At 39.1% G+C, this 56,103-nt stretch overlaps 2 protein-coding genes and 1 long non-coding RNA gene across 4 annotated transcripts; 1 reads left to right on the forward strand and 2 right to left on the reverse strand.

The window, feature by feature from the left end:
• Positions 1-11,464: 11,464 nt before the first annotated feature.
• LOC135468787 (uncharacterized) lies at positions 11,465-27,726 on the reverse strand. The gene is made up of 3 exons (XR_010444256.1): positions 27,495-27,726; positions 11,915-12,079; positions 11,465-11,603 (listed from the first exon to the last, which is right to left on the reverse strand). It is a non-coding gene; the product is annotated as an uncharacterized LOC135468787 (long non-coding RNA).
• Positions 27,727-28,545: 819 nt separating this feature from the next.
• On the forward strand, positions 28,546-34,546 carry LOC135468431 (uncharacterized). Of its 2 annotated transcripts, none has more exons than XM_064746692.1 (4): positions 28,546-28,690; positions 30,612-31,150; positions 31,598-31,794; positions 32,985-34,546. In XM_064746692.1, the coding sequence occupies exons 2-4, from the start codon at positions 30,979-30,981 to the stop codon at positions 33,543-33,545; spliced, it is 930 nt and encodes a 309-aa protein (XP_064602762.1). In that variant the 5' UTR covers positions 28,546-28,690; positions 30,612-30,978; the 3' UTR covers positions 33,546-34,546. The 2 variants fall into 2 exon arrangements, with proteins under 2 accessions (XP_064602762.1, XP_064602761.1); XM_064746691.1 differs by lacking the exon at positions 28,546-28,690 and adding an exon at positions 29,591-29,697.
• A 3,110-nt stretch (positions 34,547-37,656) lies between these two features.
• On the reverse strand, positions 37,657-55,769 carry LOC135466442 (acetyl-coenzyme A synthetase 2-like, mitochondrial). Its single transcript, XM_064743915.1, has 14 exons — positions 55,733-55,769; positions 54,419-54,515; positions 52,899-53,098; positions 52,302-52,477; positions 50,661-50,813; positions 49,817-49,964; positions 48,877-49,014; positions 47,915-48,007; positions 47,418-47,530; positions 45,283-45,409; positions 44,249-44,376; positions 43,654-43,717; positions 43,067-43,188; positions 37,657-42,463 (listed from the first exon to the last, which is right to left on the reverse strand). Exons 3-14 carry the CDS (start codon positions 53,083-53,085, stop codon positions 42,287-42,289), a joined length of 1,626 nt encoding a protein of 541 aa, XP_064599985.1. The 5' UTR covers positions 53,086-53,098; positions 54,419-54,515; positions 55,733-55,769; the 3' UTR covers positions 37,657-42,286.
• Positions 55,770-56,103: the final 334 nt, after the last annotated feature.

A 56,103-nucleotide genomic window follows, 5' to 3' on the forward strand; every position in this document is an offset into this window, starting at 1 on the left:
ATGGAGCTCTCGTGTGCCCCGGTCTCTGTAGTGCCCGGACCCCGGCCGTCCCCAGCTGAGCACTGGCGGCGGGCAACCAGGCATTTTTTATAAGACGTAATCTCAAGAGTAAATAACGAAGGTTGAAAAGCATGTAACAGATCGGTATCATCAATCTTCACTTTTTTTCTCCTTTCGACTTTTTTTTGCTTCCTACTACGAGAAAACTCCTTGGAGAGCCCATTGAAAGCCCACAACAACACCGTCCATCTCGCTGATAAAGCTATTAGCGCCAAATTCAACCGGAAATACGATCTATCCGCTAGATGGCGACACTGTGTCCCTCCCGGAATTCTCCTCGTGTATTCCCAAACACTTTTCGGCTTTCCTAGCAGACAGCTATTTCTTAATTACCAGAACAGAGCTTTTTATGACGCAAACACTACCTTGTTGACAAGTACTCGGGTAAAACAGTGTACTAAGTGTCAAAACAGCCAGGGGTCGGATGCAGTGCCGACGTGTATCTGTGAACCAGCGCTGGAGGACGGGTGTGGCGAAGCGGGTAGAAACAGACAAATCAACTTTTCTTCTCTAGTTTCATAGGCAGTTTGAAAACCTGTTGACAGTCATGAGTTGGTAAATAAATAAGTATGCTGTAACTGCATCTCAATATCTTTGACAAAAAAGGTCTAAGATCTTTAAGTAAGATAAATAAAACTATTCTGCTGCCCTGACGAATGCGTGTCATGTTTATATCTGTGAAATCTTTCTTCTCTGAAATCCGTAAAGCAATTAAAGCTTCATTGGTAATTATAGCATCATATACATTGTGTCATACAGAAATTCCACTTAATTGCTAGGAACTCTGTCGGAATGGAACTTTCTTTGTTGTTAACAACCGTTTTGTTCTTGTTTTTTCGATCTTGTATTTTTTGTTGTACATTAATCAGTCACAAAATCATTCATGGTATTCTAATTAAAAAAAAAATTAATGGGGAATTGTGTTCAGCTATTCTCGGATATAGCACGATAGCAAAAACTCTTCATGCTGGATGTCCACGTAATGCACGATAGTTGTGAAACCATCGACCAACATTCATATGCTGATGATCAATCCGAACCTTGGTAGCCATTGTTGGGGTTGTTGATGTACAATGTACTACCAGAATTATTTCTTTATGACGGAGGCTTCAAACGCGCATGCGACGTTAAACCCCAAACACCCACTCACTCACTCAAACGCGCATGTCTGCACCATACATATACAAGCATGTTTATAGACACCATATATTGTCATTTGTAAAGGGGTTCCAGCTATAAGTTGCATGTTGTATGGGGTGTCCGATTGGGGCAATTGTTGGTGTGGGACAAGGAGTGGCGTAATCATATACCAGGGAATATCGGAGTGTTTATACAGGTCAACCATGTCCCCTGGGGAAAATATTGACCATATTATGTGTCTTTTTGAAAACATCAAAGAAAAACTTGACAAGAACAATGGCGCGGTATTACAAGATACTCCGTCATTAAAATTAACCAACGTCTCATTATAGACGTCTGCGAAACATGGCGGCTAATAACCAATGATTGGTGCACGGTACTTGACGACAGCTAATTGGTTGGCTGTATTCATGGTTACCATTCCATCCATTAATTGGACGGTTTGTCAGTCCCGTCGAGATCCCATAGTCTCACTTCAGGTGGTTGTTAGCGCTGTAGTATAGCAGTTGACGGATTTGGTACAGATTTCGCGCGCCCTTAACGAGGATCACGTGACAATATGAATAGCTTTATACCCGGTTCAAATGAAGGCCCATATTTTAGACTCCTTTATTTAATTAAAGCGTTATCATTAATTCTTCTAAATATGTGGAGTCATTTACGAAGTATTCGGTAGCATCGACCGAAATGTTAGTCGTGGTTTCTATCAAAAGGGAACTGGCCTCTCCCGGGTGTATTGACTGCGGTTTCAAAGCTTCATGTACAGTATTGCTCACACGACAATTGTACCATTATCATATAAGGGGAGGAGTTCCCGATTGTGATTAACACCTTTCGCAAATTTTGCTTATTCTAAAAAGCATTTTTCTAGACCGTGTATTAACAATTTGACGTTTTTGTGTAAAACATACATATAAAAACCTTAGATCTCTATATTAATCTATACTGTAAATCTTATTTTTCAAGGTTGACCCATTCTAAAACTTGTCAAACCGTTATATCCTTCTTTCCACGACAAACTGATCACAAGTTACGGGAATTATAGCTTATCTATCACTTTGCAACAGATTGCAGTGTGTACATTCGAAAAAATAATATGTCACTTTTAATAGAGTTTTATGTCTTCATGACCCTAGAATGTATTCCGTTGTTACAACATGATACTGTGTTCAACATATTAGCCAATTAATCTAATACAACGTTGAGTTGGTTAGTGTGTGCAATAACAAAATACAATCTACCCTCACTCAAACAACAGACTTTCTGTAAAATTTAACAGATTGTTTTTTAGCGTTAGAAATGATTCCATTATTTTTTGTATTTTGAGGACAAATCATGATTAACTGAAATGTACAATGTTAATATAATATGAGAATTATAAACTATATTAAAATCCACACACTGATTATATGTTCATGGCGACCTTTGAAGCATAGAGAGACTTCACTGAAGTCAAAATTCGACATCATGATCTGGCCTTGAATTCAGTATAGTTAACATTGTCAGAGGACGTTACTACGTTAAGGAAGGCTTAATGGCATTAAGGTAAAGTTAGCAATTAATTTCAAGGTTGTGAGACATAATAAAACATAATAAGTCCAGTATTATATGCGTTCTCTGGTTGCCGTAGATATAATAAAGAATGTAAATTTAAATAATCGCACTTATTTGATTAAACACATTTTACTTTAGCCCACGAAGTCCCTGTACTAACCTTTGTTAATGTATAAATGTTCTTGCAGCAAAGACATGGTCTTCGTACATGTGTCTATAGTTTGCCAGAGCAATTTAGCAACATTTAAACCTTTCTCCAAATCCTCGATGCTGATCAGGACAAATGTTCAGACCTTTATCTCGGTTTTTCCTGAACGCAGCTACATGGAATTGGTGTATATAGACAGTATACCGACCAGAGAAAAGTAACTGGAGAGACAGCTAAAGGATTTCGTCTGTACATGTACTAGCATTTTCTTTGTTGCTTGTCGAAAGCAGGGTGTTCACTAAAGCCAGCTGTAATAAAGTCATAAATCATATTTTATCTTTTTTTCTGTTTATTTAGTTTACGCCATACTCACGAATATGTTTTATTTATTTTATGGAGTAAACATATTTTGAAATAACAAACCTCATATATACATTTATCTGCCAGAACCACATGCAGCGGGCTGTATCTTAGTTGATGTTGCACTATATGCCAGTCATGTGCCCCAAGTTTCGATCTTCCGAACGATAGCTGAAGCCGGGCGTTCCATATTTTGGTTTCGTTGGCCGAACCCACTTTGATTTCCCCACTAAGCATCTAAGCTGATCCTTATTTTATGCACAAAATAATACAATGTGTAGGCATATCCGTGTAACGGTTGAGTTGTTTAAAACATGTCATCCATGGACTTGCATGTCGTTTATGTTGTTTAAGAAGACAATATTATTTCTCATTATCATAAATATGTCGTCCTAAACAAGGGTGGGAAGGTCTGTCAGCAGCGAATGGTTGTGCAGAAGTGGATTCATAAGCCTGAATTAAAAAAAAAGCTTGAATCCCAAAATTAAACTTTAAAATGTTTTGTACACGACAACAATGCCAGGGGCAGAATGGATTTGTTGGCTGAATGCATTTTTATATTAACTACATAAATTTCATGTTTTCTGCATCTTCTAACTGCATGGCCAACCGATGGCGTATACGGAGGTTTGACTCTGCCAACGTTTAATTCATGTTTAGGGCAATGATTATTCAAATTGTACCATTAAGCATGGGCTCTGGCTGTATACTGACACTTGTCTGAAAACAAGAGGTGAACAAAACTTCTGCCGTACGAAAATGTTCTGCATACGTTTGGTCTTCCTTACAAGTGTGGAATAAAATGTAAATTGGCATTATCATCATAGTAAACTTGCGGTGAGTAGTGCACACATTTTCAGTCTTAAAACTATACAAAGTGAAAATTGCGAACGACTTTGAATAGTAAATGTCCACAAATGTACAAGTTTACAGTTATACTGTGTAAATCCCACATGTTTATTATCACATCAGTCATGTCTTCATATGCTTTCATTTCAGACAGAACAAAGATGGCTCTGAAAGATGTCTATACAAGCTCAGTGTTGTCCAAGCTACATACAGAGTCTCTGGGGCTACGCGAGCATATCTCTCAGTTGTATAATTCGAATATTTATGCAATTTGTTTTACATATGACATCCGTAATAAAGCTAGTCATTAATTACTTTTGCTGTATAGAGATAAGTAGCATTGGGGAGAGAAGTAGAAGAGAGGCCTTAGCAAGCTGTGAACATCGCCTCCGAAGTGACTGTCTACCCACAACATCTGCTATGTGTCAAAAATTGATATCTGCCTTTGTACAAATGACACACACTTGTAGTGTCTACAGTAACCAAAGTGTCTACAGTAACCGGTACAAATTAATGCATGAATTAACGACAGATGTTTCAATGATTTTCATGACGTCATATATTTATAAATCGTTATGACTTGAAAATAACAATATAAAGTTCTGATTTTTCACCTTGAAATAGTTTTAACGTAATAGTTTAACATAATATTTTGTTTTCATTTCCTATGTGGGCCTGGTTTCCGACTGGCTTAGTTTCGGCCGAACTATGTTTCAACTTGTTGTAGTTTCCTAGTTTTGCCTTTATTTTCCTGATAATCAAGTTTCAAAATTCAAGGTGTAGTGTGGGGTATTTGGCCCATCAAACTAACCTGAAAACTGTTGTATCCTATTAGGGTGTGTGGTATTTTGCTTATCAATATAACTGGAAAAGAAGACTATACGATAACGGTGTGTGGGTAGCACATAGTCACTGATTGGTCAATGTTAGCAGAACACGACTTCGATCCATATTTTGAAGAATTCGAACGAAATTTTCGCCTGATGTATTTTTCATTCTGGCCTTTTCACCAAACTGTACTTTTTTTATCAGCTCTTTGTCACTTTACCATACATGAATGCACAAGTCCACCATAGGTACATGTAAGTCGAACACCACATAAAACACGACTGGCGGTGTCATAGAAGAAGAGTTGGGACAACTTTGTTACTGGTATCAATCCAGTCGTATATCAGTCCGAAATGTTCTATATGGGTAGCCATGTATAGTACTTCTTGATGTGACTTTCCGTCCCCAAACCAGAGTATCCCACTGTTTGAGTGACGCTGAGAAATTTGAATACTGGATGAATAAAATGGTACTATCCACCTATCGTGAAAGCCGATGTATTTTATTAGTGCCCAGGAGTATATTGCTCATTGACTGAATGATGGTTATATACCACAGATTATGGTATTTTATCAGTGGTCTGGGATATTTAACTCACTGAACTAATGACGGTATTATCTGACTATCATTCTGACGCATTTTATCAGTGGTCAGCAGTGTTTTGCTCATTTAATGGCTGATGGTATTATCCGACTATCAGTCTGGTGAATTTTACCAGTGGTTTGCAGTATTTTGCTCATTGAATGGCCGATGGTATTATCCGACTATTATGATGTGTAGCTCTCTAGTAGTCAGATGCCCTGTGTACAGATGCATGGTCAGCCATACTGTCCCCTGACCGGAGGAAGCCGAAATGACGCGGCGCTGACAGGCCTGTATCTATTTTATCGTAAACTGCACGAGCACCTTGAAAAATACTTCTCCAGGGGCTAATCCATCAGACTTTACAACTTGCCCCATCACCTCTTGACAGTGCTAACATATAATTTATTAGGCTAACAAGTGTCCGGCATTACAGAGGGAGGATGTTAGCGGGCGGATCGCTGCATACGAAAATCTGTCTCTGACTCGCCTTTCCCGGACTACTTTGCATAATTTCACTACTTCGCCACTACGACCAAATTACGCCAGCTCAAAACAATTTGCATTGCAAATAGGGCTAATTGCATCAGTGTTTTTGACGCTCACTGTCGTGTGATAGTGATACAGGCAGATCATATCCCCCATTCTCCCACCCCAATTCGCCCAAACGACATATCTCCCTCACAACCCGGCTGCTATAACCCGTTTTTGTGGTATGACCAAAATCTCCGACCGCTCAGTGATTTCTGACAACCCCCAATTGGAAATGACTAGAACAGAAACGGTAACAATTTAAAACGAGATCGAAGTGACAAGCTCTGGGAAGTTGATACGGTCATTTGTCCATTAACAGAGTCATTTTGTTTCTCCTCTAACACAGCTCGTCGTTAGCTCTGTAGATGTGCACACACATTACATATGTATGTACATAGACAGAGACTGTATATAACATGTATGACGACTTTGATGTAATCGGACCTGACAGATCAGCCAACCTACACTCACCTGCCGACACTAAATTACAAGGTAATTACACGAAATGTTTAAAATGCTAAATATACGCTAAGCTGTGGTGAGAAAAACGCATATCCTAACTGTGACATAGGAGAAAAACGCAAATCTATTACCTGAACGTCGTATATGAATTCATGACCATGGAATCATGAACTCGTCCTATCTTTGTCATCACGTGGGAATATGGATGTGTAGCTATATTAGTGTATTATGTTTTGTAAATGACTAACGCACCCACTTAAAAAACATGCACATGAAAGAATATATATATATATATATATATATATATATATATATATATATATATATATATATTATGTAATATAATGGACAAATATATATATATATATATTATGTAACCCCTATGTTATTTATTTATTTGTTTGTGCCGTACTCAAGAATATTTTCATAATGCGGCAAGCATTTTGGTGAAAACGCGGCCAGCAATATAGTGGGAGGAAACCGGGCAAAGCCTGGGGGAAACCCACGACCAACCGTAGGTTGCTAGCAGACCTTCCCATGCATATATCTATAGGTAAATCTTATTTTAGAGTTTTTATTTTATCATCGTCGCTGTTAGATAATTAGTTATATGATATACGAAACGTCACTACGTTGTTATTAGTATTTAATTAGTATTATTCATTAAGGGTACTATTATGTCAAACTTGCTTTATTTTTGAGGCACTGTATTTCTCTTGTCACATAACATTAGCTTTGATCAAAAATGACACGGACGCGAATTGATTTTTCTTCTTTACTTTGAAAAAATTGCATTTTGTGTCTCCGAAAAAATGATCATGGGAATGCATTTAAATGAATTTTGAATCAATTTTTAAGTTAGTTAAGTTTTGGCGAATTATTCGCCTCTAATGGTCAAATTGATTTAAGCGCTATATGGTCCCGCTATATAATATAGTGAATACGACAACTTGTGTGAAGAGGCTGTATGCATACAGAGATTTTAGCACCATATTTGTTTGGAGAAGACAGTATACACATACGACTGTAGTTTCCGTTGTGATTTAATCTATATATGTATAGTACTTGAACACAGACTCAAAAATTGTTAACTACGACGTAAAACCCCAAGAATATATACATACACACACCCGCACAGGCATACTCTCAAAAAGTTAATCTGTTAATTTCAACAGAGTCTGTTGTCAGAGTGATGCTACAATGTATTCTGTTATTATAACATAATACTGTGTCTTATTCAACATAATATCATGTTAGTCTAATAAAATCTTTATGTTGAATTAAGAGAATATACATGTTACATTTAACAGAATAACCTGATGCAATAGCAAAATACATTCTATAGCATCACTCATACAACAGACTTTCCGTTAAAATTAACAGGTTAATACATACATGCTGAACACAGACGGAGCATGTGCAGCCTCCAATATTTACACATGTGAATAACTACATTCACAGTTAATGTTTACTGGGTCATATTTCATTCAAAGTATATAACTGTTAATTCCTTTGCCATCTAAAGATGTGCACGTATACGTGTGTATGACAGTTTCCGTCGGACGGCCCATCTATCGTAACCACTGCGGTTTTCGGCCCGATTTAACACGACAACGCCATTATCAATGTCTTCATTCATATGGATTAAAACTGTCAAGTGCTATAACCCTCATAACAAGCTTTTGCCATGAAAGCATGATGTTAATAAATTAACTCTTATCTTTAAAAACCTTAAATGCTTTCAACAGTGTCCTTAAATAAGTATAGACTCATAACCGAAATACTTCGTGATGAAAAGACATACTGATACATAAACAACAATCTGCTTACATAATGTCAGTATTTAGTGTTTGTCACACTTGATGAAACATACATACAAGCTACATACAAGCTCAACATCATCCTGTCATAAAACATTAGGCATGTTATAATTCTAAAAGCATGTCTATGTGCATGGGCTCGTACATGTAGACGAATGCACAGGATACATGTCTGATAACGGCTCCATGATGACTGTGGTGGCTCTCTGGTTGTACGTGGGAAGGTCTGTCAGCAGACCTACCGATGGTCGTGGACTCGCATGTTAGCCTTATCCAGCTTTTGCCTACCATAATACTGGCCATGGTCGTATAAGTGAAATATTCTTAAGTATGTATAGCGTGAAACTCCAATCAAATAAATAAATAAATAAATAAATAAATAATACTGGCCTAAAAGTATACAATTTTGTAAAACATTAAACCGCGCAAAAAATGTTTGCAAGTTGTAATATAATGTTACATTACTAAGATTGTCAACATCTGTATATACACTATGCTGGCTTCCTCTCCAGTCTTACGTGGGGTTTTCCAGGAACCTGCGGATGGTTGTGGGTTTCCCCTGGGTTCTGTCTGGTATCCTTTTACCACAATGCTGTCCGCCCTCGTATAAGTGAAATATTCTTGGATAGGATGTAAAACATCAGTCAAATAAATCAGTATCTATAGTGCGGAATACATCACCACTCAACATAAGACAGTGTCAGACAACAACATTTTATAAATATTTTGTAAAGTCATAAATTTCTAAAACCAGTTTTATATAGAAAGCGTTAACCTATTATTGTAAATGCCTTCCCACCATGCACCACTGCAATAGTGTTGGATTTAACATTGTTAAAGTTATAGACCTAACATTTTAGTTTCAAGAGATAAGGTATCGCAACAACATTTGGCCTAAATAAACACGTAGAGTTATTTTATTCTGTTCTTAGCTTATTTACAAAACAACATGCTGTAAATGAGGGAACGGCGTGGCTACTTATTTACGTGTAGAGTTCATTTATAAACCATCTCTTTTTTTCACATTCTTGTATGCACTTATATAAATGCAAGAACATAGAAAATAAAATGGCTTTCATCAGAGACATATAAAATCTTAATTTAGGAATTTGAAAATGTGCATTTCGAATGTGTTAAACTTAAATCACTAAGCGTTTTCTATGACAATTTGGTTTTTGAAGATAGTGTTTTGGGGAAGCCATCAGGCTTACATAGGCCTGTTGCTCAACTGGGGGGGTTTACAACTCTTACGGATTGGTGGACCTAAAGCCTGAAGAGCTGTAGTTATACATATTCCAAGTAAGTTCTTTCTTATTAAAAGCGATTATTATATTACCTACATCGGAAACCCGTTGTTCGAAAATGTATTAGCTGACACTGGTATTAAGTCATGTTATATATTTAAAATTTTAGCAAAACTCAGCCGTCAACGCAGTTATCAGAAGTACGACGTGTAACAGCAGCAGATTTAGTTAAAATTTAATACACTGTTATGCTGATTTACCCAAGACAAGCGGTATAGCTATAACCCTACGTCGACAAACGCTCGCGGCCTATCAAGCCAGGGGAGATAATTAGAATAAAATTGAACGGTGTTGAGCATTGGGAGTAGTTCCCCCTTAACCCTGATAATGAGGTCGTTTTTGTACCCTGAATATTTTCTTATGCTATACTCTTACTTCTATTCCATACACATGAATGATGTTCATCAATAAAAATTTTTACAGGCAAAAGGGATAACCAGCTCGATGCTTCCTGTCTCATGATTTTTCTGTTCAATATTCAACAAAGGGTTTTTAGTGGTATATGAAATTTAATGTTCAGTATTTATAACTGTAACCCTGCATGGTTCGTACGGTACTCGGTACTCAGTAAATGTGCTTAGGTCACAACAATTCGTTCTGATAATCAACTTGGTAAGAATCATATCGCTTAATACCTTCATTATATGTAATATTAAATATTAGTCTCAAAATAAGATTAAATTCCAATGAGACCCACCGTACGTGGGAAGGTCTAGCTGTCAGATAACATAACATGATGGTCGTGGGTTCCCCCCGGGCTGTGCCTGGTTTCCACCCACCATAACGCTGGCCGCTGTCGTGTAAGTGAAATATTCTTGAGTACGGCGTAAAACACCAATCAAATAAATAAATAAATCAATGAGACCCATACATGTAGCCTACATGTACATGAAGTCCTGTAACAGTATTTATACGTGCACCGTAATATTTGTAAATAGTCGGGGTTTTGCCGTGAGCTAAATTCTTGTCAGTTAAGAAACCGTTCTGTGGCTTTGTGAGGTGTGGTAAGCTGCTCGGTACATCTGTACTCCTTGTACTCCTACATGCAGTTGACCAGTTAACAACCAAGATTCCATGACCTACATGTATATAGCTCCTCCTGACTTGCGCATCTCAATCAAACACTTCTCGGGTATACATTGTCTATGTCCTACGATGTTAATTGCTACAGAACACCAATCATTATCTCCTTGATTGCTGAGACATGTAATAAAAATCATTTAGGAAAAACACGATTTTACTTAACCGCCAAATACTAAATTCTGACCAGTATGGCAATTATAATTCATGTTTTTTCCAAACTGAATCTATTATTAAACCTATTATTACTTCCCATTTTATTAAGGCAAAGTTCAGTTACACTTTTTTTCTGGCTGCAGAACAGATTCTGGTTAACAACATGGCGTTGTGAGACTTGAGCATTAACGCTAAATGAACAAAGGGGGACTACTGAAAGTTAAGCTGCCATTTTTCTCATTAATCCGGTCGTCTCCCCTTGACCGTGACCTGTATTTCTTGCATGTTTTCATACTTACAATGGCGATATTTATCAGTCGCTTTAATTTAATTTTTAATTAAAGGAGCAGACCATCTTTAAGCCCAGTACAGATCATCTGAAAAGCCATTTCATGCAGATTCTAAATATGGTTTTCCTGGTTACCTATATTCTTTTTTACAGCTGTTAAAATGTAAACAAGGTACTGTGAATGGACACGTTGAACCGGCAGAAGTACTATGATTTAGTCTTTTTTCTTTAAGTTAAATACAGATGTAGATATAGTGTAGCCCTCGGGGGGAGTAGATATAACTCCACAACACCAGTGTTAAGATGATACTTTCAGTCCTTTAATGGGAATTTTTTAGATGTAGGCTGAATGTTCTTCGCAGATATTCACAGTCACCTATTTGTGTATCAAAAGAGTCAATGGCAAGAAAAGGGCATACGGCAGGGTAGCAGTATCCCTGAAAAAAAACCCCAAATACACCAGTATTACCACTGACATCATATTAACCAAAGCAATAATACAGATAAGTTTAAATATCAGGCGAATTATATCTTACACCGATATTAAACAATCTGCAGATATCTCTGATATCACCAAATAAAGACATACGTTCCAAATAACGTATAACTTCCACTATTATCACAATGGTATATACCTACGTGTTATATAGTTATGATCGTAGCTATCTGAATTATTATTTCTCTACACTGGCAAATTAGTTTCGTAAGTACAGAATGATGCAACAACACGAAACATTACACAGCTTACCAAAGTAATCAAAATGAGTCACAAATATGTGCCTCGTCAGGTATGCTATTCAACCAGTAAACATCTGTAAACACCCAGGTCAGTACTCCAAACAGGTATGTAACCAGCATTCTGCATCACTGTACAGCTGTGTATAGCAGTCTTCTTTTCATAATAACTCTGAACCTGTAAATAACAAAACAACTACGAATAGCCTGAATTAAACCATCAATCACCTTATAGCATTAACAGACATTACCACCAATTTCAACGTAACACTGATATGATTCAACCTAAACAAGTTCTTTCTGCAAATGCAAGTGAAATAACATGGCTTCAGAATTACTTAAGGTTTACCCTTTTACACATTTACGAATAATAGATAAATACATTGTTCTGATTTTGACTTAATTACTCGCATGAAACTAAGGGTACATAACATTTTCATACACATTGAGAATACGAGATAATTCTAATCTAACACAAATACGGGAACATATAGACTCTGCCCACAATCTCCCCCGCTACAGTCTGTGTCCTCAACGATTTCATCTTCAGTTAGTTACCAACCGTACAGTAAACAAAATGTTTGAGTACAGATTAACTTCAATAGGAGCAACATAAAGTAAATACATGAGGTAGGTAAACGAGCATTGATCGTTAGCTTGATCGATAGAGAGTAATAATTTCCCTGTCTCCTGCATTACACTGGGCGGCTATCAAGGATAGCCTGTTTTTGAATAGGGCCAAAAGAAACATTGTATAGTCGATCGTGGCTCGTGATGTAACTTCCATTGCTTCACGGCAGTTGATCTCTGACTTCGACGGAGACAAGGGTTCGAACGTCCACCTGTAGGATGCTGAGGTGGTGTCGTCACTGTCATAGAGCACCATAAGTTCCTCATCTGAAGATTCGGCCTCCAAGGCATTGTCCGAACTTGTTTCCGGAGATTCTTGAACAGAACCGCTAGGTTGAGGGTCGTCTCTTGAAGCATCTGTGAGTCGAGGACAAGGTCGCAGCTATGACTGATTGCGGTACATTGTTGGTCCACAATCATCCGCAGTTTCCACACCAACAACCAGCAAATCGTCTCACAAGTCAACAACCTTGTAGACATTGTCGTTCCACTTGTTGTTATCGAACTTGATCTTATTACGACGCCGAAAACCACGATTGCGCCGACACACTTTCTGTCGAACACGCAAAGGGGTGGCATTTTCCAGTTTTTTGTGTTTTCAGGTTCCGCTTCTGAGGTTTAAGGTGGTAATTCTCCTCTGCTTTTTCCCACACAAACTTTAGACGCTTCTGGTGTTCAAAGACACTGCTTTGGGTTTCCTCAGTTTCTCCAAACAGAAGATCCACGGCAATCCTGGATCCCTCCCTTAGAGTAAGTAATAAGGTGACAATCCAGTAACTCCATGTGGGCGTTGCGTTGTACATGTATATCAATTCAGGTAGGTGCTCAACCCTCTTCCGATTTTTTTTCCGGCGGACAATGACGTAAGTAAATTATGCAAAGTTCGATTAAATCTTTCCGTCTCGCTATTTCCTTTGGGGTGATAAGGCGACGTGCGTGTCTTTTGTACAGCATATGTGCTGCAAAGCTCTTGAATGATAGCGGCTTCAAGCATGCGCCTTGGTCTGAATGTATACGCAGTGGAATTCCAAACTTAAGGAGCCACTCTTTCACAAACATCTCAAAGGCAATTGTCTTTGTCGTCTGGTCAAGTGTAGGGTAAGACTGCGTGTACTTTGTGAACACACCTGTCACAACTAGGACGTTTTCTCGGCCGTCGGCACTTGGTTCCAACATTGTCCAGTCCATCGCGATAACTTCAAGAGGGCGGCGCGCTTGTAGCGAACCCATGGCTACGGTGATACCTGGTTGTAGCATCTTAAACATCACACAGCGTTCACAATTACGGCAATGATCCTCAGTGTGCACCTGCATCCCTGGCCAGTACACTCTTTCGCTAAGGCTACTGTCCTTTCCATGCCCTGTTTGATCTTGTACGTATTTCAGTATATTTTCCTTCAGGACACCACACTGACCATGGCTACCCAAGATACGGAAACACTCATATCGATGATTCCCTGGAGTTCCACTGACACTGGTGTACAACACTGTACCGCAGAGGAGCACCGCAGGGGAGCACTGAAATCTTCTGGTTCTTCGGGCTCCTGACATAGCGGAAAAGGATTGCTCCACGCCTGGCATTGGGAAGGCGTCCCTACGTGTCTTCTGACTGAGGCGCCTGTAGTTAACACACATTCTTAACGAACCGTCTCGCTTTTTGACAAGCACAGTTGAAGACGCGTATGGGCTGGTGCTTGGGCGTATTACTCCCTGAGCTGAAAGTTTCTTAATGTCATTTTTCACTTCTTGGAATTGGGTGGGTAAAAGACGACGACAGTTTTGTACAACTGGTGCTTCATTCACGACCGGTATAGAGTGCTTGACGGCTGAGCAAGATCCAAGGTCATCATCCGTCCTTGCAAACGCATCCGAAGTTCGCTTAAAGAAAGACACTTTGCTCCTCTCCGTCACTCTCATTCCCTTAGTGGTCAGATTAAGGTTTGATTACTTGTAGCATGGTTGGCTGTTCCATTCATAACAGGCTTGACGATCTCAGCATCACCAACTCTTACAAACTGGAACATATCGTCACTCACAACACTTTCTGTCCTGTGGACAGCTTAGTCCTAGGTTGTAAATACACATCATCCCCACCTAAGTTTACGAATTTCATTTGGTCCTAAACACTTTGTTTCAGTCACTGTGTTCGTCAAGAGAGCTCCTCCTGGAATATGAGGGGCGTTGTTTCGGAGTGGCTCTATTACCACAGGCATATCCAGTGAATCTCTGTTTCCAGCAAAGTTAATTAACTTCATACTCTTGGCCCGAACAACTGCTTTGCACCCTACGAGCCTCTCGAAACTAAGAACGTCACTACTGCAGCCATTCTGTACACCATACTGATTCTTTTTACACAGACCAATTACACTCATACAAACCAGTCCAAGTATTTCCCGATTTGATGGCACTGATTTGGTAATCAAGGCACCTAGGTTTACCCTTTTACCCATTTACGAATAATAGATAAATACTTTGTTCTGATGTTGACTTCATTACTCCCATGAAACTAAGGATACATAGCATTTTCATACACATTAAGAACACAAGAATCATAAAAGCGACGTTCAATACATACCAAAGTCTCAACTAAATCGTGTGTCAATAATATTGGTCGAGCGCTCGCATCAAAGCGTGAACGATGATGACGTCAAACACACTAACCTAGAGGTCAGAAAAGTCCGTCTAAAGACTTGGCCAATATAACATTACATGGCCACACATGCCCATAAATTTTCCAGTAGCGACAATGTTAACGTTTAGCACTGTAGCTTAGTCCCAAACATTTCGTGGCCAATAAGCTTCGTCCATACCAGGCCCAGTCTGGGAGAAAGAAGCCATAAAAATCTTGACATAGGTTGGCCGTCAAAATCTGGACCTTTCTATGCCGGCAACTGGGAGGGGTGCCTAGCAACGACAAGGGGACGTCACTCGCAGCCTCATCACCACATGTTTCTGTGTCATCTCGCCCAGAATTTCAAACTTTCATCATTAAAACTCATACCTGCTCAAAGTTTAGACAATTTCCAGCATTTTGATGCCAAGCATGCACCTGTACACCAAAAATGGCAGGCTGGCAGCGAAAAAAGACTTTACACCCTAAAGTACACAGAATTACATTCCTCCCGAGTCATCAGTTTTCAATGTTGCATGGAAGACAGTTGATATTAAAGGCATCAAAACCAACCCGAATACAGCTATGTGGGTATATCAGTCGTGCTTTAATTTCAACTGTTCACAAAAGCACTCCAGTTCGTACCCAGTTAAGTCTTGGTGGTGGTTATTCATGACAGGTGTCTGATCGGTGATGTCCAGGGGAACTTCGTACAACCATCTGTCATTACGAGTACATTTCCTTCTCTGGGCGCTCAGGGAGTAAAAAGTCAATCGCCAGAGTTTAAAGGGAGCCTTTAACAATCAAGATTCCCATAAAAGTTTTTCGTCCGAGGTGTAGAGCTTTAGCCTCTCCCATTCCTGGCACCAGTCTGGGATCTATGCGTCGCTCGACATTCGTTTGCCTTTCGTAGACCAGAGAGTGGCATTAGCAGTCGATAATTGCAAGATCTATTTGCAAAAAAATCCTAGAAATAATCTTAATGATAAAACGACTGTACTTCTAAAATGGAGAACTACCTCTCTAGACGTTTTTGGATGTCACAACTTTTTAACCTGATGGTAGTTTTTGACGATGGAGAGTTATATTTATTATGATAATTTCTGTCATTGAATACTTATAGTAACTGTTTGTACTGATGCATAGTTTTGGAATTTGCCTACTTTAGCTAAATGAACGTACAAACATGATTGCTTGATTCAAGGGGTGCGTTATTTCCTAATCATGCAACGTCACGAACGTTGAAAATATGTATATTATGACGACGATGACGTCACAAAGGGATCAGCTTCGCACAGCGCCACAAATGGCTTGTGTCATATCGCTGGTGACGTCACAACATTGTGATGTCATAAAAGGTAAACAAAATTGTGAGCCAAAGGAGCCACGCTCTAATTTACCGATGCTGAAGAGTTTCGAGACTTTTTGCATTGCAATGGAAAACAACACAAGACAATACAGATCTGAGAGAGATGACATGGAGGTAAGTCATGAGCTATGGTCTAACTATGGTTCAGGCTGGAGTTGAGTTTCACCAAACATTTACATGGAACACAAGATTTAACATGTGGCGGAGGTTTACGTTAGGCTATCACAAGGTGTTTCCACACCGCCTTATCAAGGACATTACGCCAGCTGCGAGTTGACACTGCTTCGTGAAATGGTAGATTTGATACTTAATAGGACAAACATACATAAATCTGTCTTCAAAATCACAAATGCTTTCATAAAACATTCGTACATTCAATTTACCTCTGTGGATGAGTTTCCAAGCTGTCGAGATTACAACTTTGACGTAGATTTTGTCAATACAATAAAACTAACGACGTTGCATAATGCCTGAACGATGCTAATTTAGATGAAAACAGACAAAAATTGCACTTAAAAAATGTTTTGATTTTTAAAACAAAGCGAATGCTCTGCACAAAAGTCTGTAACAGCCAAGACATCGTGTTTCTGTAAGAATCGATCGACAAGTGTCTCCGCAATAGTTTTGGCTTTGAAAACAATATATATAATAGAAAATTCATGCGTTTTTCTTTTCAATAACCTTTAACTGGGTGAAATTTTCTGCACATGTTCGCCTTGAACCGAACACCAGTCCATTAATGGCGGTGGTAATTTGGACAGAAATGCTAAACCAGGAAATATGTAAACATTCATTATAAGCTCAGTCCGCGTTTATTTTTACTTGTTTCCCATTCTTCAAAAAGCTCAACTATTGAACAAAATGTATCACGTGATCTTTTTCGTTTTCCCCCAGGGTATTGTACGAAAGGTACCCGTTGTAAAAAATGGCAGTCATTTTACCAACCAGGTTGTCATCGGCAGACGCCGGAAACAGATCAGGATCTACCCTAAACGTAATGGTATCTCCAGAGTATCAAGTGGTGCTGGTGCGAACCACGATGAGGAAAACCGTATCCTGGACAGGATGGCCACTCTGGGCCTGGGCGCAGGAAGGGCGACACGACGTCCCCTACGAGAGGCCAATGACAACGCTGAAGCGCCAGAAACTGAAGGACAGAGAATTTTGCGGCGAATTAATTTGGCGCAACGCGTAGAGCGGGATCGCCGTCGGTCAGCAGGTTTGGCCCGCAGGAGGTATGGCGGTGGTGAGTCCCCAGACGTTGGCACAGGCAACAACGACAATCACCCTTCCAATGCTGACGCCATTTTTGACATCATCACAAAATTGCCTAATTTTCATATCAGCGTGAGGCCAGAACCATCAAGAGAAAGACAAAAAATCCCAAACGCCTTTCGCGCAACAAACCACATGGCCAGCTGCGAAAACGATGGGCGTAAGGTACCATATGGTGACGTTTTGAGGTCAGATCGTTTTGATTCTGATTTGGACGAAATCAGTAGGTTGCTGGAGAAACTCCATCTCCATGGATAATGCCAGTCCGAGGTCCAGCTCGCGGTTTAGCACCTGCTTCTGGAAATACACACTTATCTGATATGACACTCGAGTCACTTTTTGAAACACAACTTAAATTTTAGAACATGTACGACTTGGCGCGGAGTGCTTCATCTCATGAACTTAAGAGACACTGTTTGGACTAAAGAAGGTGTATGGAAATTTTTTATTTTTAATTATTTATTTATTTTCCTTCTCTGCCATGCTCTAAAATACGTAAATGTTAGATCTGTTTTTGGCGGAATATCAGTCTCACAGAGTGATCTACGATATTTTGATCCGTAAACTGTATTGCCGCTGTGAAATGATCTTCACATTTACAATAAATAAATAAATAAATAAATAAAATTCTATTACCCTTCGATTCCTTTTTATTACATACAACGCACTGCTTGGCTCTGTGCCAAGTGCACATTATCTCAGTCGTTAGATACCCACCATCACGAGACAGGAGCGTTTGACTTCTGGACGGGTCTATTGTCGTTGTATGGGTGGATTGAGGTTGTTGTTTACATTGAATAAAGCAGACGACAAACAAAAACAAAGAAACAAAATGGCGTATTTTTCTGTCGAAGCGAACGTTTATTTTAAAGGAGAAAAGTATCAAGTTACAGATGTTTTTAAGCCCATAGGGACGTTTGAATGCTACACAATAAGAGATAGTAATGGTTTCACGAAAAAAATTTTTTTTTTTTTTACATACGGACCTGATAATTCTGCCTGCGAGTTTTTCTTTCAGCGGCCTCTCCTAAACGCCTCAGTTGACCACAAACCATGGTATGGCAATCAACCAGTGGGTCACAAAACGATCGGATCCATGATGTCTGATATTTCCCGCCATGCAAAACTTAGCCGCTGGTACACGAATCACTGCGTCCGGGCTACGACAGCCACAGTTCTTGCTGATGCCGGGGTTTCTGTGATGGACGTTATGTCTGTGACAGGCCACCGCAATGAATCCAGTGTAGGCCTACGGAGTCATGTCACCAAATCGCCCGTTTCAAAATGCCGTGAAATCAGCACTATCCTGCACGCTTCAAATGTGTTATCAAAAAATACTGAAAGTGAAAATGCCGTTGAGTGTAAATACTCACATGTCAGTCACGCCACTCCCAGTGCAAATGCCCGACGCTGTCGACTGTAATATTACACGTAACAGTAGCAATACCATCCAAATGGCAAAATCCCAGTTTTCAGTCACGCCTCAAAGTTTTGGAGGGTTGTTCAACAATGCAACAATAAATAACAGCACAGTTCACATCAACTTCACATCCCCAATCCTTGTTTGATGTTTATCAGTGTTGAACTGTTGTTTTTTTCCCTATAATGTTCAGTCCGTTTACTCATGTTTTCTCTCCGCAAACGCTATTGTCTGACTGCCGCCAATATATTGCCGTTGACCCAGATCTTAAAATTTGGTAATGAGTGTGACGCGTATATTTTACGTAAATGGTACGGCGCACTGAGTGAAACATGTGCACGGGGCTGGTTTAATGTACACATAACTTTGTACAGATTGCATCATTACAAATTTAAATTGTGACAGCCATCCATTGTATTGCACAATACTACAAACGCAAATCTTATTTATCCTCGTGATACCTTGAACTTATAAATTATAATATATTTATTTGCTTACTTATAATAAGCATAAACACATATCTATCATGCTGTTATTGTTTTGTTATTTATCAACATATGTTGAGAAATTAACATTGAAGTGAAAATGTGAAATAAAATGTTCCATTATTCCAACATTTGTTACCCAGTGTTCTCAGTATCAAACTATTGTTAACCTAATTTTGTGTGTTTCAATTAGTATTTTTTCGTACGTAATTCAGACGTTTAAACAGTTGAACTCCCGACTTTTGTTTTCGTTTTGCTGATGCCTGAGGTTTCCAGCTCCTTTAGCTCTGTCAGACAGGGTTTGGGAAAACTTTTGACCTGCCCGAACTCTCGCTGCCAGCAACGAGCTCACTGACAGTGTTTGTCGGTTTGACACCGTGCCTGTCTTACTGAAGCCCACCCTGATAACAGCCTCTAAGTTGAAAGCAGGACAATATGAAAGCAACCCTGCAGACGTTTTACTTTATAGTGCTATATTTTACAGTCGGAATTGTTTTCGAGAAACAAACGTATCCTTTTATTATTCCATTCTAGTCGTGAAGCACGTCCATAATATTTAGCATCGCATTTTAACATCCCCTGTAAAACACATCATGGTTTCGTCCAGAATTAGGTCACGCCCCTTTAGAACTTTCGGTTGGACGAAAACAACGTGTCTGGGGAAAGTGGGGGCGTTTTTTGCTGTTATTCTATACCGCAATGGCGTTTTTGTTATAATTACGAAAACATTTTGCTTCTACCAAGGTAATAGAATAGAAATAATGTTCGCGTCAGGGTAGTCTAACGGTAGTTTTACATCAAATCGATGTGGAAGAGTTTATAAAATTTGTAAAATTCGCGAACATTATTTCTTAAATAAAACTATGACCAACAAAAAAAAACTCATGTCCTAGATTCATTACCTGTGGTTCTGGTCACTATACGGTTAACTTGTGAGTTCCACTGTAAGACAAACGAAGCATGAGGTGGACGTTAATAAATAAAGCATATGTTATAAATCTTATATTTTTGCCTATTTCCACTGATATTTCGCCTATTTGTTCAGGACGTCTAAGGAAAAAAATGACCTGGTGAGCCACTGTCGACATTGAATACGCATGCATGTTACTATACATATACTCATTTCTAAAATAACGGCTCTAGGATATTGTAACAACGCTGTGCACGTTGCCTCGTTTTGTTTTGTTTTTTTGAATTGACCTATTCATTTTCAAATATAAAAAGATTTTACCAAAAAAAATTCCATAGTTTGTCTTTTTTAAGCTTTATCGATATGTTGTCACTGTGTTTAGTTGTGGGTCCTGTTTCTTCGAGTATGTCGTATGACTGATCATACTGATCAAGTCCATCTTGTACCGGCGTTCCCTCGCAGTATCGCTCGACTATATGGCTCCATGGCAAGCAGCGATGGTGCGATGTTACAATTAAAGCGATGGCATCATGGCACGAAACGATGGTATAAAGCAGTGGTAGGAAGCGATAGTACAATGGAATGAAATGTGATGGTACGAAGCAATGGTCAAAGTGCCATCTTTTTGTGCCGAACCCTCACAACATCACGAGACAACCTCAATGCGCCTTAATTGGCTCTTTTGTCTCAGTATAGATTACCTACTTTCATGTATCGTCAGGTGATGTAATCAGAGTATAAAAAGTCTTTTTGATAGTCAGAGTCCGTCAGTGTTAACCATGCAGAGAAGTTCTGAAATGTAAAAGATTTATGCTTGACCCAACCCGTCATGATTAGGTTTTTCATCATTCCGAAAAAGGTTTTTGGCGGAATTTGAAATTGATGTATCCATTATTTATAATGAAACCTTAGCTTATAACAATTCCCTCTGATATTTAACATGGTGAGAAACAAAACTTTTAATACTGAAATTTCATTCAATACATGTAACACTAAACATTAGCCAAAAAATTAGATTTTGTTCCAATGAGATACACAGATGGCTACTTGTAGGCCTTGTCCTACTACGGTATTACGGATACCGGAATATAAATGTATAGCCTGGCTTTGGCCGCGGGCTGAAGATTGGCCATTTCGCAACCACTGAGTCACTTTTCGATGTGTCATGACTTGTTCAGACGGTTCGAAACACTTGTTGCGCGAAAACTTCAATTATTCTATTACCAACCAAGATTTCAGAACCTGTATATAGGTCATCCAGACTTGCACCTTTATAGGTCCTCGACAGTTATTAAATTCTGACAAAACCAATGCCCGTATGAGAGCTATAATTCATCCTTTTCTAAACTGAACCCATTTTCTTTTTCTTTTATAAAGCCTTATATTTTTTTCTGGGTTTAGGGGCTGTATTCTCTTTTGTTTGGTTTGTGGTTGAACGAAGGGGGATTACTGAAAGGCATTTTTACGATTTAAACAGTGATCTCCCCTTGACGACAGACCAACTTTAAATTAAATACGCATGATCTGAAAAACCATTTCATGCAGCTTCCAAGCATGGTTTTCCTGAATTTTTACATTTTTACAGTGATTAAAATGCAAAGAAACTATGGTGTCCAAAAACAATGTTCTAAGTGGAGTAGCTGGGGAAAGCCGCATTTATGGAAGAACACCCTTGACAATTTAATCGTCAAGTCCGCCATTCGTATTGCACCCCTGAACTATGAGTGAGTATTCTAAGTCGAAATTCGCAAGATAAATTTCAAAAAAACAACCACAAATGCCTGTTTTTAAAGGAATGTGTCGTAAAGTCCGTAATTTGCATAAGAAAGAAGCAGTAGTCAGTTTTCAAAGATACAAGGAAGACAGTAGAAGACTAGTTATGCATCAAATTCAAATTTTAAACTCATAGTCCGTGAATATATTTCCAAGACGATAATACAACTGTAACAGTTGCACTTTGGTTGCAACTGTTCATAAAAGCACCATGTTGATAAAGAATGATTAACGCATATACAGCCCCTAAACCCGGTTTAAGCGGAATCACATGCAAATATGGCAACTACTAAAACAAATTATCAGATGTCATGAAGGCTCTGTCCATGTTTGCCAGCATAAATCTCAAAGTTATACTCATATAACCATTGTCAACAAAGGCAAACAAAATTCTGAGTCGAAAGAGCCACGATCTTATTTTCTGATGCTGAAGAGTTTCGAGACTTTTTGCATTGCAATGGAAAACATCACAATACAATACAAATCTGAGAGAGATGACATGGAGGTAAGTCATGAGCTATGGTCTAACAATGGTTCAGACTGGGGTTGAGTTTCACCAAACATTTACATGGAATACAAGATTTAACATTTGGCGGAGGTTTACGTTAGGCTATCACAAGGTGTTTCCACACCGCCTTATCAAGGACATTACGCCAGCTGCGAGACACTGCTTCGTGAAATGGTAGATTTGATATTTAATAGGACAAATATACATAAATCTGTCTTCAAAATTATAAATGCTTTCATAAAACATTCGTACATTCAATTTACCTCAGGCTCACTTTGCCTGCACGATGCTAACTTAGATGAAAACAGACGAAAATTGCACTTAAAAAATGTTTTGATTTTTGAAACAAAGCAAACGCTGTGCTCAGAAGCCTGTAACAGACAAGACATCGCTTCTATGTAAGAATTGATCGAGGACAAGTGTCTCCGCAATAGTTTTGGCTTTGAAAACAATATATGAAATAGAAAATTTATGAGCGTTTTTTTTCAATAACCTTTAATTGGGTGAAATTTTAAGCACATGTTCGCCTTGGGCCAAACACCAGTCCATTAATGGTGGTAGTAATCCCGAAAGAAATGCTAAACCTGGATATATGTAAAGGTTCAATATAAGTTCAATCGGCGTTGACTTTTAATTATGTTTCCCATTCTTCAAAACCCTCAAAAATTCAAAAAAATGTAGCACGAAAATGGCGGTCATCGGCCTACGCCGAAAACACGGGATCTACCCTAAACGTAATGGTGGATCTAGAGTACCAGGAGATGCTGGTGCGAACCATGGAGAGGAGTGAGTGAGTGAGTGCTTGGGGTTTAACGTCGTACTCAACAATTTTTCAGTCATATGACGACGAAGGAATCATTAGGGTGCATGTACGTGTAATGTGCCTCCTTGTTGCAGGACGGATTTCCACCGCTCTTTTATTTAGTGCTGCTTCACTGAGACGACTTACCGAAGGCAAGTAAGCTGCCCCGCCCGAGCCATTATGCTGATACGGGTCAACCAGTCGTTGCACTATCCCCTTCATGCTGAACGCCAAGCGAGGAAGTTACAACTTCCTCTTTTAAAGTCTTAGGTGTGACTCGATCAAGGACTGATCCTGGATCTACCGGTCCCGAAGCGGACGCTCTACCATGGAGAGGAAAACTGTACCCTGGACAGGTTGGCCACTCTGGCCCTGGGCGTAGGAAGGGCGACGCGAGGTCCCCTACGAGAGGCCAATGACAAACCCGAAACGCCAGAAACTGAGGGACAGGCTTTGGCGGTGGTCCCAGACGTTTGCACAGACAACCACTTGACCAATGATGACGTCATTGGTGACATCATCACAAAATTGCATGACTTTCATATGAGCATGAGGCCAAATAAGGACAAGAAATCTCAGATGTTTTTGATACACCAAACGACATGGCCGACTGCGAAAACGCGTAAGGTAGCATATGGTGACGTTTTGAGGGGAGACTGTTTTGATTCTGATTTGGACGAAATCATTAAGTTGCTGGAGAAATCCATGTGCATGGATAATGTAAGCCCGAGATCCAGGTCACGGCTCACCAGCTGCTTCGAAACATCCACACTTATCTGATATTTTTGTACAACAGAAAGAATGTTTCAGAAGTTCTTTCTTAATTCGTGCCACAACTTCAGTTCTTAGTATACATACGACTTGGTGCAGAGTGGTTCATCTGATGAACTTAACAGACATGAGAGGCCGAGGAAACTGGAATGAATTTGTTTTCGGCGCCGTTCATTCAGATACGTAATATTCGCGTTTAGATCTGTTTTGGCTGAATTCCAATATCACAAGTTGATCAACGCAATTTAGATTGATCGGTATTCCCAAGTCGGCGATGTGTCCTATATTACCGTTGTGAAATGATTTGCGCATTTACACAAGAAAAAGAATGGGAAAAAACTATTTATAAAAAAAACAACAAATAAAGCACAAGTTGATCAACGCAATTTAGATTGATCGGTATTCGCAAGTCGGCGATGTGTTCTATATTACCATTGTGAAATGATTTGCGCATTTACACAAGAAAAAGAATGGGAAAAAACTATTTATGTAAAAAACAACAAATAAAGAGATCGAATGGTCTGGATTCATTGCATGCAGGTCTGGTCACTGTACGGCTGTTTCTCCTGACCAACTAACCTGGTGTCCTCTGTGATATAAACTAACACATGACTTTATAAATAAGGTATCCATCAGAAATCATTCTTGTATTATTGTTCTATAATACAATTATTGTCATTATACACAATGTTGATATGACGTTATAGGACTTACGACTTGTGAGTTCTACCTTCATAGCCTTTAGGAGGGAGGTTTGCTTAAATAAAGGAACAGTCAGTAGAACAACTGAATGTATCGACAACTCCATCTGTACAAGGCCGGCTTCAGGATATTATAACGACTCTGAGATCGTGGCCTCCTGGTATTTTTTAATTCAGAAACAGCTATTTTCTTCCAAATAAACACAAAATGCATTGTAAGAGGAATAATTATAAACTGTGCCCTGCTTTAGTTTTACTTATATTTGTTCTCGTATGAATACGAGTAACGTGCAGAAACTAATAAAGGGTAATCCTCACCATGTCCGACCTTTTTGATTCACTAAACGCTATATTGGTGACCTGCTAGCTTTAAATAATCCACACATAGCAAAGACTTTGACAGATATTAACCCACCTTCGCTGGATTTAAAGGAAACCACAGTATCTCCAGACTGAGATGGTACATCTTATCTGGACCAAAGGCCAAAACAGTTTCTTACCACAAGAGGGATAGCATACTTGGATAGCAATATAGCGAGGGCGTGAATGTTTATCGCTTTGCAGTATTTGTTAGATACTGCGTGTTGTGTGATGACTTCAGTCAACATCACAAGTTATCACTGCAAAAACTAGTGTGTTGAGCTTATGCCTTCAAACGCCTTGATTCGAAGTTTGTTAAGTTTTGCAATGAGTATAATTCTCAATCTTGTAAGTAAATATGGACAGAACGTCCAAAATCCCTGGCAGTCTGCTCCATGGTTAAGTCTAATTCCGCTTAGATTGTGCATTGGAGTAAAAAGTATATTGGGAGATGTTTTCAATTAGAAGATGATGAGCCTAAATGTTGTCACATCTTGGCTACTGGTGTTTCTTTGCTTGCAAATTAGATAGACGCTCTTTTGCCAGGCCGGTATCATGCCCAGTTTTATTATACAGGTAAACTTCCCCAGAGTTGGCCGGTATTCGACTCTTGTAGTTAAAGTTTTATGCTCAACCCGACTCGGAATTAAACCTATTATTCAACCAGTTGTGTCATGGTAGCATAAAAATGGACACTACAAACGATGAGAATGACTCAAATGGCCACACGATGAAGCACAATCATATCTGCAAAATAAAGAGGGAAGTACAGCTATGTACTAGGAGTGCTTCAAGCCCTTATTTGCAACTAATTCAGACTGTACATAAAGCATGGCCTTAGCCTAACGATGACTAGGCCTATACATATATCATCATAGTTGCATAATTCCATTTGTATTTAACGCGGCACTCAATTTTTCACTTTTACGATGGTGGTCAAGTGTAAGACGATAAAACAAGATACAAAGCAAAGAAAATTTAACCCTGTGAACGATTTTCAAAGCTGACGAGATTACACCATGCACCGCCAATCGTCATGGTACCTGATTAACCCTCTGACTTCAAGCAACAATCCGACCCGCCAGAAAGACTACATGTGTATATCACTTAGTCTAGACGTTTTCTGTCGTGTCTCCGATCTCCCGGATATATGAGAAGTATGCTACTCGGTAAACACCTTTTCGTAGGACGAAGAATCGTGATCATCAGTAGTGGGGTTTGCTATAATAGGCCTAAACAGTTACAATCAGGATTGTTGATAACGAATACTGGATTGTGAGGACTTCTGATAAAGAATACAGTTATAGCATCGGCAAATAGCTTTTGGCTTCCTCTGTTAAATACGAGTGCGTTATCTCCATTTACAAGCGTAACAATCGTCTAATAAAACGGCGATTGCATCACATCTTCGCGCAATGTCAAAACGCCTTGGCACTCAGAGCTCCTCGGCTATTACAGAGGTTAACCTACTCCTAAACGACCTACGAATAACGAGTGACGTCATCGTATGACGTCAGGCTTGGAAAATCTAGGTCGCACCGTCGGCTCGTTTATTGCGAGCTGGACGATACATTTCCGAGTTAATATTTAATATACTCATGAAGCATTGATCTACCGTCAGTATCGAATTTTACTTGCAAAATGTAGAAGTTGGGTCGGGAAAATGTCATTTTTCAACTACAACTGGACATTACGCCGGACGAAAGTTGCTACCGCTTCGTCTAAAATGGTTAATCTAACATTCCATTGTGCATGTATACAAACACGCTGTTTTATATCTCTCTTCAAAATCTCAAATGCTTTCACAAAACTTTATACAATCAATTTATAGACCACTAAAACCACAGTTGTAATTACAGCTATAATATGGCTTGTAAACGCGACTGTTATAAATTGTATGATGAGTATTACCCTTTTCATTGTTATTTCAAGAGAATTTTGCGAAAAGGTTCTTAAAAATAGTGGTCATTATACCAACCAGGTCGTCATCCGCAGACGTCGAAAACAGACCAGGATATATGCCAGACACAATGGTGGCCGATCTGGAGGGCACAGAGGCGAACCTTGAAGATGAAAAGTCATTCCTAGACAGGATGTCCACTCTAGGCCTGGAAGCAGGAAGGGCGAGACGACGTAACCCCCCAGTTGCCAATAATAACGCTAATGCAGCAGAAACTGTTGAAGAGGCGAGCGGAGGGTTGAGTCCGAAGGAGGTATTGCGCCAGGCGCTCGCACAGACGACAGCGAGAATCACCCTCCAGATGATGACGTCATCAGTGAGATCATCAGAAGATTGCATAACTTTCATCTCATGGAGGCATCTGAAAGATCAAGAGGAGAACGCTAAATGATATATACCATAAAGCTGAGATTCCTTACATGCGGTAGCGGTATACGGTACGCGGTATGCGGTACGCGGCAAAAAATCGAAATAGTTAAAATAAGTTGCAATGATTCCATAGGTACGGTCGCGGATCCGTTTTTTCATGCGGAAACGTATACGGCAAAATCAATCGCACCATGTAGCGATCGGTGCGGTATGCGTTTTCAAAACCGGACAGGGTATCCCAAGAAATGACGTCACTGGTGGGGTGTTTCCCCGACACGTGGTCGGAACTCGTTTGAATTGTTCTCTGGTTAGACGAAAGTACTGTTGGAATTTTTCTCCATCCAGCTGCAATTCCGAGACCAAGTTTTCGGAAAGCCCCCTGCTGAGCTCTTTGCCGCAAAATACTGTGGACCCACCATCGGTGTTTTCTCTTTTTACGCTTCTTTAGTTGCAACAACTTATATGACATTGCTATTATGGCAAGGTCTGAATCTTGCTCTAAAGCCACACGTCGTGAAATTATGGAATGCGACATGTTTGCTCTGATAAAAACGCACCATGAATGAAAGAAAACGCATAGGTTACCGCATAAATGGAATCAGAGAAAGCGCATACCGCATGCCGTATCCACGTACCGCGTGCCGTATACCGCAAACCGCATACCGCGTATATGGAATCTCAGCTTAATACGTGTTCCGCACAACAAACAGAATGGCCTTCGAAAACGACGAGCATAAAGCAGCATACGGTGACGTTTTAAAAGAGGGCTATGATGACGCCGATTTGGATGAGATCATCAAGTTGCTGGAGAAATTCCATCTGGGTATTGAAAGCCGCAAATCCAGGTCACTACTCTGTAGTTGCTCCTGAATATACATTTTGCCTGATTTGACCGTTGCGTCACTTTCGTAAAGGGAAGTCCTGTCTTAATTTACATAACACCCCTTGATACAGTCACTTCTTAGAGTCTGCACTAGTTGTCCGTGGAGAATGCTGAACTTCTGGTCACTGTATACGATTGTTTGCCTCGAGCCATAAATTTGCATGGTTTACACAATCGAATAAACGAACACGTGATGATGACGTGAATCAAATAAGCCAAGTATTTATCCATACCAAATATTTATATATTTATAGCAGTTTTCACTTGACATGTTTCTTTCCACGGAAAGGGATCTCAACAAGCCATATAATATTTGCTTTTAGTCCAAGGGCTAGCTAACACACAGTTTCGAATTTACTATAATTACTCTATCCGTGTTCATTCTACAAACTGTAATGATCATAATGTCAGTAAAGTTTATTCTTCAGTTTTTGGCAAAAAATTTTGAACTGTGTATTTTTTTAAATGTATGAATCCAAGAATAGTAGTTTACATCACCCGTCAGATTTATAATTAGCGCTAAGTTAAAAGCAGTTTCGTGGAATCCATAGCCATCCTGGAATAAATTTCAGTGTTGACCTTACCCTGTTGTCATGCACCCCTGTCCCTCGTTTGTTTTTCAGTAATCATAAATGCCTTTAAACAAGCCATTTTCACAAATACTTTGGTAGTGCGTCGAACTACTTGGACGCCTTCAAGGTTTAAAAGTTTACCGAAGTAATCGAAGGAAGGGATAACAATGCTAAACTCCCAACGGGCCCACACACAAGCAGCAGAAAAAGAAAAAAAAAGTCCCAGCGATAAGCTGCACCATGTCGGGTCGCGTTGTCTGAGGCAGAGATGTTTTGGTCACGTGCTGTCGCGCTCGATCAAGATGGCGACTTCGAATCGATGAAACTTGAAGAAATGACCAAATTTTACTTTGAATGCAACATGATTTGATCTTCGCATTGTTTGGACAAGATACCAGTGCGTGTGTTTGGAATGTAGTCTCTGCAGTGTCCTATTTTCATTGATGAATACGTGTCATATTTCTCTCCATGCGATCACGAGTTACGACAGAAGTCAAGCTTGAATCCGCTCTCCCACCAAGTTGTGGGCGATGCGATAAATCGTACCGTGGAAACACGGCCTCATTAGTCGTTTCCAGCAGTTAAGCATTTGTATTTGTTACAAATGAAATCAAAATTACTGGCAGCCCAATACATACATATATGAAATTTTTAAAATGTTGCACCATTTTAATTATGCTTTGAACTATTCATGTGTTCACCCATACGTATATACCCTCCCCAACTCAACTTACCCAGTTACTTTTCGATTCTGAAATTCATCAGCTCTGCCGATGCACTGTGAATATCACATATAAGTTAAATCATCGCGGTGTAAGTTCTAGAACTACAGTGTTTCCTGTTCTGTAGAATTAGGTTTAGGCTTATACATTGAATAGGGAGGTCGTGTGTCGGGGGGCTACTTGCCGAGGGGTCAGCATGCCAGCGTTACGCAATGTACCAGGAGCCTCCCTCTATTGCTGTCGCTGTGAGTTCATGTTGGCTTGCTCTCCGGCAGTATGTGGAAAGGTCTGTCAGCAACCTGGAGATGGTCATGGGTTTCCTCACTTCAAGTTTCCTCCCACCGTAATGCTGGCCGCCGTTGTCTAAGCGAAATTCTCTTGAGTACGGTGTAAAACACTAATCAAACAAATAAATAAATATACACTGAACGTGGTTATTGAAAACAGAAATATGTGATAATCATGATGCAGAAGACTGTACAGGTGCAATGAGTAACGACATGTTGCATTACATTGCTTCTCTTACACTTCTGTCAGAATTTTTTACTTGTGATGTCATGGCATATTTGTTTTCATGCACCTTATGTAGGTTACCTGGCAGAAAGTAGGAAGAAGCAGGGTGACCAGCTTTCTGCAAAGGACTTTTGATCTGTTGAGAGACTACTTAATCATATGACCCCTAACATGTAACATGGCAAAGATTACACAGTGCAATGTGTGAAGAGCTCAACACCTACCCAGCAGTGCATGTCTGCACGAAAATGGACCAGTTCTGTATCACATGATTCTTTCAAATCCCAAACCATTTGATGTTGGTTCGTCTTCATCAAGTGGATGTCCAAGCCAGAACATCACAGGCATGTGACTGTCATTCAAAAATTTCTAGTTTATGGTTTAAAAAATTTAAAAACTGACATTATAAGTTTTCCAGCTTTGGTCTTGGTCCTGTTTCAAACATGACAACCACTACAATGGACCTCGCTAAGGAGAGAAGTGCACTGATCTATAAAATAATCGAGGAAATTCGCAGCTTCCCTGCAATTTGGGATGTAAGTTGCAAGGGGTATAAAGATAACTATGTGAGGAATGAAGCCTACAACGCTGTCGCCAATGAAATGAACATGACAGGTGAGTCATAAGACTGGCCTTATCAGTGATGAATAAATTATACACATATATATTAACTCTTATTAGGCAACATTAAAGTGTTTGTTATAGTGAGCCTTCTTCATTCTCTCAAATTACATAAAAAATAATAAAAAAAATCACCTCCACGGAGAAGTTTACGGGATTGTGAATTCTGGTTCACATTAACAGTTAAATCTGGTCCTTGCAATAATTCTGAGAACAATCAAAACACTGACCATTTTAATCCAGACACACTGGAAAATGATAAGCACATGACCCCCTAACTGCATGGCTGATATATCGGAGGCTTTCATGATAGCTAACAGTGCTTGGCATGGGTTTTACATTTTAATTCATCCATTTCATTTAAAGAATATCTTGGATGAAACAGCGTTGTACTTTACTGTTTTGAATATAAAATGAATCTTAATTGAATTTCATTGTCAGTGCACCAAGTGAAAGAGAGATACAGAAACCTAAGGACATATTATGGCAGAGAGAAGAAGAAAATAGAGAAAAGTGAGAGGAATGGTGATGGTCACTCTGAGGTCTATCGGTCTAAGTGGGAATATTTTGATGTCCTGGATTCATTTCTGAAAGACTCATTGAGAGGCAGACAGTCATCATCCTGGTACTCCACTGAGGTAAGATAGAAATGATTTTTGATGCAATAAGCAGCTATATATTGTATTAAGTCATCTGTCAGTTTTTTACATCCTATTTTTCTACCTTTTAACATGGTGCATTTACTCAAAGAGGGGTTTGAGAGCATAAGGACATGGGCTGTAACTGATTAAGGACCAGTCATACATCTCTCGTCAATATCTGCATTTATGTTGCAAATGTTTCCCCGTACATTGGTCAGGATGACCAACAAATTTACAAAGGAGTTGGTAATTGGGTTAAAAAATGACGGCTGAATCTATGAGAAAACCTTCATTTGAAATGAAATTGACAGGAGTTGTAGGGTTGGTCCTTAGGTGACGTTGCAGCTATTGCAAATATCAACGTGTTGGAATTGAGCTCATATTGTGTGGAGTATTGCACTTACATTCATCTGTTGAGTATTGAGCTTAAATTGTGTTGAGTATGAGAGCTAAAATTGTGATCAGAATTGAACTCATATTGTGTGAAGTGTTGCGCTTGCATTCACCTGTTGAGTATTGAGCTTAAATTGTGTTGAATATTGAGTTTACATTTGGTTCTTTTTCCACCCATGAAAAATGACTGCTGTGATGTAAGTAAATTGCCCTGAGACTTGAGTACCATACATTGCCAAGCCCCAGCCAGATAAATGAGTACATTGTCACAAGACATATTGTGTTGAGTATTGAGCTGAGATTGTTTTGAGTATTGAGCTGAGATTGTTTTGAATATTGGATTGACTGTCTTCTTTGTTACATCATCAGTGTCCACTGTGTAATTGTTAAGAAACTGTAACTTGTACAATTGACAGATGGCAAATCTTTGGTAAAGTATTTGGTGTAAAATTACGGAATCACTTCCATAATTGCTTAGCCGTTTAGGTATCTGGGTAAAATCATGTCATTCAGTCGGCGATGCCTTGATGTGATTTTTTTTCCTAAGTCGAAATTTTAAAGTTCAATTTAATGCATAACATGTGGCCCGAAAAGTTGAAATTGCAACAGTTTTGTCTTAGCACGTGCTAAGCATACCTAATTTCAATTTCTATGGTCCAAAAATAAGGCAACTTTGTGGAATCCACCTCTGGGTAATCAGTTCTACTTGAAAAGTAAAAGTAAAACTTCTTTTGATGTAAAAGGTTCATGAATTACTGTTACACTTGGTACGTGTACACATCTTACTTTCCCAGTGGTCTCCAGGAGATGATGAGGAAGGAGAGAGTCTGGGAGACATCTCATATTGTGAAGAAAACACAGATTTAACTTTACTTGCTCGAAAGCGGTTAAAAGTGGAACACGAAGACGATGAATCTTGGGAAGGTAAATCTGACCTTCTCAGGGAACCTATGTCTCCGCCTGTTCGACAGGAAGTACATGTTTCACCTCAGCCAATCGCCTTGCACAGCAACAGCTCAGCTGTTGGACAGATAGTGCCAAGGCGAGCAGAATCAGCTCAAGAGACCCAATCTAGGTCAACCAACATGGACCACTCGGGTATATTAGCTGACAGGGCCCAGAGGCAAGTCAAACCAGTTCTAGCACAGACCTTGTCTCAGTCAACCAGGGTTGGCACCTCACTAGCACATGGAACTCAACCAAACTTGCCCAGTCTGGATTCCTTATTTGGACAAATGGTTGGAATGCAACTTGCCAATGTGCAAAATGGGAAGAAGAAAGAGTTCCTTAAACTAAAAATTCAGCGCCTTATTTTTGAAGCTCAGTTTGACATCGACCCTTGTACTGTGGACTGAAATGTGCAACCTGTTTCAGGAATATGGTGAACTGTTAACGAAATGGCACTTTATTCATTGTGGGGCATGTACATGAAATATTGCAGATGGTAACCGTATGATGGAATTCAGTTTGACAAGGAGCTCACTAAGTAGCTTACAAGTCTCTTTGTTGGTCGTTTGAGTATTTGACATCCATCTTTTAACAATGTCCATTCACTTAACATGGGACCTAAGTGCAAGATGACATCAACATTTTGCGGGATGCTGCAAATCTGGCGAATTTGCATTTGTTTAGTTATACACGTAGACACATTGTGTAATATTCCATAGAAACAGAACAGGTGTAAACGCAACAGCTTGTCGTTGCAAACCCTTTATATCTGCAGCAAGATTTAAGATCATATTGGAAGAGTTAAGGGACATAATTGTATGTATCCACAGATGCAGACAATTCTGTAGGCATGCTTTCAACACAGCAGTTACCCTAATTGTTCTAATTCATATTAGTATTGCTGAAAGCAAAGAATTTCTAACCTTTCTCCCCCAGTATTTTTGGAAAAGTAGATAAGAATATGTTGCCCATTAGATGGACTAACCATGTGGGGATAAAAAAGAAACTAAATATCCCTGCTATAGTACATGTATATTGGTTACAAAAAGCAGAGCAAATGTCCCCAAAATCAGAAGAATTAGGCTTGATTTACGTAACACTACTATTTATGTAACACTACTAGCAGATGGTGAAATCAGCCCCTGTTTTCAGGAAGTGAATGTAAATGGTAGGATCCACAGAAACAAAACTGTTCAGTGTCTGTTCAAGAAACCGTTGCTATGTGAGTCAAAGAAAACCTCATTCCATGAAATGAATTTTGTTTACTTATTCAGATCTATAACATGGCTACAAAAATGTGATTTCATGAAAACAAAGTACAGAAACTTCAAAGAATTCCAAAAATTTGTTAGTTATTTAGAAAGAAAAAATAAATTTGTGTCAATAAATGTTGATTGTGGGTTGTGATATGATTTTTATGTAGTCAGGCAGTACCTTTGTCAAACCAGAAAAGAAACACAAAAAGGTTACCTGTATTATGTCTCAAGAGGGTAATACTATTAGTAACTCATTTAGTGAACCATACAATGTTCAAGATTTCAGTAAGACTTAATCGTCTTCTTGTTTATATACACCTATTCGTGGTACAATCAGGTTGCATATCAGCTTGTTAATGACCAGTAATGGATGATTGTAACCCAGTGAACATGTGTCTCACATGGGCTATTCAAAAATGTTCTTATGAAAAAGTTTTCACACATTAAGGTCAGAAGTAGTCTTTCAAATTTCTAATTCAGAGAGTCTCCCCCAGCAATCCGTGTCATCATCATGGCCAGAAGTAGTTATCAGATTCCCGAATCCAGCCTATGCTCTGACAGTCTCGCAGCAATCCGCATCATCATCATGGCCAGAAGTAGTCATCAGATTCCCGAATCCAGCCTATGCTCTGACAGTCTCGCAGCAGTCCGAGTCATCATCAAATCCAGAAGAAGTCATCAGATTCCTGAATCCAGCCTATGCTCTGACAGTCTCGCAGCCGTCCGAGTCATCATCAAAGCCAGAAGAAGTCATCATCAAAGCCAGAAGAAGTCATCAGATTCCGAATCCAGCCCTTGCTCTGACAGTGTCTCACAGCAATCTGAGTCATTGTCATGGCTTTCACCTGTGAATGACACAGTTAGCTGTACACCATACAATTTATGCGACAAGCTGCAGTTATTTTACCTGATGCCTTATACAGTTGATATAGCATGCTGAACCCAATTATTGCACGTATATCATGTAATGGTGCACGGTCTTGTCTGTTGTTAATTTCGCAAACTTCTGCAGTGTATAAGAAGCCTACAGTTTCATGAACAGCAAACCATGTACAAGAATAGATGACGCACGTTGTTTGACATCGCTTTGATCAACTTACTCTCTCGTACAATATTTGGTCGTGGGTTTCCCCCGGGCTCTGCCCGGTTTCCACCCACCATAATGCTGGCCGCCGTCGTATAAGTGAAATATTCTTGAGTATGGCGTAAAACACCAATCCAAAAAAAAAAAAAAAAAAATAATCATACAATATTATGTCATTCTAAACAGCAAATCACTTGTACAGGCATGAGAATACATAATAGACTGAACTTTAAAAATTGTCTGAATTCTGACATTTGATAGATTTAAAAGTCTTCTGGTTTTCTAAATTTTGAGAAAAAAAGTTTGAAATTAGTCATCAGGTTAAAAGATTCACATGCTTGTCTTGGGGCTTAGCTGCTAAAAAATTAGAGTTGAGTTTTTATCAACACTTTCATCAAATCTATTTTAACTCTGTCTGGGTGACCGGTCATATTCCCGCCTTGATCTTGCCATATTTCCTGAACTTCTTGAAGACGAGCAGGCGCATGTTGTTGAGAGTCCAACATCTTCCCCAGCAGTACACAGCTTTCATCATGGGGGTCTCCCACTTGTTCACCACACCACGCACCAAGTCATTAAGGCTGGCCTCAATCGTCACCCCATCCCTGAATGTGTCCAACACGCTGCTCTAAGTGAAGTGTATGTTAGCGGGATGGAGAACGACAGTTGGGCATGTCATGAAGTAGATGAACAGTCAAATGTCCAGCAGAAATCAGCTAACAGCGAAACAAGCGCCGGCGTAAGTGAGGTGACGTTTTCTCCCGGCGAGTGCGCCTAAACTATCCAAAGACAGACACGTCAATGAGGCTGCACAAGCAATTGGTGATGCAAACGGGCTGTGGGTGAGCGGCTGGAAGGATGGGGTGGGGGGAGGACTCGGGGGGGGGGGGGGGGGGGGGCTTTACTCAAGGAAGTCCCTCATAATGTTGATGTACATGATCAAATGTCTGCTAGGGTCATTGCCAGATGATGGCCACACGCAGTAACTATGAGAAACCGTGGCCAGTTAATTTGTCATGGATTGCAGAAATATAACAAATCAGACAAGGGCAAGTGAGGTTTTTATGCAAGTCGCTTAATTGATTTATATAGAAACATTTGTCACACCATAACCATAAGCTGCATTTACATGTAAAAGAAAGGGAAGCGCCGGAAAGTAAGTCATTGGGTTCTCCTGATGAAATGTAGCAAAATCTATAGACATCAGGGATTTCATTAAATAGGTTTACACTCGTAACATTTCTATCATAAAAAAAAGGAAAGGGATGGGAGGGGGGGAGAAAGGGAAGGCTTACAGATGCATGTACATCAGTGAGGGTGTTGTGAAGCAAGTCATCATATGCCTGCTAGCAAATCTGTGTCACTTCCACCACTTGACCATATTTGAAGCAGCATGTCTGGTCTACTGATTTTATCAACATGTGTCTCAATCTTAAATATCCACAACATAAGCATACAAGTCCAGGCTGTATGTGTGCTATAGGAGAACACATACCAGAGCCAGCAAGCATGTGTTCATAGTGCTGCATCACTGGAATGCCATGCTGGCTCAGGAACTGTAGGCCTACACATTTCATTTACAATGTAGTTGACACACCATCACCCATCCTAGTCACAGTACGGTACACAAGACTGAGATGGCTTTTCGTCGATCTCGAGCACCAAGACAGTGAATTGCATGAAACAGCTGAAACACTATTTTGAAGTCATTTCCAGGTATAATCCACCTCAGACTTCAGCTGAAGTCTTTAGCAGTGAAGCAGTTAAGTTTTTTGATAGGTGTTTAATGCTATGCTCAAGAATTTTTCGCTTAATTATGACACTGGTCAGGTGTATGGGTCAAAGCAACCGGTGTGATCCATCACTGGCCTTTGCTCTACATACCTAACAAACCTCCTGACTTAAAGTCACAGTCAATACAGTAAGAGATGAATTTGAACACACAACCTTATTGGTAAGAGCCTGATGATCAAAGTGAGTTGGCGATTAAACCATCTGAGTCATTGATGCCCCTCCTCCCAATCCCCTGTGTATTGCTGTAACCTCTTCAAATGCAATACAGTAATATTGTTAGTATGGTATGTGACTAAAACACACTGCATCGTTAAAAACAAGACGAGTTCTGACTGTTTTGAAAAGAATCTCGTATAAAACTATGGTGAAAACATGGATGCACTTTATTGGGATGTCACATTATGCACAGCGGTTAGAATTTATTATGCAGAGGAGTTAAACTCCACGAAACATCAGCAGTTCTCGAAGGAAGAATCGTCCTACCAGTAAAACATTTCTGAAACATGACTGAGTACAAGGATAACACTTCAAACATGGATAAGGTATGCATGCCCATACAGATTAATGTAATCCATGTATAATATAAAGAAGAAAGAAAAAAACTGGAGTACATAGAATTCCAAAGCTTTAAGAATTTTATCACAGATGCTAAATTGAAATGAGCAAGTTATACGAGTAAACTTTCCTGTGTTAAATATGAGCTAGTATTCAGGAACATAAGATAAGACAGATAAACATACCTGTATCTTCCTGGTAGAATGTATAGTATTGTGCTCTTGATATCGTATTTATGTGTACAACGATCATTCATCATTCTGACAAACATACAACATACAACGCATGTTGCCATGGCAACAGTAAAGGCAATAGTGCCGTCTTGACCTAATTTCCCTGCCAATGGCATCAACATTAAAAGGGAACAGAGATTCTAAAAGTATCTCCTCGCTGCAAGAGCTGGGCATTTAACACTTTTGACAGCCATAATTACTGGTACAAGTGGAAAAAATAGTCAAATTTACAAATGCCATGTGTACACAGATGAACAATAATAGAAACCAATAGCCTATATAAAGGTCAATATATGATTGAAGAATTCATTCATTCATTTGATGACCTACTAACCCTATCACCTTATGAAATCATGTTTATAATGTGTTAACTGACACGCCAGAATTTATTCAGCTAATGACAACAATTGTATTCCTTTCCTCGTATACTCTGTTTTTGTATTTGCTAACAACAATGATCCTTGGAAAAATGAAACTTAAAAAATGCCATGCCTAAAATTGTAAGGAACGACAATAAATTGTCGACACGCAAATACTGATTTCAGCTATTGACAACTTATACTCTCTCTCCCATCCTCAATTTTTATATTTAACAACAAATTCTTACAAAAATTCAACTTCAAAAACACCATCCCTGTAATACTGTGTATGATAAGATACTGACATACAAGAATTTATTCTGACATTGCCATTATCCTCAATTTTATATCCATCAATGCGAATTTATAAATGCACACTGATGTGTAGGACATGATGTTGAAAATGATCCACTGAACCAATATTGAGCTAAAAAACGTGTCATTTAACAAAGTAGTGTTACTATTAACCCATAAATGAAAAATAATATATACCTCCACCATTTTGTAATTACAAAGGAGAGACTGAACAGTTATAACAGATAGAAATAATATTTTTTAAAAAAAACATAATACTATATGTGATAACATATATTAATAACAAAACCTTCAAGTACAATCCATGTAGGGGCCTATATACATGTGCAAATATTAATAACATAAGAACTGTTATATTTCAACAAAGTGTTCTGTTTTCATTCTTTTTTTTTTTTTTAAGTCTGCAGTGAAAGGTAAAACATAACCCTAAAATTTTCAACCTACTGAAAATATAAAATAAAAGTAGAACACTTAAATTAAAGGCAACCTTTGCAATGAATTAATGTCAATGTTTATACATTATTGTATAGCAACTATATGGAAGGTAATCTTTGCAATGAAATAACTACCATAAACAATCACTTTTCACAGCTAACTAGTTTCAGTATTTAGTATGTGTGCATGTATGTATACTTATATTAATATACATTACTGTGTTGCTGTCACTATATACATTATGATAATGAGTAAATGTTTGTATTGCTGAATGCACCGATAATAATATGCAACCTGGTAGTAAATACGTCGCCTACAGGATAGAGGTGTCAGAATATCAGCCATGTTAAAATCCACTACGGAAGAAAAAACGTCACACTAAAAAAAGACAAAAACTTGAATTTGATCTGTAACTTGTCATGGTGCAGTCACATACCAAGTTTCAATTCAAAAAACACAACATCTGGAAAACTTCTGAAGTCAGAAAGAGGACAAAAATGGCCGTGATTTCGTCAAATTTGGATACAATGGCCTGAAACTCGACCTCAGTAAGTTTATCATGGTAAAACCATCTACCAAGTTTCAATTAAATTCCAAAAACCTTTTGGGAAAGAGTCTGAAAAACTGGTTTGCGATTGACTGACAGGTTAGGTGTAAACCTACAGTTACCGCCAGATTTACAAGCACACTAATATTATTGGATTCATCACAGCCTCATATAATATCATCAGAAGTAATGTCTATCGAAAGAAACCCAAGAATTAGAAAGTAATGCTTTAAAGAGAATACAATTCTTTATAAACACACATGCATATATGTAATCAAAATAATATCACAGAAATGTTAAGTAATATTTCTGTGGCAAGACTGTTTCAACATCTGATCTGGTACCTACTCAAACAACAAACTATTTTATAAATCTGAATATTCACCGCCGAATACACTGTTAGAAGCTGGGCTGAGTAAAGTCCTATTCAAACCTGCAAAAACACATTTAAGATCAGCTTCTTATTCCAATGGAGTTCAATATCTGATTATTACTTTTTCTCCTTCAGTACCGGATATGCATGCTATTACAAGTCAAACACGGACACTGCAACAATGATTCGTTAATACAGTGGTGACACAGACAGATGCATACATTATTATGAGCAAACTCCAGCCATGAATATTGAAAAAAGTATCCACATTTCAGACAAGCATTTACCAACTTGTTCACATCTGGGGCCACTTCAACAAAGCGAACCGCTTTCATAGCCTAAGGGTTAGAGAGTCTGCCTCGAAGTCAGGAGACCCTAGGATCAAACCAGGGTTTGGTCAAAACAAAGATTTGAAAATTTGTTGCTGCCTCTCTTGGCAATCATCAGTAAGAGGTTACAGCAAGGAAACAGGTCTGGATGGCCCAGTGTCAGCATAATGTGACTGGATGGGGTGTCACATCTGGTGTCCTAGGCATGATACTTCAGTGGCAGCAGTACTCTGCCAGCATGGCCTCGCCCAGCCACAAGAAGACACAATATATATACACACACATAATGACTCCTTGTTGTCATATGACGTCATATGAAAAATTGTTAAGTATGATGTTAAAACCCCAAGCATTCATTCATTCAACACCACGACAGAAGCTTAAGTTGATTGTAACTATGATGACAAAACATGTTAAAAACATACATTTATGTTGCCATGGTAGTTACAATCAACTTAGCCAACGATTGCTTAGTGCAAGAGGCCTCAGAGTATTGACACATACAATTTAAAACACTGTCACTCATCACAAACATGTGAGTATGCTTTCAACATCAGATAACTCAGTCATGATGTCACACAGCTAACATATCTGCAGAAGGGTAGGACATATAGTTTGGTGTAAAAGATTATATCATGTCATGATAATGAGCCTGAGTATCAATCGATAGAAACTCGTCAAACCAGCAACGAGGTAACGAGCATATATGATGGTTTCTGCCTATGCAGAAAACATTATTGGTAAAAATACATGTAACAATACCTGAAGAAATTTGTGAACAAATTTAAACAATTTCTTCCGAAAGATATAATCACAACTTGTTTAGTGTCCTTCAAGGCACTGTCTTAAAAATTTGAAGAAATTAATTTCAGAATCATTATAACAATCTTTCAACAACAGCATAAAAAAGTAATAGGGATAGTAATGGAGTTAATGAAAAAACACAGTAAGAATTTCACTATTGTGTTCACAATTCTACTAATGTTGTGTCTTTCAAGGCACAGTCTTCAAATTTGTAATTACTACTATCATATTTCTGACATTTCAACAACAGCATAAAATTAATAGAAAGGAAACATGCAGACAATAAAACAGCATTCAAAGAGAGCGAAGAATTTCACTAAAAAGTTTCATTCGCAAATTATGAGGTAGAATCAAACTGATATGTATCAGAAAACTCCAATGCACTCCTCTATGCAAAGCCAATATCCAATATACATAAAATATCAACATTTCACTTAGATTTCATTAACAGGTTGATGTTTATTGCCTTACTCAAGAACTTTGTGCTTATCTTCGCTTTTTGCTTATACCACAGTGATCACATTTAAATGTGGAGGGAACCAGTGTACAGTGCCCTTGGCTACTTCTTTACAAGTCACGGCAGGCTAAAGTTTACTTTTAACTGTCAGAGTTATTTAGTTTTCCAGAAGATGCACAAAATCAAGTACATGTGGGTTGCCTCCCCTTATGCCCTCTTCTTCCTTTCCTGTACAACTGAGTGTATGATATGTGATAATACACTTACAGCTTTATGGATGCTCAAGATAAATATGATATCCCTTAACTAACAGACTAAAGCAAGACTGTAGATGTCTGATGCATGTTCATATATACATGTATGACTTAAAGCTGGCAAATACAATGCATGTACCGGTACAAACTGATCCATTAGTAGATTAAGACAACTGGTTGTGACATTGACCTGATATATATTAATAACAAAATGATAAAACATACCAGAATATTATTTCTGCATAGAATTAAATCATGTTACAGTAAGAGCATATTCCTGATTATAGTGTAAAGTTGCTGTTAAGTTTCGCAAAAGACTATTGCTAAATTGTCATGAGCACTGTATGTGGGCTCTATTCCTTTGAGCCGTTTTTCAGCAGCTGTTCATGATTACTGACGATGACGTCCACCACAGAGGGGTCAGCAAGGGTTGATGTATCGCCCAACTCACCTGACTCGTTTCTGGCCACTTTACGGAGAATCCGCCGCATGATCTTACCTGATCTGGTCCGCGGCAACCCTGGGGAAAACTGGAAATGACCGGTAAAAATAACTGATTAAGAGTCATTTGTTAGTTTTGATATACAATTTAATTTATCAAAGAAAGAAACCTTTCTCAAATCATACTTGTTTATTTATTTATTCATTTCGCTGGTGTTTTACGCCGTACTCAAGAATATTTTAGTTATACAACAACAGCCAGCATCATGGTGGGAAGAACCGGTCAAAACCACAACCATCCACAGATTGGTGCCAGACCTTTTCATGTACGGCCGGGGAGGAAGCCAGCATGAGCTGGACAGCACATTGTGCTGTGCTTGTGTGCTGGTGTGCAAAATACTAATGCAATGGATTCTCCAGCCTTCTACAAAGGGAATCCAAACTGGTAACACCCAAAACAACAGTGCCCTCTCTCTACCTGAAAAACAATGCCAGTTAAGATTTGTGTTATTATTGAAATCAGTTACATTGTTAGGCTGCATTCAAGTAGGTGCTGTTTTAGGAGTAGTAAGATTTATTTCCCTTCGTACAGGGCTGGTGAACCAGATTACATTCACCAGATAGCAATCAGGTACATCAATGTACGCAAAATGACGTGCAATACTACGAACTTACTTAAACTCCAGACTTACCTGTATCATATCTGCCATGGCATAGGCTGCAATACGTTTCTTAACCAGATCATTGAATTCTGCTCTGAGTTCGTCCTCCGATTTCATCACACCATCTTTGAGCACCACATACAAATATATACCTAAACAGAAAACATGGCGACACATTTAATACAGGACCGCAAAGCCAGGTGTACACAAGAGACGTTTCATACTGTCGATCAAGAACACTGATTTGACCAATCATTATCAAGATCGTTGCAAACAGGTCAAAGGGGCCTCCGTGGTTTCTCATCAATGTGGTCCCTATGAGATCAAGTCTAACTCATGCTGGCTTCCTGTCCACTTCTACGTAGACAGGTCTGCCATCAACCTGCAGATGGACATTGCTTTCCCCCTGGCTCTGCTTGATTTCCTCTCACCACACTGCTGGCTGCCGTCGAATAAGTAAAACATTCATGTAAAACACAAATCAAATAAATCAAATGTCCAACACAGATTAAACAGGTGTTCAATCTCCCTGTGACGGCATGGTGTCAAAACTCATCAAGGCAGATCGTACCCATCAAGTAAAAATTTCTATGCCAGTAGACGCGTTCCATACTTACCCTCTCCTTTAATGTCATGCGGGAAACCCACAGCAGCGCATTCTGACACTTCGTCATGGTCGTCCTGGAAACAATGAATAGATTCAGGGATAACTTTGATAACTTGTGACAAATTTAAACATCGTGTTGATTAAGGCCAAATAATAGAATATAAGGTAATCAACAACGTAACATAACCCTGATATGCAGTATGTCCATAGGGCACAAAAGCTTAAAATATCACAAACAAGAAAACTCAATGAATTTATACCCCATTCTAAACTATACAAAACTTTTACACAAATCCATCTGCTTTAACTTTATCTGAGATTTCACACACATAGGTATGTATAATAAACCTCAAAATGATGATTTAATGATTCTGAATCACTTTGAATGACACTTTACAGTCTGATTATTAATTTCTTTACTTTATCCATGCTTAACACCACAATGAAGTATATTTCACTGACAAAGGTTATCAGGTTTCTGGGGAAGAAAACCAGCCACAGCCTGGCAGAGGAAACTGCCTCCCCTCCCCAAGTTTTTGGGAAACCTTGACATGTAAAGCCAACAGGTAACAAAAACATGCAAGTCAGTACCAACTATCACTTACAATGACATCTTCAAGTTCTGCTGTACCCAGTCTGTGGCCACTGGTGTTGATAACATCATCCATACGCCCAGTGATCTGATAATACTCCCCATCATGTCTGCGGGCTCCATCCCCAGAAAAATACATACCTACAAAGTTTATATCAGAACATTTATAAGACATAAGAAAATGTCAAACATATATTAAAATATTTATTTATTTGATTATGCCGTGTTTTATGCCGTACTCAAGAATATTTCATTTCTATGACAGCGGCTAGCATTACCGTGGTAGGAAACTGGGCAGAGCCTGGGGAAACCACCAACTATCCGCACGTTGTTGACAGACCTCCAGATGAATTGAAATAGTTTTAGGAATATGTTATTGCCCATACATTACACATATTTGTAATGGTATGTTCCAAATGCAGTCAAGAGAAAATTATCATGGTTATGGATTTTACACAATAGGAAAGCACTTAACTAATATAACATCAAATTTTGTCATAGCAATCACAAATGGGTTAATTATCTCACTTGTACAAAAAGTTGTCCCCCCTTATCCACACAGCCTTGAAAGTACTTAGCTACTTCTATTCATAACATGCAAAATGGGTTCACATTTAACTTCTTTTTTTTTTTGCAGTGGAAAATAGCTTTCTTCATTTATACTTGGATGAGACACAAGCAAATCACTTGCTTTTTCAGTTGTTAGTGTGCTACTTCAAAATAATTACTCTACAGCCTCTCACGGTGATAGTCCCTCTGAGTTCAAGTCCAGCTCATGCTGCCTTCCGGCAACCTGCTGATGGCTGTAAGTTTCTCTGTTTCCTACCACCATGCTGCTTGTTGCCACTGTGTAAGTGAAATATTTTTGAGTACAGCGTAAAACACCAGTGAAATAAACAAAATAACCCCCAACAAGTTTATGCAGAGCTCTCACAAGGAAACTCCTCAAAACCCAAAAGTGTGTAAAGTTATTCAGTTCGTACAAAACTGTGTAGATTTTTTCATATGCAAATGATCCACTTAACGAACAATCTTTATAATTCTTACCTGGTGCTACAGTCAAGTATGTTGACATGAACCTCTCATGATCCCCCCAGATTGTACGAGCCATGCCTGGCCAGGGGTGGCGGATGTACAGTCCACCCTTGTCATTGCTTCCTGTTCGTTCATTACCCTAAAAGCAAGGAAATAGGGAAAGGTAGTAGGAAAAACAAGGTATTCAGAGGATACCGGTAGATCACCTGATTGAGCAGTTCTCATAACTGCATAATGTTCAAGTCATGTGATACGTTCAAACATTGATCTGTAAAACAAAATAAAGTAGAATGATTCACACTGTCATACAGGTATTATGCTCTAATTAGATAGTGCTAAGATCTTGCCATTAAATCAGCAAGAAAAGCCAAAATTATTAGACTGTCACAACTATGTCTGTTTATCATAAGAATTACAGAGCAGTGATATTGTATTTCATGGAGTTGTAAATCATTGCTGTGGTAAAAGACACTGTGGGAGGTCTTTGATATGCAAATGACAAACTGAATTTGGCAATCTATGTACTAAGGGCAGTACCTACAACCCTGTGAATGGCTGCGGAAATGTTGAGCTAAGTGGTAAAAAACCTTTCTTGGCCTTTGATACGCAAATTGCTACTGGTGACTGGCTATCTGTGTACTATGGGTGGCCACTGCAACCCGATGATTGGCCAAAAATTTAACCAAACTGGACAAGGACACTGTCACCACCACCATCAGACTCTGATACCTCTCCTTACTTTGTACAGGTGAGCTAGTGAAGACCTCTGAACGGAATTTTCTTATCTTGCATTTCAAGATAAAACGTAACATCAACAAATATTTTGTCAACACCGTCCACACTGCTTAGTCCACTTCAATCTAAATATATACATTATCTGATTTCTATTAGCCTCTGTCTGGCATATGGTCAGTCAGTTATCCTAGGAGTGAAATGTTCTCTCTTAGGTCACTGACTAAACAAGAGGCCTTCATGCAAGACCCACTGTTTGCGGGATGTCAAATTGCACACTTATTCCAACACAGTCAATGTCATACTCTGAATGCCAACTGGGGACATTTGCACAAAACCGTTCAAATTTCACAATTAACAGCTGATGAATCACAGCACAATTCACTAACCTAAGATTTTGGGCTAACGAAAGAATATTTACAACATGGGAGTCGATTTCCTCATGTCAATATTTGAAGCTACTTTTCCCAGTACAATAATTTTACTCCTTTTCATCTTGTGTGCAATGTTATTGTCAACAACAACTTCCCAATCCTGTTAGCTTAATACATGTATGCAGTACTGCTGTGAATTTTGATGGTTCACTATTGCCAATGTCAATGGTGGGTGGAAACCGGGCAGAACCCGCGGGAAACCCACTACTATCTGTAGGTTGCTGGCAGACTTTCCCACGTATGTCCAGAGAGGAAGCCAGCATGAGCTGGACGAACTAACAGCGACCACATTTATGAGAGACTCCTTGGTCATTACGCTGTGCTAGCGCGCTAGCCAACTGAGCAACAGAGGCTCCTAGAAATTTTGGGTGTGCTAGACAGAAATAATGGGTGAGCCAGATAGAAATCCTGGTTGCCAGATAGAAATCATGGGTGTGTCAGGTAGAAATTTTGGGTGCTTTAGATAGAAATCATGGGTGTGCCAGGTAGACATCATGGATGTGCTAGATAGAAATCATGGGTGTGCCAGGTAGACATCATGGATGTACTAGATAGAAATCATGGGTGTGCCAGGGGGACATCATGGATGTGCTAGATAGAAATCATGGGTGTGCCAGGTAGACATCATGGATGTGCTAGATAGAAATCATGAGTGTGCCAGGTAGAAATTTTAGATGTGCTAGATAGAAAGCATGGGTGTGCCAGCTAGAAATCAGATGTATGTGCCTTGTTGAAACCAAGGGCGTGTCAGGCACATGTAGAGATCATGGGCATGCCAGGTAGAAATCCCCATCCCTTGCCAGATAAATGACTAGGGCAAAGCCAAACACTACTAATGGCAACTGGATTCAAACACCCTATATTACCCCAAAAGACCCACACAACTAAACTGTGTAAACTATAAAAAAACTTTCAATTATAAATGATGTGCAGTCACCTGTCCTCATACTGAAAGGTTTAGGTGAATCATCACATGCCTACCTTCTGATCCATAAGAACAGGGTCAATCCCAAAGAAGGGTCTCATGGGCATTCCACTGCGTATTTCAGCCCCTGGTGCAGATGGGCGAGGTGAAATACATATCCCTCCTGTCTCTGTTAACATACATATATTACTTACTTGCATACATACATACATGTAAAAACATGCAAGAACAACAAATGAGACACAAAAATTTGATTGCAAAAAAGCAATTGATAATACAGTAGTTCTTTTAACACACCACAATTAGATGCATTTTCATCAATGTCCTGCATGTATTAAGACTGAGTAAATCTGGGCTATATCTTACAGAATCTTGTCCTGCTCCAAGAAATATTACACAATGATAGTCAAATAAAAAGGTATTTCAAGTATAAATTTGTAATACAGAAAAATCAGTTTTTAATTTAACCTAGCACATTTTAAAGATGAAAAAAGACTCTCAGAGTTTGTGGGTAGAATATCTTAGCCTAGTGCTGTCCCTTGTTATACTGTACCTGTCTGCCACCAGGTGTCTATGACGTCACACCTTTTCTCCCCGATCACATTATAATACCACTCCCAAGCATCATGGTTAAGAGGTTCTCCAACTGTGGTAAATACAACATACCATAGATGGTCAATCTTCAGTAAACCTAATAAAATTATTTCAAACTTTCCTGAAACAGCATTTTTCTTAGAAAACCAGGCAAGTTGAAAACCAGGTGCTAAAGGATACCAACATCTAAAATTGCTGACAGCCAGCCATTACCACTATTGTTACTCTATTGCATTTTACTAAATGAAACAAACTGAATTTCTGTGCCACGGTCAATTCTTTCAGCATTATTAGCCAATGAAAACACCAACATGGACATTAAATAATGATATTGCCTTAACAGTATAGTGACTTCTTCTATCATAGGGGGCCTCCATGGCCGACGGGGTTAGCACTCCAGCGTGGCACAATGACCCAGGAGCCTCTCACCAATGCAGTCGTTGTGGGTTCAAGTCCAACTTCCTCTTCAGAAAGACCACGGAAAGGTCTGCCAGCGATCTAACGTGGGGATGGTCATGGGTTTCCCCCCAGGGCTCTACCATGTTTTCTCCCACCACAATGCTGGCCACCGTCATATAAGTGAAATATTCTTGAGTACGGCGTATAACACCAATCAAATAAATAAATAAATAAATAAATCTATCAGAGATTTCATCACGAAGGCATTTGATCCTGATGCCTCAAATTGAAGGTGAGTGCAAAATATAAAGTCCCATATAATCCTGACCACACATCATTTACCCATACATATGTTAGAAAAAGAATATAATCAAAGTAGTCTCAAGAAGAAAACACATGTTTTCATGATTTTTTCCCAAGCTAAATATGAACCAGTTTCTGGCCACATTATGATGTAGAATAAATCAAACTTCTGAGCTCTATTTACAGGAAAGTTGGGGTATTGTTACTGGTGGGACTCACCACAACCAAGCACCCTCAGAGACGAACGGTCATACTTTTGTACCCAAGAGTCCCCGGACTTGAGGAGCAGTCTAAGGGCCGTTGGGGACAAATACAGGTGATTCAGCTTCAGTCTCTCAGTCATCTCCCAGTAACGACCTTAAAAAAACAGGTGAGGCCATTAAGTTTTATTTAAATTAAGTACAAGTTAAAGTAAAATAGAATTGATAGCAAGGCTCTCAAAGAGCTCGCTTACAGGAGACATGTCTGCAACACCTAAAGTACTTAAATATTTACCTTAACAAGGATTCAAATACAGGTACTTTTTACAAAGCAGTACCATAATTCTCTCTATTTATTTATTTGACCACTGTTCAAAGCCATGCTCGAAAATATTCCACTTATACTACGGCAATCAATATTATGGGTGGCAGAAAGCAAAATGCTCGTGGTAAACCACTGACCATTTGCCAATTGCAAACAAACATTCACACGTTTGACATACAGATGTGCATACCATGTTGGCAAAAGGTCATCAACAAAGATTACACAGCATGAACAACCACACGAGCATCTTACAGTATCCCTGTCATTGTCACCAAAGCCCCACTGACAGTGAGAACTGGGTCAAGCTCTCCTTATTACAGTGGATAAATACATTTCACAGCCAATCTCAAAATCCTTTTCTTTACAGAATATACAAACAAAAAAAACCTACAAAATTACAAAAATCATGTATGAATCCATTCATGAGATTATTATTGCTTACAAACTTTGAGTTAATAAATATTTTAAACACGACATGTAAATGTTTCACACAAAATGTTCACAATTAGCTAAAGTTCATCTGTTACCAGAATAAAGCCAAAAGAGTTTGTTCTGATTATATAAAGCATTTAGAACACTCAATTTAAATATTTACACAACATTTTCACAATATTACTATGCTGCATTTAGTTACCAGGATCCGGGTATGTGGGTGTGCTTTCAAAGAGCAGGGTGGTAGCTCCGTTAGACAGTGGACCATACACCACGTAGGTATGACCAGTGATCCAGCCAATGTCTGCCACACATCCAAACACTTCCTCTGGCTGGTAGTCAAACACATGCTGCAATCAGAGAAAGCTTAAGCTGAAGATCATTCAAGGGGCCATCACGACCTGGTGGCTAGCATGTTGGCAATGCACAATGATACAAGAGCCTCTCACAAATACAATCACAGCGAGTTCAAGTACAGCCCATTCTGACTTCCTCAGCAGTCGCACATGGGGAGGTCTGCCAGCAACCCACCGATGGTCGTTGGTTTTCTGGTTTCCTCATAAATTGACACCAGGGGCAACTTTCCCGAAATTTTGTATATCAATTTTTCATAACTTTTCTAGTAAATAACGTTGCCTTATGGCACTATAACGTCTTTTAAGTAAAATGTTAAAAGAAAAGTGACTTTCAAAGTTTTGTGAAACTAGCCCCTGATGTCACTTTATGCACATTTGGCACTTTGATGTCTACAGGATACGTGGTGTTCAATGAGGAACATTGATTTCCACAAAAAACAAGATGATGTACTCTTTGGTTCTTGTCTGTATTACCCCACTGTTTCTATACAGTTGTACTTGAAAAGCCACAAATAATGGAGAATGATGTGTTTTTAAGAAGCTTAGAACCACCTTGGGCAGGTGGAAAATGTGGAACAATCCTGACCATTTTCAGAAAAATTATGTTATCAGTCAGTACACTTGTCATTCTGAAGGATAAACTGCACCAAAACAAAACATAAATCAGATATACACCAGAAGATGTATGACCTTGTGCGTGATGTTGGCATATGTGAGATAGCCCCCCTGTGTGTGGGCCAGGCCCTTGGGTTTGCCCGTGCTCCCAGAGGTGTATAGCAGGAACAGATAGTCCTCACTGTCCATCTCCAATGGCTGTATTTTAGTGGACTGACTCTCCAGAGCCTGAAGAATAAACAAATGTTTTGAACATAGGTATTTTTGTCTCTTTACCATCAATACACATCGTTGGAAAGACAATGGTTACAATGTGTAAACCATGATCAATAAGATAGCCTTGAAATCAAACTCTTTTGTGAGTGAGTGAGTGCTTGGGGTTTAACGTCGTACTCAACAATTTTTCAGTCATATGACGACGAAGGAATCATTAGGGTGCATGTACGTGTAATGTGCCTCCTTGTTGCAGGACGGATTTCCACCGCTCTTTTATTTAGCGCTGCTTCACTGAGACGACTTACCGAAGGCAAGTAAGCTGCCCCGCCCGAGCCATTATACTGTTACAACTTCCTCTTTTAAAGTCTTAGGTGTGACTCGATCAAGGATTGATCCTGGATCTACCGGTCCCGAAGCAGACGCTCTACCAACTGTGCTATCCGGGCCGGTCGCGAACTCTTTTGTGGTTAAAGGTAAAAAATGTCCTACTGTATCATGAGACTTGCCAAAAATGTTTGGATCACCTGTCTCACCATGTTCTAGAGGCACGAATAACACCTCTTTCCTTCAGAAACATTCAGCTCTTAGGTAAACAGATGCTGAGCATTTCAGACAGGTCACAGCAGGACTTTTTTACCATAAAAAAAAAAAACTCTTTTGCAATAATACGGAGCAACTCAAAACTCTTCTATCAGCCACATTCACAGTCCAGAGAGCACCATGTTTTCAGTTGCAATATCATGAGATCTTGCAGTACAAGGGAGCTTTAACCTAGCAGTGGCATGCTTAAAACATTAAATATCTTTTTCATTGAAACTCTAAATTGCAAATTGTATTCCCATTCGCAGTAGCAAAATCAGCATGAAAACTGCCAATACCAATGTCATATACCAAGGTTGCTGTTTTATTAGCCATAGAAAGCACTTTTGGTTGCAACCTACAGAGGCTACTGTCTGCGACTAAATGTTAATATGACCATGGCTGCTCCACTGTTGTGAGTGAAATGCTGCAAAAGTACGCTATTTTAACAGATCAGTGTAAATAAAATTTTTCAAATAGTTTCATTCGCAAATCTGTTGGTGTTTAAAGCCTTACCAAAGAATTTTTCACTTCTGCAATTGGCATGCATGATTATTCGTTGAGAAAAACGGACTACCTGTTTCACAGATGATGTTATCCAATGGCAATCTAACACTGACAATGTATGTTTTTGGGGGTTTTTTTTTTTCTTACAAAAGATGCACTGTGTTACACACGCTCAGATGTGAAGAATTAGGCAGATGACACTGGTGCATAACCAGGTACATAGGAAAAAGTAACACAGCATCTCATACAGAAGATAATCAATAGAAAGGCTTGTGATGGAACAGATCGAAGTGATGACAAAGACAAGCATAACCTATATATACAATGTAACCTTTTGAAATTCCTAAAGGGTACATGTAGTATTAGATCTTAGCGCACATATCCCAAGCCAATCCCTTTTTCACCTGCACACACCTTGTCTAGGGGAATGTCCAGTTTACCCATGGGCACATCTCCTCCTGTGCGTCTGGCCACAAACACCTGTCTAACACAGGGGCACTTCTGTACGGCCTCATCCACCAGGCGCTTCAGCTGTATGATCTTCCCACCTCTCACACCCTGGTCAGCCGTGATCACAGTCTCCGCTTGAGCTACAAAACATGTCAGTTCAAAAGACTAGTTATACAAATATAAATAATCAGCAAGGAGTAAATTCCTGAAACAGTGTATGAAAAGTTTTCAAAACATAAATGATTCACACTTTATTTCTTTTCAGGCCAGAAATTTTGGTGTCTTTGAGGAGGACTTATACAGAAGGTGAGGAGTCAGTGTTATCAGCACCCTAAATTCATACTCCTTTAATAGACTCTTTGTCTATGTTCGGCATGTGTTATCAGCACACCTAGATTTTGCCTCAGGAATGCAGCCATGCAGATGTACATTGTAATAGCTATTTTTCATATTCAAAGGCTGCCAATAGGTCAATGAGATCTCTTTTGCCATAGCCTAATCAGTTGTGTGATGCGAGAGACTTGACATTAATAAACTTCCATTTTAATCAGATCAACTCACCATCATTTATTCTATCAGCCAAAGAGTCGGCACTGAATCCAGCAAACACCACACTGTGAATGGCCCCAATCCTGGCACAGGCTAACATAGATGCTACGGCAATGGGAGACTTGGGAAGGTAGATGGCCACTCTGTCTCCCTTCTTAATACAATGGCTGCGCAGGAGGTTTGCCATCTTGTTTACCATGTTGTACAGTTCTCTGAAACACAGAAGAAGTTATAATTTTGTCACTGATGGGCTGCAATCCTTTCATAGGTCTGGATGTTGTACAGGCCAGAAATGTGAAAGAGGGTGTCCAATCATCCCTTCTTGAGGCCATTTTGTTATAGAAGGGTGTCAAGATTTTATTTGCTCCTTTCTCTCCCATGTTAAAAGCGGTGAAAACAGGGTGTTAAAATAACACCAGTTTTCAACTTCAAGGTCTGGAGGGGTGCCTGGCTAACCCTATAATGTTACAGCCAGAATGTGACAGCCAGAACAGCAGGCAAATTGGAGGGAACCTATCTTGAATGTTCTGTATGTACTGACTGGAGAAATGATGCACTGATTTATCAAAAGGCTTCTGTTTTGCTACATTTTAAGGCTACATCTCCACGTTTTCATATGACTGATGCCTACGAAGACACATGTTGAGATTTTCCCCAAGCCACAAGTATGTGCAGTTCCAATACAAATTTCCTTCACACCACACATTCAGTTTACCTATGGGCTGTTTATGTATTTGATTATTGCTAAACACCATACTCAAGAGTTTTTCACTTTATATACTATAGCTGCCAGTTTTAAGGGTGGAGGAAACTGGTCTCCAAATGTTTGTGGTAAATTCATAACCTCTGGCAAATCAGTGACAAACTTTCCCACATTACGCACAGATATGCACACCATACTGGTGATCACATGTGCCTTTAGAGGCCTTCCATGACAGACAGACTGCCAAAGGTCTACATGAACATCACTGACTGCTTATTATCACCGAGGCGCCACAAGCAGTGAAATCAGAGAAATCCACAAATTTTCTGTCCAAGGCCAGGTTTGACCCATACCGTGTGTGTCCTAGTGATTGAAAAAACTCCAACATCACTGTCCCTCTCATCTGCTGAGTGACACTGTATATGAATGAGCCAGTAAGGACCCTATCCAATATTCTAGTTAAACAATCACTCCTTTATTACAGAATACATGAAAAGGTGAAAAAATTATTTTTTAATTCATTTTATATTTCTTAATAATCCCTATATTTTTGGCATAAATAGATTCAGAACTATTCAGAAATGCCTAGCACCCCAATACGAGCTCTGCTCCCAATGTTGTTCAAACAGCTATCATCAATGATGGCATCACAGCTGACTGTTTAATTACTGGACTGGGGCCTAAGTAAAACTGTAGTTTAAATCAATTTTTATGCCCCAAGAAAGCTGAGAAGCTTTTATTTTGTATTTTTATAAGTTAGGCCATATCATACATTCTGTATTAAGAAAGAAAAGCCCTAGGGTTCAAAGTATCGTTTAAGCTGCCTTACATATATGTCACATATTCTTGTGTGCCTGGTTCATCTTTTTCCCATATGAGTGCAATCCGGTTAGGGTTGTCTTCACAGTGTCGATCAACACAGTTAACTGAAAACAAACGCAAGCCATAAATCAGGCTTTTTCAAATGGATTTACGTACATTTGCTTCGCTGGAATCTACAAAATCCCATCCAAATGTATTACTATATAAAAGCAGTTGACCCAAAGGTTTTCTTGCAAATTAAAGTAAACAGATTTTTTGGATTTCCTGTTCCTCACTTACATGTGAAACAATGAATATTTTATTATAAAAAAAAATATGAGTATTTTTTAGGGGAATTCATGTAGATTTGGTTTACATGAGTCATGACAAAGATAAAATTTCTGAATTTCCATTGAAGGCAAAGCCTTGCATGTATGCTCATGTGGTATATTCCATATTACAAATCTATACAAAATTTACCTCATTCTTTTTTGGAAAATCCTGATAAAACCTTTCATAATTATGCTCTTTAAATCCAATCTAGCAGGAAATCTATATTTACCATCCAATGCTTTTGGGAAAAGCAAAGGGATATTTGTCCACATGTGTCACACCTTGGTTTCCATGCAATAACTGCTTCAAATATTGTCTTAATTTGACAAGTTTTGTGTGCAAATTCATTTTACATCTCAGATCAAGTTTTAAAAAAAGAAACAGCTTGATCCATGTATAAATTTTGCACATTTAAATAGCTGGTGATGATCACATCTGTTCTCTGAATAACTTTGTTCATCTTAAGTATCACTGTATATGTAGTAGTTTGCAAATGCAGTCCTGTAATGTAAAAAGACATTTACTGCAGTTTGATAATTTTGTTCCCCATGAACAGAAAGAGAACCCAGATATGAAACATGTTCATGTACACACATGTAAAACAAAAGGTGCAGAAGCTTATCAATTTTCCCTCTCTCTGCAGAAATCTGCAGGTGCGCAAATTCAGCCAAATTAACATAATTGTTTATCTCAGAGAGTTCCTTCTTTTGTCTTTTCATTATGAAGTACAATTCAGAATGTCACCCTCCGACTCACCTAACCAATTCCAAGGTTGTCTGGTTGAGAAACACTCACGGCAGCATGATAGTGCCTATAAACCTTTCAATTTTAGAGGCTTAAACAAACAAGTTAACAGGGAGCTCTTAACTACCCCGTAGTCCAGTCTGGTTTTTCGACACACATATAGTATGTCTAGATAGACCAGACTCGACTATGGGCAGATAAGAGCTAACTGCTTTGCAAAAACACAACGAATTTTATTCTAAAAATTAATGTATATATTGCCTACCTGATACGTTTAATGATCCATTTATAAACCATTTGATTTTTCCTTCTTTCAAATCACAGTCTTTGACTTTGTCGAAGTCTTTAAACCAGTGTAATCTGGACCGAGCTAATTTGCCCCAGAATAGTTCGGGACTGTTCAAGCTGAGGTTGTGCAGATCTAGATGACTTCGTATCTCTGTTAACCCTTCGAACTCTGGAAACGACGTGGTCGTAATCTGCGAGTTTGAGAGAAACACTTTTGGCACAATACTTGTAACCCGACCAGACCTTTCCAACACAGATCTAGAGTTTTTAGTAAGTGAGACATTTTGAGAGCTGCTGAGCAGAACTTTGAGTGACTTTCCAGTCACTGTGCGCGCCATCTTTCTGCCA

This window comes from Liolophura sinensis, chromosome 6 (genome assembly GCF_032854445.1).
Source record: "Liolophura sinensis isolate JHLJ2023 chromosome 6, CUHK_Ljap_v2, whole genome shotgun sequence".
In the NCBI taxonomy this organism is placed as follows: Eukaryota; Metazoa; Mollusca; class Polyplacophora; order Chitonida; family Chitonidae; genus Liolophura; species Liolophura sinensis.

Excerpts from the sequence above, each read along its gene's own strand:
- LOC135466442 (XM_064743915.1), bottom strand. The coding sequence starts at position 53,085 with ATGGTAAACAAGATGGCAAACCTCCTGCGCAGCCATTGTATTAAGAAG. Across the intron at positions 52,478-52,898 it reads GGCTGATAGAATAAATGATG|CTCAAGCGGAGACTGTGATC; the intron begins GTGAGTTGATCT and ends CATGTTTTGTAG. Across the intron at positions 49,015-49,816 it reads ACCCACATACCCGGATCCTG|GTCGTTACTGGGAGATGACT; the intron begins GTAACTAAATGC and ends TGTTTTTTTAAG.
- LOC135468431 (XM_064746692.1), top strand. The coding sequence starts at position 30,979 with ATGACAACCACTACAATGGACCTCGCTAAGGAGAGAAGTGCACTGATC. Across the intron at positions 31,151-31,597 it reads CAATGAAATGAACATGACAG|TGCACCAAGTGAAAGAGAGA; the intron begins GTGAGTCATAAG and ends TTTCATTGTCAG. Across the intron at positions 31,795-32,984 it reads CATCCTGGTACTCCACTGAG|TGGTCTCCAGGAGATGATGA; the intron begins GTAAGATAGAAA and ends TTACTTTCCCAG.